This window comes from Taudactylus pleione, unplaced genomic scaffold, assembly GCF_031769625.1.
Source record: "Taudactylus pleione unplaced genomic scaffold, aTauple2 ptg000351l, whole genome shotgun sequence".
Classification (NCBI taxonomy): Eukaryota; Metazoa; Chordata; class Amphibia; order Anura; family Myobatrachidae; genus Taudactylus; species Taudactylus pleione.
Window position 1 is genome coordinate 704,985 of NW_028284752.1, and position 72,089 is coordinate 777,073.

General features: G+C 47.6%; 1 protein-coding gene across 3 annotated transcripts; it reads left to right on the top strand.

Moving 5' to 3' along the window:
• Positions 1-4,977: 4,977 nt before the first annotated feature.
• CEP95 (centrosomal protein 95) lies at positions 4,978-56,837 on the top strand. Of its 3 annotated transcripts, none has more exons than XM_088444194.1 (21): positions 4,978-5,372; positions 9,371-9,499; positions 9,805-9,912; positions 11,740-11,853; positions 21,083-21,188; positions 21,496-21,602; positions 21,947-22,063; positions 22,228-22,428; positions 23,057-23,124; positions 37,142-37,344; positions 37,561-37,699; positions 37,780-37,897; positions 50,618-50,802; positions 51,207-51,299; positions 53,979-54,102; positions 54,188-54,357; positions 54,613-54,687; positions 55,419-55,571; positions 55,825-55,971; positions 56,061-56,132; positions 56,218-56,837. In XM_088444194.1, exons 1-21 carry the CDS (start codon positions 5,354-5,356, stop codon positions 56,392-56,394), a joined length of 2,625 nt encoding a protein of 874 aa, XP_088300320.1. In that variant the 5' UTR covers positions 4,978-5,353; the 3' UTR covers positions 56,395-56,837. The 3 variants fall into 3 exon arrangements, with proteins under 3 accessions (XP_088300320.1, XP_088300323.1, XP_088300322.1); XM_088444197.1 differs by having other exon boundaries at positions 53,979-54,084; XM_088444196.1 differs by having other exon boundaries at positions 22,231-22,428.
• The last annotated feature ends 15,252 nt before the right edge of the window (positions 56,838-72,089 follow it).

The window sequence follows — 72,089 nt, forward strand, 5'->3', positions numbered from 1 at the left end:
TTGCAGTAGAGGCCTGGCAGAGCATCACCAGGGATGAAACTCAGCGTCTGGTGATGTCTATGCATTCCAGACTTCAGGCTGTAATTGCCTGCAAAGGATTTGCAACAAAGTATTAAAAAGTGAAAGTTAGATTTAGGATTGTTTAGTTTGTCCCATTACTTTTGGCCCCTTAAAAAGTGGGAGGTACATATAGAAACCGTTGTAATTCCTACACCGTTCACCTGATTTGGATGTAATTACCCTCAAATTAAATCTGAAAGTCTGCAGTTAAAGCATATCTTGTTTGTTTCATTTCAAAGCCATTGTGGTGGTGAATAGAGGCCAAAATATGAAAATTCTGTCAATGTCCCAATATTTATGCACCTGACTATATGTGTTATTTTTTACCTTTAAGGGGGCTCTTTTCAGATCTTGTTATGTGGCCCACAAAGTTCTAGTTACACACTTGAATGCAAACACAGAGGCTATGGTTTAATATGAACTTGCACGAGTCATCAAGTTTGCTCAGACTGAGGTTAAAAGGATACTTTTGTAGTTTTTTCACAGGTTTTTGGCAGACTGTCAATTTCCACTGGAGCCAGCTCTGGAACCTGTGTAATTTAAGAGTGTCCCCATTTTTAGAGATTGTGTGACAGTGTGTGGCTTTAACGAAGTTCAAACCTAGGCAAAAACCTAATCCTGGTCAAACTACACCACTGTGCCAAATCTGGTGGAGTCGTGCATAAAGGACAAAAAGATAGACAGACAGACACACTTTGTCGCTAGATAGATGATAGATAATCATACTTACCTACTGTATTAGGGTTGCTACAAGTCCCGGTTTTCCTGAGTTTGTACCAGAATTGGGGTCTGTGCCCAGACGTCCCGATGGGATGCCCAAATATCCTGGATTGGTTTCATAGGGAGGGCAGCCGCTGTCACTAAGGGCAGAATAGGCCAAGCAGGAGTGTAAGATGCTCCTGCGACAAATTGTGGTTTCTGGCGCCCAGACAGTGTCCAGGCACCCCCACCACACATCCACCAGACAAGAGCCCGTAGCAGCCTGAACCGGAAGTACCCTGCATTTTCCAAAAGACACGCTGCACCGGCCATCTCACTCCCACCTCCCTGTAGACCACACTGGGCATGCTGCAGCACAGATGGACATACTGTAGACAGCATACCAGCACTCTCCCTGCTGCAGACTGGCTATCACCCTTATGCTGGCCATACACCTACACGACCAGCATAAGATCAGATTCATGATACGATTTCCCTCCGACTCCCTGGAGCTCCCTGGCAGCCCCGGCAGTATGTTTGTTGTTTTTCATAGCACACGATCTGTCGTAAGATCGATCCTGTGTCTCACAGGCTCATAAGGGAAACAGTTATTGAAATTACTTGAATTTCCGCGCGATGGATCGCATGAACAAAATAAACGGCATGATCTGCACACGATACGATGGACAAGATGTGCTGCACATCTGATAAGATCCGATTATAGGAGCTGCGGGAGCGCGCATCGGATTGTATCTTGCTAAAAGAAAATACACGATTTTCACAAGATCCATCTTATGACCCATCGAAAATCGGGCAATCGGCCCGAAATCGTGCAGGTGTATGGCCAGCATTACACAGAGTATCTCTGGTTGAATTGGGCAGAAATGGAACTCCTAAAATCATACTGTTTGACTGTTACATAAGTACAAATCACCACCTGTCTTGATCTGACACGGCCTAATTCAGATAAATGTAAATTGTGATCCGGCTCAACAAAGGTTCCCCAGGTAGCGGGAGCAGCTGAGTACTAGAGATGTCCTTACTCCAAAGGAAGGATGAATGTTGTGTACTAAGCGCTCACCTGATGTTCAGTGGATGGCTAAAAAGGGGGCAGATGCAACTAAACAACATATAAATGAATATGAGTGACCAGATGAGAAATGTATATATGTATGTATGATGAAATGGAGAGAAAGCAGTGAAGAAAAAGGGTGGGGAGGATGAAGGAGGGGGACGATGGGGATGAGAGAAAAAAAATGTAACTGGAAGGAAAGTCTATTGTATCAATGTATCAGTATTTTGTTATTGAGTTCTATATTCAGGCTTTTAGGTGCCATGGTGTTCAGAGTGAAAACCCATTTAATGTTGTGTTTATTCAGATGGTCCCCTCCTCTCTAATTAATAGGTGGTTGTTCTACTGCGATGAAGAATAAACCAGTGGGATCTGGAGTTATGTTTGTCTTTGAAATGCCTGGATACACGGTGATTATCATACTCTATCTTTATGCTTCTTATGTGCTCCTAAACACGGACCATGAGTGGTCTGATCGTTCTGCCTATGCAGGGCCAGATTATAGGTGGGACGTCGTCCAGGGGCCCCCACACATTGCCGCATACATACTTTAACCAGCTCCCGTCAGCAAACAGAAGCAGTGACTGTGCAGGCAGCACATGACCACAGTCACTGATGGACCGTGGCTGCTGGCTAACGATGGAAGCCCTGTCCTCTCACTGACATACTGCCGCGATTAGCGGGTGTATAGGTAAGGGTGGAGCCTAATGTCGTGAATTGTCCGCCCCCATCAGAAGTCTGCATGATAAGGATGGCCATCCCTACTGCATGATGCTGCAAGTCTGAAACAGGTTAGTGTGTGTGTGCTCTGGACCTGATTCAGACGCTAAGAAGCGAATGCTCCTAGCTGGCCGATGTTCACATTCTGCGCATGCATCGCAGTATTCGTGCGCGAACCAGTGTGAAAGCTCGGGGTGCGTTCGCTCGCCGGGCAGACTACCCAGCAGAGTGAGTGACGGAAAGCCGTTTGTGGGTGGTAACAGGAGCAGGCCACTAGTAACGGGGGAGTGGAGGTGCGAACGCAGGCGTGCCTGACTGTCTTAACGCCATTGCAGAGGCGTGCATAATTAACAGGCAGCGTCATAGTACACATCACCTGGTTGAATTTTACACTGAAATGATCACAGTGCTTGCGGCAGGGTATAGTCTACCTCAAGCGCTGCGATCGCATCCGATGGTGCTTGATGTACCAATGTTTTCATGAACTTCCAGGAGATGACGTGCGCAAGTGGGCGTTTTATGAATGGCTGGTGGGCGTCTGCATACACAAAGTGATCGCATGCCAAGACATAGTGGGCGTGCTAATGCCTTGCCGTGCGATCGCATGCCTTGCTGGGCGTGCGTTGGATTTGCATACGCTGGGTGCGAGCGAACGCATCTAGCAAGCGGGTCTGAATGAGCTCCTCTGCCCCTTCCTTCCTCTCTCCCTATCCCCTCCCTCTCTTTCTCTCCCTCTCTTCCTTCCCATCCTCTCTACCTCCTTTTCTCTCTTTCCTCCTATCCTCTCTCTCCCCTATCTCTCCCTCATGACTTCTCTCTATCTCCTTTTCCCTGTCCCCTCTCCCCCCCCCCTCTTGTTTTCTCTCTCTCCCTCTATTTTGCTGCCCTCCGTTCCTCTCTATGGGGCCCATTTATCATTATATATTTGAGGTTTAATCCCCAAAACCACAAATATTAAGTTTCCCCCGGATGTATTAAGGAGGGATCACAGCAGGTATCTCCAATACCTGCTGCGATCCCTCCATTCCCGCAGGCAGCCCCATCCCCCATAGGTTTCTGTGGGGGATGCGATGCTGCCAAATTTACCAACATTATTGGCATCCGCTTATGAGCTACACTACGCATAATTATCCGGCGAAGGGTTCCTCCGGAAACCTCACCTGCAATGGTGGCTGTACGTGTGCAGTCAGCATGACTGCACATGCGCAGCAGCCCCCGTAGCTCTCCGGGCACATCGCAGGGATGGGCTCCTGTTAGAACCCGTGTCCCTCCATGTGCCGGATAATACATTGAGTGGGTAATGTCATGCCCGGATCACATTGTAAACATTAATAAATGGGGGTATATATCTCACTACCTCTCTCCCTTTCTCCACCCTCTTTATCATTCTGTCTCCCTCTTCATCTCTCTATCCTTCCTTCTCTCTCTAACGCCCCACTCAATATCCTGCGTTTGCCCCTGGCAGTGTACTAGATCATATCTGTTATGCTGCCGGCAGTCGGTTCCCAGCAGTGTTGCAGACATGACGTAGTATGCTGCGACCTTGACAGTCAGTGGAGAGACCAGAGACAAGGTAAGGGCATAGTAGTCGAAGCATGAGGCCGTGGCAATATTATTACAATTACAACTTAGTTTCCCAAGGGCCCCCACAAGCCTTAATCTGGCCCTGTGCCTATGTATTCTGATTCAGAGATGAACGGTATTGCACAGCCATAGGTAAGCAGCTGTGCAATGCTGTCCGACTAAAATACAAATGCAGCAGGTGTCTATAGGAAATAGACACCTCCTGCTGGCATCTGCAAAGTCCTTAGACGCTGCCTTTGGTCACCATTGCGATGGCTTTGGCCAAGCTGCATAAGATGAAATTTACTGTCTAGCCATCGGAACAGCACAGCTGGGTCCAGGAAGTCTGTGTCCGACGAAGCAGACTCTGGGCTCATCACATCTCCAAAACGGGGACATAGCTTCCCACAGCTAGAAACACTGGTGAGCAGGGAAACGCTGTATACTTCTGAGCACACCAGCTCTACTACTGTGGATTATGGGCCTTACATTGACCGGCAACTGTCAGTAAATTGCATTGCTACAGCCACTGTGTTCCTTATTGTTTATTTAAAAATAAATAAATCTGATTTGAATCAATATATTGGTGCATCAGGGGGGTGAAATATAGCAACACCAATATATCTATACATATATAGACATATATGATCATGAACACTCTGAGGTGCATTTCATATTATTTATGTCCATAATATATTGCCAAATATGTTAAACTATCCAACTGCAATATATGTAATAAAGCATATATCATTGTTATGTTGTCAGTGTTGTATAACCGTCCCCTGGTTACAGCAGCAGTTGGCCCCACCCCCTTACGTCATCTCCACCAGTTCCGGCACGGCCCCGCCTCTTTTCTGTTTCCTTTGTGTAATGGGACGTCACGTCAGGACTACATTTTTGCGGAGGTATACAGTTACTGGGTATTAACGCACCACGGTTCCCCCTTCAGTACCGGTCAGGAGTACATTTTAAGCTACTGACAGACCCAGACACCTAACGCTGAGTTCCGGGCCGGGCCATAAGCGGAGAGCTGAAAAATACACCCGTTTACCTAATGGGGTGTGACGTCATATCCGGAAGCAACAGCCATGGCTGAGTCAGCCAATCACAGATCACTGGCGGTTTAAATGCCCTGAGCTGCTGGTGCAGGGTGATAGAGGGGCAATTTAAAGCTTGGCATCCCTGGGACTAAAGGCTTTGAAGATCTGGGGCAACAGGCGGTTTATAATCCAGGGCACGATGGGCACACAGGAGACAGGTCAGTGTGATTGGTGATAGCCATTATTTACTTCTATTCTCACCACATCAGGAGCAGGAGGGGCACCCACCATAGATTAAGATTACCCTGGGACAGGGCAAGCCAATGTGACCTGTTTATGTTTAGGGACTGCCAGGGGAGAGTTACAGTTCATAGCTGCTACATTGACATGCATCTGAGCCTGGTCTCTTCTTAACATAAAGAAAACTGTGGTTATCTTGCACAGGAGTATTCTGGTGGAATAAATTTAAGGTAATGATAACCAACTAATAATTTCTAATAAAGAGCCAAACGTCGCTCATAATAGTAGTAGTTGGTGGTGCTCCCTGGGGGTTTATAGTATGAATGAATATTGAAATTATATTGATGCAAAAAGAGGTAGCATAAACCGTAAGGAAGAACCCTTTTGGGGGCACTGCTTGTAAACAAAAATGGCTTTGTATATAGAAAACAATGAATGTATGTGAATTTATTAAAACATAGATTTTCCTAGGTACCTTAAAATATATAATGGAGCACAAATATTCAAAATTTAAATCGCATTACAGGTGATAAAGGTATTGCTGAACAAAAAAAAATTATAATTTAAGGCGGTATTAAATTAGTTTTGCATCCGCAACAAAGTTTTGCCTGCCGGACTTTTCGCCTACATCGCGTCTTTTGGACGCGGAAACTTATCGTGCGCGTCCCCGCTATTCACCATATTCAATTCCAAAAGACGTGAAAACGGCGACCCTTAAAGTCAGAACAGAAGGAAAGTAGTGTCAGAATCGGGGGAAATCAGCCTGAACCCCCCCCCAAAAAAGATGCAGGAACATTGGGGATCAATGTAGCAGTGCCCGAGTAGTCCTAATAAAACTATTTGGGGTACTTAAGTTGGTTCAATAGCCTCTAATTAGCGTCTTTGCACAAGTGGTGTAGAATGGCATAAAGCAGTATTTTTTTGAGAAAATAAGTAGTCCTGGCAAATTTGGGGTACCTAAAAATGGGTGCTAGCATCTTTTAATGTCTCTAAAGTGAAGTTTTAATAAAAATGAAATTCCTCCGTCATAAAAGCATCTGCAATCCCCAAAACACTTGGCCCCTTCTTAGAGCACCCCCAGAACATTATTTTGCTAGTTTTTGAAGTTGTCCCCCCACTTCTTGCTTTTTCACCCCAAAATGAAAGTACTTTTTTGGAGCGTTCTTACGGGTTTTTTTTTCAAGGAATTTTTTGACGCAGTTGTCCTTTTGAGGGTTCTAAGGGTTTTTGAGGGTTCAAGGGTCATAGTGGTTTCCCCACCTTTGCACCCCAAAATAAAAAATAAAAAAATTTCTCCTGCTATTCAGAGGCAAATCTTTTTCGCCTATTACATTGCATTGACTTTCCGCATACGCAAAAAGTATTTGGAATTGAATACGGAGATAAGCTTCCAACCGGTGAAAAGTCGCAATCGGCGATACTTTTTCATGGATCTTGGCTTTCGCGTCTAATTGAATACGGCCTTTAATTGTAGAATTTTTCTACTGATCTAAATTTCATTTGGGTTATAATAATGGTGCATACACACAGGACGAGCGTCAACGATAACGATATCGTTAAACGATCTCCCCGGGTGTTCTGGATGATCGATATTGATCATCTAGCACACCACGAACCTACCAATGACCCGCGATTAATGATCACAGGTCCCTATAGTAACCTGGTCCATATCGACCAGGTTGGCCTGCATGCACGAGCGATGGACGTTATTGTCCGTACATGCCTATGCTGGTTGTTCGGCACCGAAAAATGCACGATATTAACAATACGATCGTTATCGTTCATATCGTCCATTTTCATCGTACCATGTGTACGCACCATAAATTGCTCTTCTATAGGTGAAAATATTATAGTTTCCCTAAGATCAATCTATTCGAAAAAACAAAAATAAATATTATTCTGGTTTTGTTGCAGGGAGAGGGTTTTATCCTATTCATAAAGATTAAACATACATAATGAACAAACTGTTGATCCATCATCTAGTCTATGATCACAAAACTTTAGTACACTAAGGGGCCTATGTATTAATAATTGCGGCACTGCCGCGATTCTTAACGTTCCATCTCGTCGGGAATATTTTAGTTTTTAATGAACATATCCCAGCTATGTACTACTGGGAACTCGCAGGGACAGCAGTTGCGGTAACCGCTGTCTCCGCTAGTTATATCTCTGGCATTTTGGAGAACTCTTTCACAGAAGTGAAAGACTTCCCCGGGGGAAGCTGACACTGCACATGTGCACAGTGTCAGCTTCCGGGACTGGCTGGGGGCTGCGAGAGAGGGATCGAAAGATCTCTCTTCTTCCCAGGGAGCCTCTATAGACAAATCTGAAGATGGTGTAAACTACCAGGGCTAAATTCCGAAAAGCTTTGCTTTTTGGAGTTTAGTGCATAGGGGGCAGATCGTAGTCCCCATTGATGATAATAATGGGGACTGCAATCTGAAGTGCTTAGCACTTTGCAGGAGATTTCTGTGAAATAGTACGTACGATCAATACATAAAATGTCTTGATACATAGGCCCCTAAATTTGCTAATGTCTTCTTGTTCTTGTAGCTGATCATAACCAGTTTCTCCCCTGAGCATATAAATATTTCCAGTATCAGAATAGTATTTGCCACAGCTAATAATCTACTGTTGCAAATTTCATAGAAATGGATGCAGTTATGGGGTGTGGGTAAAAGCCGGAAACATAGTAAATGCATTGAAAAAGCCGGAAACCATGTAAAGTGTATGGAAAAAGCCAGAAATCTTTCTAAATGCATTGAAAAAGCTGGAAATCATATTAAGGGGGGTGTTTATCAAAGACTGGCGAGAGAGACAATTGTGAGAGATAAAATACTAACCAATCAGCTTCTAACTTACATTTTACAAGCGTTGTTTGAAAAATGACAGGAGCTGATTGGTTAATACTTTTTCTTTCACAGTTTTATCTCTCATCAAGCTTTAGTACATAGACCCCTAAATGCACTAAAAAATACGGAAACCACAGTAAACATATTGAGAAAGCCGGCTTTTAAATCTATTTACTATGATTTCCAGCTTTTTCAATGCAATTAATATGGTTTCCGACTTTTTGAATACACTTTACATTGTCTCCGGCCTTTTCAATGCATTTACTATGTTTCCGTATTTTACCCTCTTCCAAGGACAAGTGTATAGTAGTGTGTTATTTTGCATAATCAGTTATAAAGCAATATTAGAGGTGTCAAGTTTGTATGTACCAAAAATATATTAATTTTAAGGTGATCTGTTTAGTTAGTGAAAAGTTTTATTCATTTTGTTACTTCTGTTACGACATTGTCATTTTATTATTTGATTGTATGGTATGTAATGAAAGCAAGTCATGCCTCTTGTTGCCTTGTCTTTGTCAACTGTGCAGTGACTTCTTATGGGTCATTCCATGTGACCCATGTTACATTTCATGTTCATTTTTAGAAGTTTAAATGCACCACACACACAAATGAAGCTGAAATTCAACATTTTAAAAATATGATAATATATGGTGTAGGTAGTCATAATTATTGCTTAGAAGCAGAAAAAAAGTAAGCTCTTAGTAGTTACATTTTATTGTTTATATGCGTGACTCATGTTACAACGGAATGGACATAGGAACTGAGGGGCCTTATATATTTATTTAAACCTGCTCTCCTAATTATTTTTACAATATGATTGTTATGCTATTCACCTTTTAAGACCCTAAACTTATGATTGACACACAAACAAAAACCTGAATGTTAACCAAACTATACTTAAAACTCTGTATTCACCTCTCTGATGTCCTTGATCTCACCTGGGTAACTCTCCATCATATTCAACATAGGACCAATCACGAACATTCACTACATCATCTAAAGTCACTGTAACAGTCACATTAAGTTCATCAGTAGAAAGAAATAAGTTTGAAAATGTATTGGCTTCTGCTGTGATACAATTTAATTTGGAATGACCTTTATACTCTTTCATATTTTCTGTATAGACTGGGAGACTATTGCCAACAACCTGCTGTACAAATGCCATCTTAATTTACAAGTCAGTGACTTGAAGTACTGTGATGCACACGTCTTTGTTGCACTGTATGAGAATATTTTAGGAGAGAAAGTGCCTGGTAAGTAATGGCTTATATGATTAATATAAAATGGTGAGATGTCATGTGAATTTATATAGTCTACATTTTATAGGGTTCATTCACCTGTGCATAGTTTTATTGTAAAGGTTCTGTTAAGTTCCGAGAATGGCCCAGAATTCCGAATAGAGCATGTTACTGAATAGGTTGGGGTCTATTGCATTTTCACATTTATCGATCAAAGCAGAGACTTCCATGGGACAAACAGCAGACTTGATGCTGGCACACCTGTGTGAAGGACCTGAGGGGACTAACCTGGTAGTAATGTAAGTGTATGCTTTCCACAGATTTTATTGCCAACTCTCAAAGCCCAGAAGATGACGCTCACAACGTCCAGTCTGTGATCGACTCGCTTGCTCTTGACTATTTGCAAGTTAGTCTGTCTCATATAACAGGTAATTATAGGGACTACTGGGGATTAACTGGTAATCAAATATGTCATCTCTTGTCCAATAGGTCTGTAGTAAATGTGAAAATTATTATAGTATAATTATTATCAGTTATTTATATAGCGCACACATATTCCGCAGCGCTTTACAGAGAATATCTGGCCATTCACATCAGTCCCTGCCCCAGTGGAGCTTACAATCTATATTCCCTATCACATGCGCACACACATACACACTAGGGTTAATATTGTGTTGGGAGCCAATTAATCTACCAGTATATTTTTTGAGTGTGGGAGGAAACTGGAGTACCCGGAGAAAACCCACGCAAGCACAGGGAGAATGTACAAACTCCGCACAGGTAGGGCCATGGTGGGAATCGAACCCATGACCCATTATTTTTACAGCAATTTTGGAAATGTCGACTAAAAGTTTTTTTTTCTGCACATTTCTCTGTATTTTATTTATAAAGGGAGACTGCCTGTCTTGTTTTTGCGCTAATAAAATGGATATATTAGCCCATTTACATACTGTTTATCGAATGGCACATTATATCGGGTTGTAGCAAGGTAAAGCTTATAAATGTGTCGTTAACCTAACAATAAGGTATGTTTTTAAATAAAATGAAAACTAAACCTGCACACCTTTTTTAATAGGTAATATCTTGCTAAATATCCACCAGATTGCAAATCTCACATACTTTTCTTCTGACCCATCTAATGCGATTATTCCTAACCTAATTCTGTTCCAGAATCCTTATAATTGGGATATCCACTTATTGATAAAACTTTGGTATTCCTCTTCCACATCTACAATGTGGCAAATGGAGGGGAGGTATGCTTCACCTCCACGTTACCTGAGTCTGGGGTCTGATTGTGCTGTGAGCTTGCCATTTTGTCTATACCTCTCCAGTAAATTTTAATTTTCCAAGGCAAAGAGGCTTCTCCCTGGTCCCTGAACCCAGCAGAGCGCATGGTGGTTCTTTCTACGTCACAGCTCTGTTGCCTCACAAGCACAGTGAAGCGAACGTAAGAAGCCACTTAGGGAGCAGTGGATATTTGCACACAGTGGGCCTGATTCAGAGCCGGACCCTCTGACAGAGCGCTCGCTCTGAATCGGGGCCGTCGTTCTTTTTTTTTCAGAGAGGCTTCCTGGCCGCTCGCATAGCTGTGGGTGACCACCCACAGCTATAGCGAGCGGCCAGGAAGATGGTCGCGATGGTCAAGACCATCGCGACCATCGGGCTTGCGACGAGACCCTTGTGGTAGGGTCTCGTTGCCGCAAACCCTAGAGTGCTTTCGGCTCTACCAGAGCCGAAAGCACTCCCACTGCACTTGTGATGTCAGTGGGGCCAGCCCCAGATGGTAGGCGTTCCCATGGGAATGCCTCCATCTGGGCAGCCACGCCCCCAGCCCGCCCACCAAAGGGGGCGTGCGGTCACTCAACATCGACAGCACGCCCCCTTTGGTACGAGACCTGGAGCGACGGTTTGCCCGTCGCTATCCGGGTCTCGTGCATGCGCACTGGGCCACCATCGACCCGCTTGCGAGCGGGTCTGAATCAGGCCCAGTGTACACAGACTTTTTGGCTGAATGTTGGCCTGAATTGCTCCTGCCTTGTGTGTATGGAACTAAATGTGTATATTCAACCCTATGTAGAGCTGCACTCCCCTATTCACATCCTGTGTTTGATACCCATAATCGGCATCGGTGCACACTTGCACCATCTGTTTACTAGGTTTTTTTTTTCTTAAGTTTGTACACCCAACACGGGAAATCTGTTGAGTTCACAAGTGAAACGTAGTTAACCTAATAATCCACTTTGATCTTTTTGCAGGAGAGAACATTGTCCGAGGGGACACAGAGTCCATCAAAAATCTCCTGGAAATATTTGATGGCTTGCTGGAATATCTGACCGAACAGATCAGCGAAGCTTCTTCCCAGAATGAAGGTGAGTCACAGAGACCTGCAGACTGGAATGGTACACTGGGACCTCTGCATCACAAAAACTTCTTCAGTACATTGGGCGCACTGCATCATGGAAGATACTTCTACCTTTGATCGTCATATAACTGCCTGGGATCCCCTTTCCTTTCTTGCATGTGCTACATAAATGTGTTTACTCTATGTCCAGATGCACTACAACTCTTTACATATAAGTATTAACCTATGATGCAATGTAATGCAGCACTGGTGTCTTTTTTTGGACTATTGGGGAAAGGACTGATGCGTAAGACAGCCTTCCAGCAATATTGGATAGTTTTGCTAACCCAGGAGGCAAACACTGTAATGGAACTTGTTGTTGGCCAGTGTAATAAGCAAAGAGGTACTGACCAGAAGCATAAGCAATACATGGTAACAAGCCTGGTGCTGGTAGCAGTTACTCTCCTACAACAGACTAAGAGCCGTATTGAATTTGAGCCGAGCCGCGTTAAGTTAACCCTGACTTCGCCTGCTTTGGAGGCGGAAAAGTATCGCGCGTGTGCACGCTAAAACTGCATCGGTGCACGAATCACACTGTGAGTGGCTCTTTTGGCCAATTGGCACTACTAAGAGAGCTCCATAATGACAAATTGCTATAAAGAGTATTGGAGCAGGATGAAAGTGAGCCCTTCCTGTTACAGCAGCAAAAGCTAAAATACACAATGCCGCCAATCTTTGCATGCTTACTGGGACACAAGTTGCCCTGATAGCTTGTGTTTCTACTTCAGGGTCCATAGGCTCCACAGGGAGACCCTGCGGTATAGGTGATGATGTGGTCATCCGGGCACCACGCAGTTACATTTTTCTCCCAGGATGCACTGGGTCTCCCTCCTATACCCCGCCATCGGGGCAAAGAGGCTCCTCCGGTACGGATCCGGGGATCTCGGCGGGCCTCCGGGGTTTTGGCTAGCAGGGACCCCGGAGGATTCCTGGACTGCGGCCGGGCGCTACGGGGAGCAGGCAGGTGGTGACCCGCTGAGATGCAGTCTTTTCCTCCATGGCCGGGTGGACTTTCTGGGGACGACGGCGGGTGGAGATAGGCACTGAGTCCTGTGCTTCCATTAGACCACCTGGGACACATGCTGGCTTAGTAAGGGCGCGAGTCCAGCGTCCCAGGGGTTAATTGATGGCCAGGGGAGGCTTCCTTCCCTGTCTTAACAGCCGACTCCTCCCCATAGCTATGCGCGCCTTTCCTCGACGGTCTGGCTACACTGAGCTGCTCTCCTCGGGCCACGCCACCTCTGAGTAATCCAGCGGACATTTTCTTGGTAATGTCGCAGTCTTTCTGGCCAGAGTGCTCCCCGTCCCCCTGCATACCTCTCCCTTTTGGGTCAGTGTATGCAGCACTATTACCTACCAGACACTGTGTAGTTGATTATAGTGGCATTGTGCAGGTTCATTTCTGCATTGTATGTGACTTATGCTAGCGATGTCTGTGTCTATTTTTTTTTTTCCCCCACAAACTGTCAGTACAAAACTGTAATTTCTATCTCTGATTTAATGCCCTTCTTACAGATGTAGTCAGGGTGTTTCTGATATCTCTCATATATAAAGCAAAGTATTTGTGAGAGTTGTCACATACTGTTGTACGTTGCACTCTGCCATATCTGAGCAGTAAGCTCCTGCAGCTTGCCCAAGCATCAGACGGGACTAGTAATTTGCCTTCCTAACTAGTGTGTGTGTATGTATGTATGTGTGTGTGTGTGTGTGTGTATATATATATATATATATATATATATATATATATATATATATATATATATATACATATACATATATACAATCTCATACTCACACACACTTATTGGTGGCATTAATAGTGCGATATTGCCCTACAGCTACGCTGGGAGAGACAATACTGTGCGCTCTGCTATGTTTCAGGTCAGGTGCTGCAGGTTTATGTGAGGAGGAGATGATGCAGGATGGATTAGGTGGTATAGTCTACCAGGCCCTTCTAATGTCCCGGTACCTGTGCAGGAACCCCCTTGGGCTTCCTATTATCTCAGGTCCTGGCTACTATTGCGGGATGCTTAGCGGTGCCAGCTGTTTTCCCCACTATGGGGTTACCACAGCAGTCGGTTTGTTTTTCCCTCTCGGGGATTGCCACAACAGATTACTGCTATATAGATTCCTCCTGTGTCCCCGCCAGGGGTAGATGGCGGCTACCTCCTACTGCTCTCCAGACTAGTTGCAGGAGGAGAAAGCCGCTAAGCCATCTAGGCGTTCTCTGGTGTCATCATAGTCCACACAACTCTGACTGATGACGGAGATGGAGACTCTGTTTGGAGTTACTATTCCTGCTTTGGTGTGAAGTATCGGAGCCGTCTGGGTCATAGAGGATAATGAACCAGCTCCTCTGTTCAAGCAGGCTCTGTTTGTACAAATAAAGGGCTGCTTCTGCGGAATTCCCTTTACCGGATCAATTAGTTGATCGCAGGGCTACAGCCTGGCGAACGCCCGGTATGAGGTATCAACCTTATTGACGTTTGGCTGCGTGTTATATATTTCCTGAAGTTTCTTGCATGAAATGGAACTCATCCTCTGCAGTGGCTTCACATGTAATATGGTTAATTACAAGTGCTGCGTTACTTATGCCTTCCATTTCTTCACTGAAGGTTAGGAAGGTGGAGGTTTGCCAGAAGTCTATATTCATTCCCTCAAATGCTTCTAGGCCTCAGACGTTTTTTGGTTGGTAACATCAGAGATGCAGCCACACATTAGGAAGGCTGTTTGATATCACTCTCCTGACTTTTAGTATCTCTGTGGCGGCTTGCCGTTTCCTGTGGTGGCATTTTTGGAGAGCAGATGGTGATTCCAAGAAAAGGCCTACAATGCTTCCCATACACCGGAGTATTGTTCTGTCCTGACATGGACAGGATTGTTGACAAGTCGGCGGTTTAATTCTGCGATTTTGCCTTCGGCTGCGGCTTCAGCGAAGCCTTGCACCTTCTCATTTCGATCCTTACGTCCTCAAGTTTAGCCCACAGGTCAGATCTTCCCAAGGCCGTCAGCTCCAGTAGGGCTGTCAAAACTACGAAACTGACATGGAAGGAGGATGTCTTGTACTCCAGGCCTGAGGATAAACCCTCGGTCTAATGTTATGGGCCTCCCTCTGTGGGATATCATGGTGGGAGGCCGCCTTCTTCTGGTTACCCAGTGTTGTTTTCGGACCACCATAGACACCTGGGTAAGAGAAGTAGTCTCTCACGGGACGACATGGCCTTACAAATCCAGAAAGCCATACGATCCTTGCTACAAGCAGAAGTCCTAGTACCAGTCCCGTTGTCCCAGAGGGGAACAGGTTGTTAATCCAAACTTTCTGGTCCAAAATCCAAACGGATCCCAGCCTCTCCTCAATCTTAAGTCCCTGAACAAATTCCTCAGGGTACCTCGGTTCAGGGTGGAAACCCTACGCTCAATAATAATGGCTATGGAACCTGGGGATTTCATGGTGTCTCTCGATATTCAGAATGCATGCCTGCATATTCCACTTGCTTCGGCTCACCAGCTTTTTCTCCGGTTTGCTGTACTGCAATAACATTTCCAGTTTCGGGCTCTGCCCTTTGGCCTATCTACTACACCTCGGGTGTTTACCAAAGTTATGGCGGTAATGGCAGCCCATCTGCGGCGGCAGGGTGTCCGCCTGTTACCATTCCTGGATGACCTTTTATTGTTGGCAGGGTCTCCACAGGGACTTCACCACCACCACCTACAGCTGCCTATATCTATGCTACAGATGTACGGGTGGTTAATCAATTGGAAGAAGTCCTCCCTGCTACCATCCCTAAAGGATGCTACATCTGGATTCACAACAGCAGTGGATCTTTCTGTCTATGGAAAGGATCTCCACTTTGCTGACGCAAGTATGCAGATGCCTCCACAGTCGCCGAGTGTCCTTCCACTCAGCAATGCTGTTACTGGGTTCCTTAGTGTCGACGTTCGACATGGTGAAATATGCCCAGTTTCATTCCCAGCCTCTGCAGAAATTGATCCTCTCCAGGTGGGACTGATTACCCCACTGGATAAAGCAAACGATGGTGCTCTCTCCGGAGGTGCTTCTTTCTCTTGCTTGGTGGCTGTAGACTGGCCATCTCACCAGGGGGCGCCCCTTTTGGATTCCGGTCTGCATCCTTCCTAAAGGTGCCTAGGTTCAGAATGGAAACCCTTAGCTCCATCATCCTAGCTATGGAGCCTGGGAACTTTATGGTATCGCTGGATATTTAGGACACGTACCTTTAGCTCCCTCTCATCAGCGTTCTCTCTGGTTTGCTATACTACAGCAACTCTTCTAATTTCATGGCTTTGGACTGTCCACAGCTCCACGGGTGTTTACCAAAACTATGGCTATTATGGCGGCCCACCTGCGTGGTCAGGGTAGCAGTTGGATGCCCTATCTGGACGACCTCCTGCTCTTAGCAGGATCCCCAGAGGTGCTTCAAAGCCATCTACAGCTAACCATTGCTTTCCTTCTCAAGCACTGATGATTAATCAACTGGAAAAAGTCCTCCCTGAACATCTTACAGAGAATGATTCATCTGGGAGCCCTGCTGGATTCTCAGGATTAGAGAATCTTTCTGAAATCAGACAAGATCTCCACACTTCAACTACGAGTGCACAGATGTCTTCACAATCGCCGAGTGTCGATCCACTCAGCAATGCAAGTTCTGGGATCCATGGTGTCCACCTTCAACATGGTAGAATATGCTCCGTTCCATTCCAGGCCTTTGCAAAGGCTAATACTCTCCAGATGGAACGGGTCAACAGATCGGATCAAAGCTCAGACGATGGTGTGTCTGTCTCTATCTTGGTGACTACAAACATCTCATCTAACCAAGGGTCACCCCTTTTGGATCCCGGACTGGGTAATTTAACAACGGACGCCAGTCTCTGGGGTTGGGGCGCAGTGACAGGTCCACGCTCATTTCAGACGGACAGCAGAGGAGTCTGCCCTGCCAATCAGCATATTGGAACTTCGAGCGGTCTTCAGGGCCCTGCAGCAAGCCGGACTCATACTTCACGGAAAGCCCATGCAAGTTCAGGCAGGCAACACCACGACATGGCTTGCTTCAACCAACAAAGAGGAACTCTAAGTCAGGCAGAAATGACGGAGGTGTCACGCTTTCTGACATGGGTGGAAGGTCATCTCCCAGCCATATTAGCAGTGTTCATTCCAGGAGTTCTCAATTGGGAAGCGGACTTCTTCATCCGTTACGACGTGCATCCCGGGGAATGGTCTCTTCGTCAAGAAGTATTTCAGCTCCTAGTGGACAAGTGGGGCTTTCTGGACGTAGACCTCATGGTCTCCCGACACAATCACAAACTGCCAGTGTGCGGGTCCAGGACAAGAGACACCAAGGCTCTCTTGGTAGACACTCTGTCAGTCAAGTGGACCTTCCAGTTTGCGTACCTGTTTCCTCCAATCTCCCTTCTTCCTCGAGTACTTGGGAAGTTCAAACGAGAGGAGGCCCTGTCCTGCTGGTGGCTCCAGCGTGGCCCAGACGTCACTGGTACTCAGATCTTCAGAGTTTCTCCACTGACACTCCGTTGTTGTTGACCCAACGTCCGGACCTGTTGTGTCAAGGTCCTTGCCTTTACCCATAAGTGGGTCATCTGTCTTTGACGGTGTGGCTCTTGAGTCAATCTTGCTAAGGTCAAAGGGTTTTTCTGGCTCTGTGTGGTTAACGCCATGCTCAGAGCGCATAAACAGTCCTCTGCCTGGATTTACCACAGGGTGTCGTCCCAGAGGTTACGACCCCCAGGTATTTCGGATATCCAGTGTTTTGGCTTTCCTGCAGGCGAGTTTGGATCTTGTTCTCCGCCTTGCTTCACTGAAGGTGCATGTATCTGCTCCAGTAATGGTTCCAGCGAAGGATTTTTCCTCTTCCTGATATCCGCGCTTTCCTACAGGGTGTCTTTCGCATTCAGTCTCCCATTGTCCCTCCAGTGGCGCCTTGGTATTTGGCTGTTGTCCTTAGGGCCCTCCATTTGAACACCTGGACTTAGTGGATCTCAAATGGCTTGCAGCTAAGTCTGTTTTTCTTTTGGCTATTGCTTCTGCCAGAAGAGTGTCAGACTTGGGGGCTCTCTCTTGCCGTTACCCATTTCTTGTCTTTCACCAGGACAGGATGGTGCTTCGGTCTCGCCCTGGGTGCCTTCCTAAGGTGGTTTCTTGTTCCCACATTAATGAGGAAATTATTGTACCAGCCTTTAATTCTCCAGACCTCTTGGCAGGTGAGGCCTCTTTGAATTTGGCACGTGCCCTCAGGTGTTCTGTGGACCATACCAGTTCCCTTCGGAAGTCAAACTCCTTGTTTGTACTCTGGCTGGCCATCCCTTTTTGTGGAATCCACAATGTACACACTTTGGCTAGATGGCTTTGCATGCCGATCTCTGAGGTTTACACTCGTGAGGGCCTTCAGTGCCACCCTCTGTTACTGCTCATTCTACTCGGTCTGTGGGTCCTTCGTGGGCAGCTCGCCATGGCGCCTCGCCTGTTTTAGCTTTGTAAGGCTTCGCTTTGGTCACCAGTTTTCCGTCTCCTTTTTTTTGTGTATGTGACTTTTGAGTGTTCCAGACTTTCTTCTCTCTTTTCTCCTCCTCTGGCTTGCTAGGAAACTGAGGTGCTTCTGGCCCTGGGGGCAGGGTATAGGAGGGAGACCCAGTGCATCCTGGGGGAAAAATTTAACTGTGGTTCACCTATACCCCAAGGTCTCCCTGTGGACCCTAAGAACTTCGTAGAAAGAGAGATAACAAAGGTAAGGTCTTACCTTAACTCATTTTCATTAAATTGTACAGGAAGCTTAGTCACCAAGGTGTTTATTTTACCAGAAGTACCTTTCACCAGATGGAGATGAAAAAGTAATTGTCCAAACACAGATGACTCTCTCATGAAAATATTAATTGTCCTTCAGCTGATGCTTGCCATAAGAAACCAATAGTCCACTGTAGGCTGGAGCTTCTGTATAAACCGTCACACTGCATGTTGCTAGCGTGGCACTCCTGACTTTCAGATTAGGTGTTTATCTTTTCTTCTTGTGACCTTCTATGCCATATTTATTCTAGGTGAGTATGCATGAATGTGAGTATGCATGCATGTATGCTTTTAATAAAACTTTTCTTTCTCGGTGTGTGTGTCTGTGTCTTGTGGTTATTTTATTTATTTTGGTTCTCCAAGTACCAGCATGCGGGGGAGGCTTGCTGGGACCTGTAGTCCTCACCTCCCCAGGGATCCCCGGCCTGGGCTGACTAGCGGTCAGGTCTAATGTTTTGGCCGGGAGACCTGGTGAAAGGTTCCCCTGGCTGTGACATTACACCCCCACTAGAAATAGTCCAGTGCTGGTTGTGGAAAATGCAGGAGACCCTTATTCATTTTTTCCCGGCATTTCCACAACCAGGACCGGCTCAGCAGAGCCTTGTGCTGGTTCTTAAAATATTGGGGAACCCTATGCATTTTTTACCCTGTATTTTAAGAACACGGACAGGCTCTACAGAGCCCGGCGCTGGTTATGCTTGTGGGAAGGCCACACGTGTTTTTTTTTTTTTTTTTTTAACTGCTTACTTTGTTTTTACACACAGAAACTTACATGTTTCTGTGTGTATCTTTTTGTGCATCTTTTTGTGTAACTCAGACCTGCTCAGGCTACACTCGCTATGCTGAAGTAGGTCTATTTCTTTACAGGTTTTCACACAGTAATAGTGTGCGAGTGAAACACTTGCACACTATTACGTTGACTGTGAGTTGCAAGGTGTGAGAAACATGCAAATTTCTATGTTCTCACACACTTACATGGGTGAGTTCTGAAACTGTCCGAGTATAGCTATATACTCTCTCTCTTTCAAAACTCACACCCTATACACCTCGCCCATCGTTTCCTATCCTAAATAAATAAAAGCACATAAAAAGGGACAAAATAGATGGACTAATGATTTTCTCTATTTAAGTTCAAAGTTTCTATGTTAACAAGTCTTGTGCGACTAATGGAGCGTACACACGGTCAGATTTGTCAGACTTGTCAGATTTGTCAGATGAACGATTGAACGATTAAACGATCTGAACGATTTGAACGATTTTACCAAAGTTTTGAACGATTTGAACGATTGAACGATTTTTGACTGCATTAAAATGAATGGAATCGTCCAAGTCTGACTGCAAACCCATCAGATGTCAGATATCGTTATCTGACAAACGGGAACGCGCATCGTTGATCGTCCATCGTTCAGGCATGTCCGATATGAACGATTTTCCTTCAGATATGAACGACTGAACGATTTTTAAATCGTTATCGTTCATATCTGAAGGAAAAATCTGATCGTGTGTATGCACCATTATCCTGGTATGTTTTTATAGTGAACCATGAAATGATCTGTTCCAGTTGTTGAATCGAGTGTGGTATAAGAGATAGAAATTAGATAGACAATGTCTAGATCGATCCCAGATGTTAGACAGTTAATAGATCGACAGGTACAAAAGGTCGACACACTAAAGGTCGACATGGAAAATGGTCGACACCTTCCTCTTTTTTTTTCGGAAATACCATTCTGCCCCTTGCGGGTTCGCTTCGCCACGCTGCGGGCACGGTGGCTCTCTTCGCTCGCCACATGGATTTATTCCCCTCCATGCCCACTTGGATGGTAGGGAATGACGTTGGACACTGGCTCATCTTAAGTGCCTAAACCTAACCCTTAAAAAAAAAAAAAATCATGTCAATCATTTTTTGTGTCGACCATTTGTAACTGTCGATCTTCTTACATGTCGACCTTTAGTGTGTCGACCTTTTATACCTTTAGATCTATTGACTGTCTAACATCTGGGGTCGATTTAGACATTGTCTATCTACAGTCCGGCACCCGTTTAATCAGAGTGATGTTCTGGCCCATCTCACAAATGGATCTTGCCATTATGCTGTCCCATTTCAGAAACCGTGTCCGGTGCTAAACTTGTAGGCTCCCAGCTTTATTCTCCCGGTAATATGTAATCATCTGCTTAAATCAAGCAGTCTTTTATTGATATCCACATATAGACAGATGGTGGTGTGGTTACTTATAAATTATGATGTTCTTTTTTTTTTTTTTTTGGTTTATTTTTATTTGTTCATGTTTTGTTGTACAATAAGAAGGTATATATAAATGCTTCACATCCAAACTACATTTCTGAGCTGGGACGCTTGTTCTTATTGCTGTTCATTTCGTTTGTTTAGATGATATGGAAAATTATAAAGAATTTAACCTGAGAAGGAAACAAGAGGACAATCCCAAGGGGCATAATGATGGGTTGCCTGGCCTGAGGCAGCCTTCCTCTACAGGGTGAGACTCTATGCCTGGTTAGTAAAGTGTGTGTGTCCGTGTCCCCAAATCTAGTTATGAAGAATTCTTATATTGGGGAGCTCTGAAATCGGAATGTTTTAGCTTCCTGCCCTGTTACTGTTTGTCAGTTAGTTGAATAAGAAGCAGGGTTTTTTCCATTTTATGTTTTTTTTTTTTTATTGCAATGCACTTAGATGTTGCAATGCTCTTCGATATTGGCAGGACACTGTTCTGAATGAAAAGGAGCATACAAGATCTTTACTGGCAGTCACATCATGCAGCCTAAATGACAGTGTGTTCTATGCAGGTCTCACTCCTTTGACAACCTTGCACCTTCCTGGGAAGTGGACGGGTCTGAATCCACAGCGGAACTCATTCGGCTGGGAGACACCGCTCACACCTTTACACTGAGAGGTGAGTGTAATAAAGGTGGTATCTACAGATAAGCCAGGAAATCTACTCCATTTTATTGGATTACTGTGTTTTCATTTCTGCCTGTGAAGAATGTTTTGTTGGCCATTTGTACAGGTAATCCATAGCATATGTTTGATTTAATTTCCTACCCTGTACTAGATAAATGACAGGTCTGATCGGTTGCCCCTCTCCTTTACATTGCCTGGAAATCTCCAAAATATTTAGTCTCGTCAATAGTTTACTTTAATGTCCTGGCAATGTGCTCTGCCAGTCGTACACAGTTAGTGTGTGTGTGTGTGTGTGTTTTGTATAGTCAAATGTATAAATTTACTATATAATTACAGGCTCTGATTTAGAAAGATTGCGGCAGAAGGAAGTGAGATCTATTACATTGCAGGCTTCCAAGATTGTTGATGTCCCTAGATCTGCCATATCTTCTACTTACAAGGAGCCTACCCACTGTGAGTACATGCTGCAAGCAGAGAGAGAGCTGTCATTGAAATTGAATGTTTGTGCACTTAGATTGGGTTAGTTTGTGTTATAATATTTATTTTTGTAATTCTCCCCTCTAGTCTCGCTGTTCAGTTTTCTCCTCTCTCACTTGTTTGATCTTTGTGTTTTCTAGTAGGCCAGGCTAGACCGCAGACACCAGAGCAAACCCCAGCAGCCATCCCTTTAAATCGTCCATATCAGCCCAAGGCTGGCAGGCCTCTTTCTGTCAGCCGGGATGTCCAGGTGTCTGTAGGCAGTGAAAGTCTAGTGAGAAACAAGAAGCCTCCCCCTGATATGAAGGATGTTCCAGACATGACCAGCTCTGCAAGTGAAGGTAAATGATACTCTTTGCTGTCAGGCCTTATCGTATTTTTACTGGGAGATTTAATCGAATGTGACTTGGCCATAATATTACTTCTCAGCCTGCCTAAATAATAAACATTTTTGCCAAAGAAACCTATCTACAGAGCCTTTTGGTTGCCTAGGTGACAAATACTAATTCCTGCACTGGTGCAAGATGATGGCCAGCCAGGGGAAATTTCTCTCTCCTAAGGATATCAACAAGGATGGCACTAAAAGCATCCTGATGACTGACCTTCATACAATAACTTGTAGCATTTTAACTATACTGTATTTAGTTCAGCAAGACATTGGCTGTAAATGAATAGATTTATTTGCATCTCAATGAGACTTTTTGTGCCTTCTGAATCAACAGAATAGGGGCTTAGTCAAGATTTAACTAGAACTACTAGTCATTAGGTAGAAAGTGTAGATCTATGGATTATGTCATTGACAGGCTTTGTTGGCCCATTGCTTAACTTCTCAAGAGGAAGAACCTGAAGTTGCAAAAATGACTGATGAACCATTTAATTATTATTTGCAAAAACCTCTTATATAAAAATGCAGATAAATTCCTCTTTAATCCTTTGTGACCAGGGTGTAATGTCTTAATTTTCTTTTAGAGTCAAAGCAAGTGAAATCTCTGGCAAGCAGGGGTCTAATGGAGGTCGGCCATGGTATCTCTACAGAGGTGAGATCAATACCTAGTTTCCAAGGGGTTAAATGGCAGACTGATTGCCACACTAATGACAATTCTAAAAATTCTCTATAGCCTACAATATCCTAGATTAAATGGTTAGTGGCCATTTTAAAGGACCATAACCCCAAAATTGGATTTTCATATTTATGAAGGTAAAATACTCTTACAACCAAGCTACAGTGGCATGTCACATTATAAGTTGTTGCCTCTTTACTCCATTACATAGCAGAAGTCCCATTTCTTTAGGACAGTGTTCTAAGGAGATTTCGAACATTTTGGAAAGCTGAGGCTGTATGTACTTGATCTCCCAGGACATCACTTTTAGTTTAAGTTATGAATCGACTAACCTATACTTACATTGCATCCGGAAAGTTTTCACAGCGCTTCACCTTTTCCACATTTTGTTATGTTACAGCCTTATTACAAAATGGAATAAATTCATTTTTGTCCTCAAAATTCTACACACAATACCCCATAATGACAACATGTAATGTTTTTGAGATTTTTGCAAATTTAATAAAAAAAATAAAAACCTAAGAAATCACATGTACATAAGTATTCACAGCCTTTGCTCAGTACTTTGTTGATGCATCTTTGGCAGCAATTACAGCCTCAAGTCTTTTTTAATATGATGCCACAAGCTTGGCACACCTATCTTTGGGCAGTTTCACCTATTCCTCTTTGCAGCACCTCTCAAGCTCCATCAGGTTGGATGGGAAGCGATGTTCAATCGGATTCAAGTCTGGGCTTTGGCTGGGCCACTCAAGGACATTCACAGAGTTGTCCTGAAGCCACTCCTTTGCTATCTTGGCTGTGTGCTTAGGGTCATTGTCCTGCTGAAAGATGAACCGTCGCCCCAGTCTGAGGTCAAGAGCGCTCTGGAGCAGGTTTTCATGCAGGATGTCTCTGTACATTGCTGATTCATCTTTCCCTCTATCCTGACCAGTCTCCCAGTTCCTGCTGCTGAAAAACATCCCCACAGCATGATGCTGCCAACACCATGCTTCACTGTAGGGATGGCATTGGCCTGGTGAACTTTCCTCCAAACATAACGCCTGGCATTCACGCCACAGAGTACAATCTTTGTCTCATCAGACCAGAGAATTTTGTTTATCATGGTCTGAGAGTCCTTCAGGTGTATTTTGGCAAACTCCAGGTGGGCTGCCATGTGCTTTTTACTAAGGAGTGGCTTCCGTCTGGCCACTCTACTATACAGGCCTAATTGGTGGATTGCTGCAGAGATGGTTGTCCTTCTGTAAGGTTCTCTTCTCTCCACAGAGATGGTTGTCCTTCTGTAAGGTTCTCTTCTCTCCGCAGAGGAATGCTGTATCTCTGACAGCGTGACCATCAGTTTCTTGGTCACCTCCCTGACTAGGGCTCTTCTCCCTCGATAGCTCAGTTTAGACGGATGGCCAACTCTAGGAAGAGTCCTGGTGGTTCCGAACTTCTTCCATTTACGGATGATGGAGGCCACTGTGCTCATTGGGACATTCAAAGCGGCAGATATTTTTTTTTTCTGTACCCATCCGCAGATTTGTGCCTCGAGACAATCCTGTCTCTGAGGTCTACAGACAATTCCTTGGACTTCATGCTTGGTTTGTGCTCTGACATGCACTGTCAAGTGTGGGACCTTATATAGACAGGTGTATGCCTTTCAAAATCATGTCAAATCAACTGAATTTGCCACAGGTGGACTCCAATTAAGCTGTAGGAACATCTCGAGGATAAGTGGAAACAGGATGCACCTGAGCTCAATTTCGAGCTTCATGGCAAAAAACCTTTTACACGTCATCATTATGGGGTATTGTGTGTAGAATTTTGAGGACAAAAATGAATTTTTCTTCTGCAGGATCCATAGGGCGTCCACAGGGTTGACCTTGGGGTATAGCTGGATCTGGATCCACGGGCACCATGCAGTTAAAGCTTTAGCTCCCAGGATGCACTGGGTCCATCCTCCACTATAACCCCGCCCCTGAGCCACAGGCACCTCAGTTTAAGTTGGTGCTCGGCCAGAGTTGGGTCACTGTTTGCCCAGTGATACTTTTTATTTTATGAGTTGATAGTTTGCCTTTACTTTGAACTCTTCAGAGCGGGCAGCGACGGACTGTCACCCCGCCGGCGGGGACAGTACAGATCTGTGCATCTCAGTGGGACCCCAGAGTCTATGCTAGCTGGACTTTGCGGGCTCCCTGGACTGCTGCCGGATCTACGGGGACAAGTAAGTCGCGGATCACCGCTTGCGATGATCAGCTTATTATGCAGTCTGTAGCCTCCGGTCTCTGGGGACAGGCCGGAGGTGCCCCCCCCCCACCCCATACCCCGCGCGTCCACTAGACCACCAGGGAACCTTAAAGGCAGCGGGAGCTGAAGTTCCGGGGGTTAATAGCCAGCCAGGGGAGGCAGCCTTCCCTGTTTAGCGGCTCTTTCCCTCAGCTCAGCGCGCCTTTCCGCTCGGGTCTGGCATCGCTGAACTGCTCTCCTCTTACAGCCACACCCCCTCTGAGGTCTCCGGCGGCTGTCTTTTCTCATAGTGGCAGCGCAGATCTCCCAGGCTTCGTGTGGACGGTCCCCCTGTATACCTCTCCCTTGCAGGGACAGTGTATGCAGCACTATATCCCTCCCAGACACTGAATCTGGGTAGGTTGATTGTAGTGGCAAGGTGCAGTGAGTATTACTTTCTGCATGGTATGTGACTTTTGCTAGCGCTGACTGTCTGTGTCTTTATTTCTGAATACTGTCAGTCTATACCTATCCTTTTCCTACAGCCCTGACAGTTGTGTGTAGGGAGGTTTTTTCTTTGATCTCACTTATATAAATTCAAGTATTTGTGAGGTCCGTCATATACAGTTGTATGCTACACTGTACCATATTAGTGGACCTGTGTTGCATGCTTGTGGGTTCCCCAGTTTGGCGCTCCCAGACTTCCCTATATGTAGATATGTGTGTGTATGTATGTATATGTATGTATGTATATATATATATATATATATATATGTATATGTGTGTGTGTGTGTTTTATTTAGTCTGACAAGGAGGTTGAGCGCTCCGCTGCTCCCACTCTGTTCCCCTGCAGGCGCTGCACTGCGGGGGTTGGTAAGGATAACTTACTTCAGGATGGACTATGTGTGAGGTGCTATCAGTCACCTGGTCCCGCAAACTGCCCCAACAATGGGTCAGGACCCTCCTTGGGCGGTATTTTCTCAGGTGCTGGCCTCCATTGCAGATCGCCTGACGGTTTCCGGCCATTCTCCCCTATTATGGGGTTGCAATCATCCATCCTCCCTTCTCAGGGTATCCCACAATTATTGCAGTCTACTCCTGGGCCTCAGACTGTTACTCCCTATCAGGTGTTACCGCTTTATATGCAGTCTCCTCTGGTACCTCCAGCAGTCTATTGTTCCCTGCCAGGGAGTTCAGCAAGCTTGTCAGCCACCTTGGGTGGATGTGTTCTCTAGTTCAGTCCAGAGCTTTGGCTGCCTCATCTACGGCCTTTCAAACTATACTGCAGAATGAAAAACCTCAGAAGGCGTCTAATCGCCCAATTATGTCATCCCAGTCTACACAGCTCTCAGACACGGATGCGTATTCGGATGATGGGGAAATGGTCTGATTCGGATTCCCCTGTCCGGGAGGTGAAACCTAAATCTTCTATTAATGTGCCAACATTGGTTAGGGCGGTTCCATCCATTCTTGACATAGAGGATGACGTTCCGGCCCCTAAATACAAATACCCGAATTTCAAACAGGCAAAAACGACGTTTGGAAGTTTTTCCTCTCTGACCAGCTGACAGATCACATGGCGGAGGTCTGGCAATCGCCTAGTAAGAGGTTTCAGATGCAGAAACGTTTAGCCTCAAGTTATCCCTTTCCTGCAGGTCATTGCAAAAAGTGGGAATCACCGCCAGCGGTGGATTCTCATGTTACTCGCCTAATCAAGAGTGCTACACTGCCTATGCCTTCCATTTCATCCCTGAAAGATTCCTTTGAGAGGAAGGTGGAGACATGCCTGAAATCCATTTATTCTCTCTCAGGGGCTGTGGCCCGTCCGTCCATGGCTATCTCTTGGGTGGCTAAGGCCATTGGAAGCTGGGCCAATGTGCTGGAGGATACCTTCCCTGAGGAGGCTCTTGAGACTCAAAGAGCATATATTGGCAAGGCGGCTTTGGATGCCAGTCTACTAACCTCCAGAGTCTCCGCTGCAGCCATGTCGGCTCGCCGCTCCTGGAGGACAGGTCCTGATTCCAAAAAGGCCTGGAGGCCTTGCCCTTCAATGGCAAGATTTTGTTTTGCCCATACCTGGACAAAATTGTAGACACCCTGGCAAAGTCCAAGTCAGCTTTTCTGCCATGAGCAGCTGTGCCTTCAAAGGCTAGGACCTCTGCATTTCGGTCCTTTCGTTCACAAGGGAAGCCAAAAGGTCAGTCTTTTCCTAGGAGATCGGCAGCCAACTCGACCTCTAAGCCGCAGGCCTGGAGCGCCAGATACCCTACTTCCAAGCCGGAGGATAAACCCTCAGCCTGTTGGGACGGACCTCCCTCTGGGGGATCTCAGGGTGGGAGGCCGACTTCTTCAGTTCGTCCAGTACTGGTGCCACACCACCAAGGATGCTTGGGTATGAGAAGTGGTCTCTCAGGGGTATGTCCTCTCCTTTCGTCACAGACCTCCCCACCAGTTTTTCTGCACGAGCCCTACTATAGACGAGACCAAGGCTTTACCAATTCGGGAAGCCAAAGAGTCCTTGCTGAAAGCAGGGGTCATTGTTCTAGTTCCGCTTCCTCAGCGCGGGACTGGTTACTACTCTACTCTGTTTTTGGTTCAAAAACCAAATGTCTCATCGGCCCATCCTCAACCTAAAGTCGTTGAACAAGTTCCTCCGAGTACCCAGATTCATGTAGGAAACTTTACATTCCATCATTCTGGCTATGAAACTTGGGGATTACATGGTATCACTGGACATTCAGGATGCATACCTTCATGTTCCCATAGCACCTTCTCACCAGCGGTATCTACGGTTTGCTATACTGCAGCAGCACTTCCATTTTCGGGCACTGCCCTTTGGCCTCTCCATGGCTCCAAAGGTATTCACCAAGATTATGGCTGTCATGGCAGCCCATTTGCGGAGTCAGGGTATACGGCCTTTGCCGTATCTCGAAGACCTACTATTGCTGGCAAGCGCTCCAGAGGTACTTCGACAACATCTACACTTGACGATCGCTTGTTTACAAGCGCATGGGTGGCTGATAAATTGGAAAAAGTCCTCCCTAATTCCCTCACAGAGGATGGTTCATTTCGGAGCCCTTCTGGATTCTCATCAGCAGAGGATTTTTCTTACCCCAGAAAAAATCTCCTCCCTGCAACTGCGGGTGCGCAGTTGCCTGAACAGTTGCCGGGTGTCGGTTCACTCGGCAATGCGGGTTCTAGGGTCCATGGTGTCGGCATTCGACATGGTGGAATATGCCCAGTTCCATTCCAGACCCCTGCAGGGGCTGATCCTATCCAAATGGAACAGGTTACCACACTGGATCAGGACTCAGATGCTGGTACTGCCTCCAGAGGTGCGCCTGTCTCTGTCTTGGTGACTTCAGACAAGTCATCTCACAAAGGGTCGCCCCTTTTGGATCCCGGACTGGGTTCTTCTGAAAACAGATGCCAGTCTCTGGGGTTGGGGCGCAGTGACAGGTCCACACTCTCTTCAGGGCCTTTGGACAGTGGACAAAGCAATTCTCCCTATCAATATTCATTGGAACTTTCGGGCTGTGTACAGGGCCTTCCAGTTGTCGGGTCATGTTCTTCGGGGAAGAGCCGTGCAGGTTCAGTTCGACAACGCCACCATGTGGCGTACATCAACAATCAAGGGGGCACTCGAAGTCGGGCGGCGATGACTGAAGTGTCTCGCATCCTCTCTTGGTCAGAGTGCCACCTCCCAGCATTCTTGGCAGTGTTCATCCCAGGAGTCCTCAATTGGGAAGCTTACTTCCTCAGCCGTCACGACGTGCATCCAGGGGAATGGTCTCAAGGTGTTTCAACTCCTTGTGGACAAATGGGGCCTCCCAGAAATGAACCTCATGGCCTCCCGACACAAGTTACCAGTGTACGGGTCCAGAACAAGAGGTGCCGAAGAAAGCTTGGTGGACGTTCTGTCAGTGAAGTGGACCTTCCAGTTTGCGTACCTCCCGTATCTCTGCTTCCTCAGGTTCTTCGGAAGTTCAAGCAAAACTGAGGCATGGTCCTGCTGGTGGCTCCAGCTTGGCCCAGGCGTCCTTGGTACTCAGATCTTTGGAGTCTCTCCATCGACACTTCGTTTCTACTGCCTCAGCGCCTGGACCTGTTGTGTCAGGGTCCTTGGCTTTACCCGGACCTGGGTTGTCTGTCTTTGACGGAGTGGCTCTTGAGACATCCATCTTAAGATCCAAGGGCTTCTATATGCTTTGGGCACGTAAGTCTGCCTCAGCCAGGATCTACCACAGAGTGTGGCATACTTTTTTCCAGTGGTGTAGTGCCAGAAACTACGATCCTCAGGTGTTTCATATTTCTAGGATTTTGGCATTCTTTCAGGCTGGTTTGGCCCTAGGTCTACATCTGGCCTCGTTGAAGGTGCATGTTTCTGCCCTATCTGCATGGTTCCAGCAACGGATAGCTCTGCTTCCGTATAGCCACACCTTTTTCCAGGGGGTCCTCCGGCTTTAGCCTCCTTTTGTTCCCCCTGTGGTGCCTTGGGATTTGGCGGTTGTTCTTCAGGCTCTCCAGGGTCCTCCTTTTGAACCGCTTGATTCAGTGGAGCTCAAGTGGTTGACGGCTAAGTCGCTTTTTCTCCTGGCGATTGCTTCGGCCAGGAGGGTTTCCGAATTGGTGGTGCTCTTGTTGTCCTCCTTTTCTGATATTTCATCAGGACAGGGCTGTGCTTCGCACTTGCCCTGGGTTTATACCTAAAGGTGGTCTCTAATTTCCACATTAATCAGGAAATTGTTGTACTGGCCTTTCAGTCACCAGGCCTCTCGGCTGGTGAGGCCTACTTGGATGTGGTCCGTGCTCTCAGGATCTATGTGGACCGGACCAGTTCCCTTCAGAAATCAGATTCCTTATTTGTATTCTTTGGATTTCACAAAAGGGGATGGCCAGCCAACAAACAAGCTTAGACTAGATGGCTTCGTATGACCTATCTCAGAGGCTTACACACAGGCAGGCCTGCCTGTTCCTGCTTCTGTAAAAGCTCTTTCCACTAGGTCTGTCGGCAGCTCGCCGTGGCTGTTCGGCTGTGTAAGGTGGCTAGGTGGTCTTCTATTCAGACCTTTCTGAGGTTCTATGCTTTTGACACTTTCGCCCCTCAGGATGCTTCCTTTGGGCGCCAGATTCTCCTCTCAGCACAGGAGCGTCCCCACCCTTAATTGGACTGATTTTGGGACATCCCCAAGGTCAACCCTGTGGATCCCCTATGGACCCTGAAGAAGAAAATGAGAGAGATGGTAAGAACTTACCTTTCTACTTCAGGGTCCATAGGGTATCCACAGGATACCTTGGGGTATAGGTGTGACGTCAGTCGCAGGGCACCAAAGAGTTAAGCTTTCAGCCTCCCAGGATGCACTAGGTCCCCCTCCTATACCCCGCCCCCAGGCCAAGGCACCTCAGTTTAGTTTGGTGCCCGGCCGGAGTCGGGTGCACCTGTTGGAGTGGGGGCTAGAAGAGCCCCTGAAGCTTATTCTTCATGCAGCTGTGGCTGCACAACTGGATGAACAGCATGGACAGTCAGTCCTGACGTCCATGCTGTCTTCCCTACACCCCGCCGGTACCAGAACGCCGGTACTGATCCGGGGATGCTGGTGGGCGTCTGGGGTCACAGCTAGCGGTGACCCCAGATGCTCCGGACCATGGCCGGATTCAAGGGGGACAGAGGTAAGCAGCGGGGTCCCGCGGTGGGTCCCCGCTGATCACATGGTCCTAAGTCCCCAGGCAGGGGGCTCCCTGGGGACTGGCTGCAGCGTGGAGCCAGGCGACCAACCTGCGCTTCCACTACCCCCTGGGACAGCGGACCGCAGCAGAGCGGTAGCGCTGCGGCGTCCCAGGGGTTAAATGCATGCCAGGGGAGCGCGCCTTCCCTGTCTCACAGCCGGCGCCTCCCCCGCTGCACACAGCCCTCTCTGCACTGTGCTGACTGGTCCTGTGTCAGCGCTCCTCCCCCAGGCCAGCTTCTCTCTGCTCCTCGGCGGCCATCTTCTCTGCAACGCATGGTGAACGCTGCTGGAAGTCTGGAAGGAAGCATCGTGGTCTGGGTCCCCCCGCATACCTCTCCTCCGCTGTGGCTCAGGTCTGTGTATGCAGCGCTGTGTCCTACCAGGCCCTGTGTCTGTGTAGTTGAGTGATCAGCGCTGTTAGTGCAGGAATTGTTATTTCTCTGCATTGTATGTGACTGTGCTAGCGCTGCCTGTAACTATTCTTCACTAAACTGTCAGCTTTATTACTGTCCCTGTTCTTTCTGCTAAAGCCCTTGCGGTGCGGTGCTGCAGGGTGGTCTCTCGCCTATTTAATACTTAATTGGTGAGAGAGGTCACATACGTGGTGCCATCATGTCTGAAAGTGATTTTCCCCTCCGGCTACAGTGTACCACGTGCAAAGTACCGTTAGCGGAGGGGGAGGGTAGCGCGGAGGGCCTTTGCCGGCAGTGTTGTCCATGGCGCGGCCTATTACGGTTACAGCACCGGTACAGGAGCCGCCCTGGGCTTGTTTCGCTCAGGCGTTAACAGCTTTAGTGGGCCAGTTAGCTCCGCAGCCCGCGTTTACTCCGATGGGTTTGTCCCAGCAGTCTGTGGTGTCGTCACCCATGCAGGGGTTCCCACGACAATTGGTGGTACCCCACAGTCTCCCTATTTCCCCGCTCCCGGGTTCTCAGGAGCCAGCGTGGGTTAACTCCCTGACGAGTTCTTTACAGCACTTGTCGGATGTATTGCAAGGGGAGTCTGTGATGCGGCCTCATAAAAGGCCGGTGGCGTCTCTGTCCGCTCCTTATGAGGATGACGAAGGGACGTCTGATGATGGGGAGATTCTGGATCCTTACGATCAGGAACCTTTCCATACTAAGGACGCTGATGCTAAGTCCAAAGTATATATTCCTGGACTTATTCGGGCGGTCCGCACAGCCTTGGTGATTGAGGACGAAGTTCCCCCAGCGGCTAAATCTAAGTATGCCTTTTTCAAAGATGTGAAGGGCGATGCCACAGTCTTTCCTCTTTCGGGTCAGTTGGTGGACCATTTAGAGGAGGCGTGGAAACAACCTGGCAAAAGATACCAGCCGCAGAGACGCCTGGCGGTGGCTTATCCGTTCGCGGATAATTATTTTGCTAAGTGTGAATCCCCTCCACAGGTGGATTCTCACGTGACCCGTCTTGTCCGTAGTGCCACATTGCCGATGCCATCCATGTCCTCCCTTAAGGATGCTACGGACCGCAAGGTAGAAATCTGCCTGAAGTCCGCTTATTCCCTTGCAGGGGGGGCAGCACGGCCGGCTATGGCCATTTGCTGGGTTTCCAGAGCGATGGAGCGCTGGGCGGATTCATTAGAGGCTTCTTTTGAATCCGACTGTCCGGCCGAACAAGCGGAGTTGATTGGCAATCTCCGTGATTCGGCCACCTACATCAACGAGGCGGCTCTAGACATTAGTACTCTGGTGTCTAGAATTTCTTCAGCAGCGGTAGCTGCTCGTCGCACCTTGTGGCTGCGATCCTGGAAGGCGGACGCAGATCCAAGAAAGGTCTGGAAGCGTTGCCGTTTACCGGAGAAGTTCTCTTCGGTCCGGATCTGGATAAGATTGTGGCCACGTTGGCGGCAGCCAAATCTGCTTGTCTCCCGTCGGCCGCTGCTCCTTCTGGTTCTGGACCATCGTCCTTTCGGTCATCTAGGGCCCAGGGCAGGCCCAAACCACAGTCGTTTCCTCGACAGGCTGGCCCTAAGAAATCGGGCAAGCCCCGGAAACAGGCATGGAGTACCAGACGTCCGGCCCCCAAGCCAGATGACAAGCCTGCGGCCTGACGGTCCGGGTCTCCCCTTGGGGGATCCCAGGGTGGGAGGCCGCCTGCTGCAGTTCTCCCGGTGTTGGTCGTTCACTACGACAGACACTTGGGTTCTGGAGGTGGTCTCTCACGGGTACGCCCTCTCCTTCCGGCACAGACCCCCGGCTCGATTCTTCACCACGGGTCTACCATCAGACCGGAACAAGGCTACGGAGCTGCGGAAGGTATTGCACACTATGCTCCAGGCTGGAGTTATAGTGCCTGTTCCATTCTCCCAGAGGGGCCAGGGTTTCTATTCAAATCTATTTTTGGTACAGAAACCCAATGGGTCATATCGTCCGATTCTCAACCTCAAAGCACTCAACAAGTCTTTGCGGGTCCCGAAGTTTCGGATGGAGACCCTACGGTCCATCATTCTGGCGCTGGAACCTGGGGACTACATGGTGTCATTGGACATACAGGACGCTATGGCGGTCATGGCGGCTTCTCTGCGGCTGCAAGGAGTCCGCATGTTGCCGTACTTGGACGACCTGTTATTGGTGGCAGGATCTCCAGAGCTCCTGTTACACCACTTGGACCTGACCATTGCACTGCTGCAACGGCACGGCTGGCTAATTAACTGGCAGAAGTCCACTCTAATCCCGTCTCGGAGGATTCTGCATCTTGGAGCCTTATTGGACTCGGGACAGCAAAGGATCTTCGTGACGGAGGACAAGATCTCTGCTTTACAGTCAAGGGTGCGCAGTTGTCTGCACAGCCGCCGGGTGTCCTTACACTCGGCGATGAGGTTACTGGGCTCCATGGTGTCGGTGTTCGACATGGTGGAATACGCCCAGTTTCACTCTAGACCTCTGCAGCACCTGATCCTGTCCAAGTGGAACGGGCTGCCTCAGTCTCTGAAGTTCCAGACGATTGTGCTCACCCCGGAGGTTCGCCTGTCCCTTGCGTGGTGGTTAAAGATGACCCACCTCAACAAGGGACGTCCGTTCTGGGTTCCAAATTGGGTCCTGTTGACAACGGACGCCAGTCTTCGAGGCTGGGGAGCAGTTTCGGGTCCACACTTGTTCCAGGGCAGGTGGACACCGACAGAAGCGGAGCTTCCAATAAATATCTTGGAACTCCGTGCGGTCTTCAATGCTCTCCTGCAGGCACAGCGGTTTCTCCAGGGTCACCCGGTGCAGGTCCAGTCGGACAATGCTACCACCGTGGCCTACATAAACAGGCAAGGAGGAACTCGCAGTCGGGCGGCTCTCGTAGAGGTCTCTCGGATCCTGGTTTGGGCGGAGCGCAATCTTCCGGCCATATCAGCGGTCTTCATCCCGGGAGTGCTAAATTGGGAGGCGGACTTTCTAAGTCGCCAGGACGTTCATCCAGGGGAATGGTCCCTGCACCCGGACGTTTTTCAACTACTGGTGGACAGGTGGGGTCTTCCAGAAATCGACCTCATGGCGTCCCGGCACAACAACAAGTTGCCGGTGTACGGGTCTCGCACAAGAGACGAAGGGGCGTCTCTGGTGGATGCTCTGTCCGTCCGGTGGACGTTCAGGTTCGCATACCTGTTCCCTCCGGTCTCCCTTCTTCCACGGGTAATCCGGAAATTCAAACAGGAAGGAGGGACGCTCCTGTTGATAGCTCCCGCGTGGCCCAGACGGCACTGGTTCTCAGACCTTCAGGGTCTGTCCGTGGACAGTCCTCTGCGGTTGCCGCTACGACCGGACCTTCTGTCTCAGGGTCCTTGTCTTCACCCGGACCTGACTCGGCTGTCTTTGGCGGCGTGGCTGTTGAGACGGCCATGCTGAGGTCCTGGGGGTTTGCCAGCTCTATGCTGTGTACCATGTTACGAGCTCGGAAACCGTCTTCCGCGAGGATATACCATCGCGTGTGGCATACGTTCTTCCAGTGGTGTCGACCGAGAGGTTATGCACCGCGGGAGTTTCGTCTGTCTCGGATTCTCGCCTTCCTGCAAGCGGGACTAGATCATGGGCTTCGCCTTGCTTCTTTGAAGGTACAGGTTTCGGCCCTATCTGTCTGGTTTCACCGTAGGATTGCTACAATCCCGGATGTGCGCACCTTTATGCAAGGTGTTCTCCGTATTCAGACGCCCTTTGTTCCACCTGTGGCGCCTTGGGATTTGGCTGTGGTCCTGAGGACTCTCCAAGGACCGCCGTTTGAACCACTGGGCTCAGTGGATATTAAATGGCTAACAGCTAAGACTGTTTTCCTTCTGGCCGTTGCTTCAGCCAGACGTGTTTCTGAGTTAGGGGCTCTTTCTTGTAGACCCCCTTTCTTGTTTTTTTTTTCATGGGAACAGGGCAGTGCTCCGCACTCGGCCCGAGTTTCTCCCCAAAGTTGTTTCCCAGTTTCAGGTTAACGAGGAAATAGTTGTTCCGGCCTTTAACTCACCGGGTCTTTCCGTGGGTGAGGCCTCTTTGGATGTTGTGCGGGCCTTAAGGACTTATGTGGACCGCACTTCTTTGTTTAGGAAGTCGGACGCTTTGTTGTCCTCTATGGCTTCTGTAAAAAGGGTTGGCCTGCTTCAAAGCAAACTTTGGCAGCCTGGATCCGTATGGCTATTTCTGAAGCTTATCTTCATGAAGGCCTACCGGTCCCTCCTTCTCTGAAGGCTCATTCCACTAGGTCTGTGGGTCCTTCGTGGGCAGCTTGACGTGGTGCCTCGGCAGTTCAGATCTGCAAGGCTGCTACGTGGTCTTCTGTCCATACCTTCGTGAGGTATTACAGGTTTGACACCTTCGCCTCTCAGGATGCTTCCTTCGGGCGGCGGATTCTCCTTTCTGCACAGGAGCGTCCCCACCCTTAAAGGATACTGCTTTGGGACATCCCCAAGGTATCCTGTGGATACCCTATGGACCCTGAAGTAGAAAATATGAGATATGGTAAGAACTTACCCTTGTTATCTCTATTTCTACGAAGTCCATAGGGTTCCACAGGACTCCCGCCCTGTCGCACCTGTGCTGCAGATGGGCTTTGCTCTGGTCACCGGTTTTCCGTCTCCCTCTGGTGAGAATGTGATTCTTGTATGTGTCCAGATCTTTGTTCTCTCTCTTCCTTCTCCTCCTCCGGCCTATGGCTTGGTAACTAACTGAGGTGCCTTGGCCTGGGGGCGGGGTATAGGAGGGGGACCTAGTGCATCCTGGGAGGCTGAAAGCTTAACTCTTTGGTGCCCTGCGACTGACGTCACACCTATACCCCAAGGTATCCTGTGGAACCCTATGGACTTCGTAGAAATAGAGATAACAAGGGTAAGTTCTTACCATATCTCATATTTTTTGTTATCTAGCTTTGAAGTCCGTAGGGTCCACAGGGCACCCGCCCTGACGCACCTGGCTTCATATGGGCTGTGTTACTGATCACCGTTTTTTCGTCTCCCTTTCTGTGAGTGTAATTCTCGAGTGTCCCAGTCTTCCTTCTCTCTGTTTTTCCTCCTCCGGCCTTGGCTACATACCAACTGAGGTGCCTGTGGCTCGGGGGCAGGGTATAGAGGAGGATGGACCCAGTGCATCCTGGGAGCTAAAGCTTTAACTGCGTGGATCCAGATCCAGCTATACCCCAACCCTGTGGACCCTATGGACTTTGAATAAAGAGATATAACAAAGGTAAGTTCTTACCATATCTCTGATTATTCCATTATGGAATAAGGCTGTAACATAACAAAATGTGGAAAATGTGAAGCGCTGTGAATACTTTCCGGAGGCACTGTATACTGTTTTTCTGCAAATCAAATTTGCCAGGTTATCAGTCACACTGTGTCTGCTCCACTACAGCAGCACCTCCTTCTTAATATTGCTGCAGTGCATTTGAAGGGGAGCAAAATTTTGGACATCTTTGATTAAAAATTAAACTATTGCTAGTAGACTAGTAGGTAAGACTTGCTATTTAAGAGCTTTGTAGTTGTAATCTTTTTTTGGCAATTGGTTTAGTTAGGGTTATATTGGATTCTGTAAAATTGAACTGCAACTTTAATTGTGTGTGTGTTTTTTGTTATTAAGGTCCCTTCACTGCATTTGGGACAGAAGAAAGTTGCATTCCGCACTCAGCCTGATGTCCGGTTAATGACCCTGCAAAGCACTCTAGGTGAGCATGGTGACTGGGCATTGACCAGTGAGGAGGGAAAAAGTGCAGAGCCTTGGTCCCCAGCTCTGCAATTCACAGATGAACACACCACCCAGGGCTCAGAGTACTCCTTGATAAAGTGAGTAGCAAATATCATGGGGACACTGCATAAGTACACAACATGAATATATATTTTATTTTTTTCCCCCTTCCCCTTTTTTTGTATCACCTTCAGTATTTTACACGTAGTATTACTTTTCTATAATCTGCGTATGGGGTAAGAATGATCTTTACCCACAAGGCCACTATACTATAAATATGTCCTGTTATGTGTTGCCTCTTCCTTTTTACCCAGCTCCAGATCTTTAGACCCCCTTCCCATTTCCCTAGTGGATGAACCAATCTCTGTTCAACGAGCTAGGAATAAATTATCAGAACTTGAACTCCAGGAGATGTCCAAGAAACTGTCACGTCGGCTCGATGAATTGGATCAGGTGAGTTAATGCGCTGTACAGAGACTGTACTAGGCTTGTGTTGTGTGGTACTGTCTCTTATTATTATTTTTGTTGGACAGATGCTGAAGAAGGTGGTGCTGGGGGAACATGACCGGATCAGAGAAGCGAAAGAAGAAGACAAGCTCTCTCACCACAGCGACAGCATCATTGAGTTCCGCAGGAAGAAGCGGCTGCATGGTAGGTTCAAGTAACAGGAGACATCTGAGTGGATACACTTCTAAGTATGTCCAGCAGATGACAGTGTAGGAGAGTGTTATGACTGCAGACTATAACCTACATGTAATGTTTACTCCAGGCATTCTCTTAAACAGAATTAGATGCTCCTTCAGCGAGTATAAAATTATATGTTCTCGACCAAACAGTCAGTTTTTTTTTTTTTTGCCCTTATGCTCCACGGGAGGTTTTCTGTCCTCCCTGAGCTCGCCTTAGGACACCTGCGTTACAGTTTGACAGGTGTACCGCCCCAGTCAAACTCCCCACCTGCCACTGTCCCCGGAGCGAGTCGCATGAAGAGTTAACCAAGACTAACGGGCGTCTCCGTGTAGGACAGGGATTTATGTTTCCACTTTGAGCTCCTCTCTGTTTTGTAAATGACATAGAATTTTAGACATTTCTACTTCAGGGTCCATAGGGGGTCCACAGGGTTGACCTTGGGGGTATAGGTTGGGAACCAAATCCGGGCACCACGCAGTTAAAGCTTTTAGCTCCCAGGATGCACTTGGGTCCACTCTCCCTATAACCCCACCCCCAGCCAGAGGCACCTCAGTTTAAGTTTGTGCCCGGCCGGAGTCGGGTCACCGTTTAGTGCAGTGGGGAGCTGATTAACAGCCCCTAAGCTATATATTTTTTCAAAGAACAGAGTTTTTTATTTTTTACTTTGGACTTTTAGAGCGGCAGCGTCGGACTGTCCATGGGACGTCTAAGCTGCCGCTCCGTCACCCCACCGGCGCTGAGACTCCAGTACAGATCTGGGGATCTCAGCGGAACCCTAGAGTCTGTACTAGCCGGACTCTGCGGGCGCCCAGGACTGCTGCCAGATCCACGGGGAGCAGGTAAGGCGCGGGTCACCGCTTGCGGTGATCTGCGCATTTAATATGCAGTCCTGTGCCTCCGGTCTCTGGGGACAGACCGGAGGCGGTGGCGGCGGGCCCTCCCATACCCCGTGTGTCCACTAGACCACCAGGGACTTAATAGCCGGCCAGGGGAGGCAGCCTTCCCTGTTACAGCGGCTCCTCCGCGGGCCACGCTTCTTCTGAGGTCTCCAGCGGCCATTTTCTTGTGGTGCAGCAGAAATCTCTGGAGATGGCAGTGAGTCCAGTCCCCCTGGGTACCTCACCATCAGGTCAGCTGTAGCCTTCCCAGACACTGAATCTGGGTAAGTTGAATGCAGTGTAATAGTGCAGTATATTATATGACATGTTTATGTATATATGTATATATGTATATATCTGCATGGTATGTGACTTATGCTAGTGCTGACTGTCTGTACTTAATTCTCTCACCTGTCAGTGTGTATCTATCCCTTTTCTTTATCTGCCCTAATACAGCTGTACTTAGGGTGGTTCTGAGACCTCACATTTATATACTCGTTAATATTTGTGAGGTTTGTCACATATTGTTGCGTGCTGCACGTTGCCACATTTTAGTTGGAACTGTGTGTTGCATACGCTGAAAATGGGTCCCTGCGGCTAATTTTGGCATCAGTCAGGACCAGTATAGCGCTGCTTGATATTTCCGCCAAGATTGGTCAGATATGTTTGACCAGGAGATAGAGCGTCATACTGCACCCATTTTTACTATCCTGCAAGTTATGTGCTGCAGGTGTTAGTGCGGAGGATTTGTTTCATAAAGGGTTCTGTGTGTGGCGTCATCTGGTGCCGGCCCCTTTCACGACCCCCTTGGGCGGTTTGTTTTCTCAGGATCCTCTCAATTGCGGATCGCCGGGCGGGCCCCATTGTTGTACCTCACTTGGGGTTACTTCACCATACTGCCCTTTTCATCTCAGGGTATCTCGCAGTTTCTTGCACTCTTCCCCTGTGACACAGACTACCGCTCCCTGCAGGGGTTTTTCGCAGAATATGAATTCCCCCTGGTGCCACAACAGTCTGTCATTCCCCTTGCAGGGATTACCACAGCCACCCTGGGTGGATGTCGTTTTCTACGAAACGCAAAGTGGCGTGGTTGATGCCCTGTGGTTAATTCCCACTTGGCTCTGCCGTGAACTGGATACTGTTTTGGGCTCTTTCCCTCTTACACGGGGGGAAGCCTATTTCAGGTATTATTATCCATGCTTTGGGGCTGGTAGCAGGTCCATTCTGGTTAGAGTGAATGTTGACCTGCACTTGTATCATACACCCTCAGTCTTACGTGCCTTCGGGTTCCCTGTTGCTGACTAGTGGGTGGATCACATGGCGGGACTCTGGCTGTTGCCAGATACGTGGTATTGCAACAGTGTTTGGCCTCCTGTCCCAAATTCCCTGAGGGTCATCACGGGTCCCTTCTGGGGTGGATGGGCGTGTTACTCGTCTGATTTCAGACGTTGACGCCTCCCATTCCTGCGTGGTCGGATTCTTCGGATACGTAGGGGGTAACTCTGCCTGAAGTCAGTATACTCGCTTTCAGGGCTTGTTACCTATCCTACCATGGTTATAGCATGGTTGGTTAATACTCTTGCATACTGAGCTGATGCATTTGTAATGTTTTTTCCCCTCCAACACGTCTGGGGTTCAAACGTATTTGGTCGCTCACGTAATATATGCAGTTGTAGTAGGTGGAAATGCCTATATTGGATATCGGTCTCCTAACTTTCAGAGTTCCGGCTGCGACTGTATCCTCCGTAATACCCTATGGCTGCGCTCTGGGAATGCAGAGGTGCAGATACCATCTATAGGGTAGATCTTGTTTGGTCCTGACCTTGACAGGATTGTAGTAACATTGGCCGACGAGGGCCGACATATCCGGTACCGAGCAGGCCTGGACTGCCAGCCGATCCTGCTTCTGAACCTACGGATATCTCTTCAGCCTGACGAGACAGGCCTACCACTGGAAGATGGCGATTTTCTCAGTTCGCCCGGTACTAGTGTCAAGTTGCCGCGGCTACGTGAGTAGGAGGGTATGCCCTCTCTTTGCTCAGGCAGACTCTTTCCAGGTGATGGTACGCAGGCCCTTATTCAGACCTGAACAGGGCCTTACAAATCCAGAAAGCTATACAGTTGTTGCGGTAAGTGGAGCTCATTAGGCCATCCCCACTTTCTCAGCGAGGGACTGGTTGTTCTGCTTTCTTTCTGGTGCGGTGGCTGAATGGTCCTCTTTGGCCTATTCTCTGTCTCACTTCCCTGAACCAGTTCCTAAAGCTACCTGGGCTCAGGAGGCAATCCCTAGGCTCCATCATACTATGTTTGGAACCTGGGGACTTTATGGTATCACTAGATATACAGGACGTGTGCCTACGGGTACTTACAGAGACCTTGCCTCAGCATGGACTGAGGTTTGCTGTATCACAGCACTTACAATTTTTCGGGCTCTGTCTGTTGGGACTGTCCTCAGCCCCACAGGGGTTTACCAGCATTTTGGATTTTCTGACAGTTATCCTGTTCAGTATATCCCAATGTTCCTGTACCTGGACGGCCTCCTGCTCTTAGCAGGATCGCCGGGGTTCTCTACAGCCAGGTCAGGATGACCGTGGCTTCTTCAGGGTGCAGACGTTTAATCAACGGGGAAAAAGTCCTCCCTGCATCCCTCTCTGGGTATTTTTCACCTAGGAGCCCTGCTGGATTCTCAGAATCTGAGAATTCTTCTGGCGTAAGACGGCATCTCCACTCTTCCATTAGGAGTACATGGATGTCTACGCAGTCGACATATGTCTTTACTCTCTGGGATGCATGGTCCACTATTCAGTGTCTGCCTTTGGAAGGGTGGAATGGGCTCATTTCCATTCCAGGCCTTTCCATAATTGGCTTATCTCCAGATGGAACGGGTTTTTTCTGTCGGATCACTGTTCAAACGATGATGCTCTCTCCGGAGGCAAGTCTGTCCCTTTTCGGGTGGCTATGGTCATCTCGTCCAGGGTATTCTTGGCTACGGACAGTGTCTGGTTCGCATCCATTTCAGTGCAGTTGGACGTCTGTCGATTCCACCCTGTCAATTAACTTGTTGGAACTTTAACCTGTCTTGGGCCTTCACTCTGGCATAACTCTTGTTTCCCGGTGAACCTGAAAAAGTTCAGTCCAGCAGGGTCAGGGCAGTGGCTTCCTTTTTAGTAACACTGTTCGTTGGGTGGCAATGACAGGTATGTCACACATTCGGACATAGTCCGAGGGTCTTCTCTCGACCATCTCGGCAGCGGTCATATTAAGTCCTCAGCCATCACGAAGTGCATCCCGGGGACTAGTCTCTTCTCCAAGAGAGGTTTCATCTCCTGGTGAGCAGGGGGGCCCCCCTGAGGTGACCCTCCTGGCCTTCTGACTCTATCACACTATGGTGTTACAGTCCAACTCTGGGGATTCTGAAGCAACCTTCAGTGACTCTTTGTCGGTGAAGTGGTCCTTCCAATTTGAGTACCTGTGTTCTCCGGTCTCCCTTCTTCCTCGTGGGAAGTGTTTCAATCGAGACGGAGATGCTTTCCTGCTGGTGGCTCCTCATTGCCCCAGATGTCAGGGGTACTTGGATTTTCGGAGTCTCTCCATCGATACTCCATTCCTGCTGCTTCACTGCCCGGACCTGTTATCTCAGGGTCCTTGGTTTTGCCTTGGACCTGGGTCGCTTGTCTTTGACTGCGTCCCCTACAGTGGTCTTACGGCTTCCCTGGCTTTGTAATCGTTGGAATGATTAGAGCACATGGATCAGCTTTTGCTGGGACCTACCACAAACTGTGGCAGCCATAATTTTTATGGTATTGTACCTGTCGATACAATCCTCCGGTGTCCAGGATTTCCTGATATTCTGGCATTCCTTCCGGCTGGCTTGGGTTGCACCCTCGGCCTGGCCTTCCTATCAGTGCGGATCTCTACACTGTCAGTATGATTAAGATATGTAATTGCTCCGCTCTGGTATCCTGTTCACCCTTTGGAGTGTTTTCTGGATTATTCCTCCATTTGTCCTCCCTAGGGACTCCTTGGGAGTTAGTAGTGGTTCTTCGTTCCCTCCGGGGACGGTCTATGGAACCGCTGGTTGTGATAGCCATTACATGGTCTATTGCTTAGGCTCTCTCTTTCTCTCAGGGTGTTTATATCACCCAGGTGAGTGTCGGAATTGGGAGCGTTCTCATGTGGCTCCCTCTTCTGGAGGGCATCATGTCAGGGTGTGAGTTGCTCTCACCCTGTGTTTCTTCTTAGTGATTTTTAGGTTCCATATTATTCTGGAACTTATGGTACGGCCATTCAGTCCCCAGTCCTCTCGACTGGTGTGGCCTCATTGACTGTGGTCCGGCCTCTGTGGATTTATGTGATCCGTTCAGGTTCCTTACGGAAATCGGACTCCTTATTGGTGGTCTGAGATTTCTGGTTTTAACAGGAAAGGATGGCCGGCTTATAGCCAGATGTTGGCTGGATGACCTCGTATGTCTTCTTCAGGGGCCTCCCTTGGGTAGGCCTTTCTGTTGTTGATGCTTGTTTTTTCTCGGGCCATGTAACCCTCGTGGGCGGCTTGCTGTGGTGCCTTGGTTGTGTTGCCTTACTAGGTGGCCACGTGGTCTTCTGTCCACACCTTTTTTTAAGGTTCTAGGCATTGGTTTCCTTTGCCTCTCAGGATGCTTCCTTTTTGGCGACCGGATTCTCCTCTCAGCACAGGAGCGTCCCTACCCTTGGTTGAACTGCTTTGGGACATTCCCAAGGTCAACCCTGTGGACCCCCTATGGACCCTGAAGTAGAAAACAAAAGAGATGGTAAGAACTTACCTTTTGTTGTCTCTGTTTCTACGAAGTCCACCCCGCCCGCCCTGACGCACATGGCTTCATATGGGCTGTGTGGCTGGTCACCGGTTTTCCGTCTCCCATTTCTGTGAGTATGGTTATTGAGTGTTCCAGTTTTCTCTCTTTTTCTCTCCTCCTCCGGCCTTTGGCTACTTACAAACTGAGGTGCCTCTGGCTGGGGGTGGGGTTATAGGGAGAGTGGACCCAAGTGCATCCTGGGAGCTAAAAGCTTTAACTGCGTGGTGCCCGGATTTGGTTCCCAACCTATACCCCCAAGGTCAACCCTGTGGACCCTATGGACTTCGTAGAAACAGAGATAACAAAGGTTAGTTCTTACCATATCTCTTGTTTTCTACTTCAGGGTCCATAGGGGTCCACAGGGTTGACCTTGGGGTATAGGTTGGGAACCAAATCCGGGCACCACGCAGTTAAAGCTTTTAGCTCCCAGGATGCACTTGGGTCCACTCTCCCTATAACCCCACCCCCAAGCCAGAGGCACCTCAGTTTAAGTTGGTGCCCGGCCGGAATCGGGTCACCGTTTAGTGCAGTGGGGAGTTGATTAGCAGCCCCTAAGCTTTATTTTTTTCTAAAGGACAGAGTTTTTTATTTTACTTTGGATTCTTCAGAGCGGCAGCGTCAGACTGTCCATAGGACGTCTAAGCTGCCGCTCCGTCACCCCGCTGGCGCTGAGACGCCAGTACAGATCTGGGGATCTCAGCGGGACCCCAGAGTCTGTACTAGCCGGACTCTGTGGGCGCCCAGGACTGCTGCCGGATCCACGGGGAGCAGGTAAGGCGTGGGTCACCGCTTGTGGTGATCCGCGCATTTGAAATGCAGTCCTGTGCCTCCGGTCTCTGGGGACAGACCGGAGGCACCGGCAGTGGCGGCGGGCCCCCCATACCCCGTGTGTCCACTAGACCACCAGGGACTTAGTGTTCGGTGCAGGGAGCCGGCGTCCCGGGGGTTAATGGCCGGCCAGGGGAGACAGCCTTCCCTGTTACAGCGGCTCCTCCCCTCAGCTCAGCGCGCCTTTCAGTATCCATAGTCTGGCGTCGCTGAGCTGCTTCCTCCGCGGGCCACACTTCTTCTGAGGTCTCCAGCGGCCATTTTCTCTGTGGTGCAGCAGAGATCTCCGGAGATGGCAGTGAGCCCAGTCCCCCTGCGTACCTCACCATCAGGTCAGTGTACACAGCGCTGTAGCCTTCCCAGACACTGAATCTGGGCAGTTGAATGCAGTGTAATAGTGCACTATATTATATGACATGTTTATGTATATATGTGTATATCTGCATTGTATGTGACTTATGCTAGTGCTGACTGTACTTTATTCTCTCACCTGTCAATGTATATCTATCCCTTTCCTTATCTGCCCTAATACAGCTGTACTTGGGGTGGTTCTGAGACTCACATTTATATACTTGTTAATATTTGTGAGGTTTGTCACATACTGTTGCGTGCTGCACGTTGCCATATTTTGAGTGGAACTGTGTGTTGCATACGCTGAAAATGGGTCCCTGCAGCTAATTTTTAGTATCAGTCAGGACCAGTATAGCGCTGCTTGATCACAAGGCTTGGTCAGATATGTCTGACCAGGAGAGAGCGTTATACTGCACCCATTTTTACTATCCTGCAAGCCATGTGCTGCAGGTGTTAGTGCGGAGGATTTAACTCTTAAAGGGTTCTGTATGTGGCGTCATCGGGTGCCGGCCCCTTTCACGACCCCCTTGGGCGGTTTGTTTTCTCGGGATCCTCTTAATTGCGGATCGCCGGGCGGGCACCATTGTTGTACCTCACTTGGGGTTACTTCACCATAATGCCCTTTTTCATCTCAGGGTATCTCGCAGTTTCTTGCACTCTTCCCCTGTGACACAGACTACCGCTCCCTACAGGGGTTTTTCGAGTATATGAATTCCCCCTGGTGCCACAATAGTCTGTCATGCCACTTGCAGGGATTACCACAACAGCCACCCTGGGTGGATGTCGTTTTTCTATGAAATGCAAATTGGCGTGGTTGACGCCCTGTGGTTACTTCCCACTTGGCTCTACCGTGAACTGGATACTGTTTTGGGCTCTTTCCCTCTTACACGGGGGGAAGCCTATCTCAAGTATTATTATCCCTGTTTTAGGGCTGGTAGCAGGTCCATTCTGGTTAGAGTGAATGTTGACCTGCACCTGTATCATACACCCTCAGTATTACGTGCCTTCTGGTTCCCTGTTGCTGACTAGCGGGTGGATCGCATGGCGGGACTCTGGCTGTTGCCAGATATGAGGTATTACAACAGTGTTTGGTCTCCTGTCCTAAATTCCCTGAGGGTCATCATGAGCCCCTCCTGGGGTGGATGGGCATGTTACTCGTATGATTACAGACGTTACTACGCCTCCCATTCCTGCGTGGTCGGATTCTTCTGATCCGTAGGGGGTAACTCTGCCTGAAATCAGTATACTCGCTTTCAGGGGTTGTTACCCATCCTACCATGGCTATAGCATGGTTGGTTAATACTATTGCATACTGAGCTGATGCATTTGTAATGTTTTTTCCCCTCCAACATGTCTGGGGTTCAAATGTATTTGGTCGCTCACGTAATATATGCAGTTGTCATAGGTGGACATGCCTATATTGGATACCAGCTTCTAACTTTCAGAGTTCCGGCTGCGACGGTATCCTCCGTAATACCCTATGGCTGCGCTCTGGGAATGCAGAGGTGCAGATACCATCTATAGGGTATATCTTGTTGGGTCCTGACCTTGACAGTGGCAGTACAAATTTCCCGCCTTCAGCTATGCTCACTATAGGGCCTCAGACTATTAAGTCTTTTTGTCCTCTGGGTCAGCCTAAAGGTCTGTTTCTTCATAGACTGTCGGCCTTTACAAGGGCCGACATATCCAGTTCCGAGCAGGCCTGGACTGCCAGCCGATCCTGCTTCTGAACCTACGGATATATCGTCAGCCTGACGAGACAGGCCTACCACTGGGAGATGGCGATTTTCTCAGTTTGCCCGGTACTAGTGTCTAGTTGCCGCGGCTACGTGGGTAGGAGGGTACGCACTCTCTTTGCTCAGGCGGCCTATTTCCATGTGATGGTACTCAGGCCCTTATTCGGAACAGGGCCTTACAAATCCAGAAAGCTATACAGTTGTTGCGGTAAGCGGAGCTAATTAGGCCATCCCCACTTTCTCAGCGAGGGACTGGTTGTTCTGCTTTCTTTCTGGTGCGGTGGCTGAATGGTCCTCTTTGGCCTATTCTCTGTCTCAATTCCCTGAACCAGTTCCTAAAGCTACCTGGGCTCAGGAGGCAATCCCTATGCTCCATCATACTATGTTTGGAACCTGGGGACTTTATGGTATCACTGGATATACAGGACGTGTGCCTACGGGTACTTACAGAGACCTTACCTCAGCATGGACTGTGGTTTGCTGTATCACAGCACTTACGATTTTTCGGGCTCTGCCTGTTGGGACTGCTCTCAGCCCCACAGGGGTTTACCAGCGTTTTGGATTTTCTGACAGTTCTTCTGTTCAGTATATCCCAATGCTCCTGTACCTGGATGGCCTCCTGCTCTTAGCAGGATCACCGGGGTACTTTACAGCCGGGTCAGGTTGACTGTGGCTTCTTCAGGGTGCAGACGTTTAATCAATGGGAAAAAAGTCCTCCCTGCATCCCTTTCTGGGTATTCTTCACCTAGGAGCCCTGCTGGATTCTCAGAATCTGAGAATTCTTCTGGCGTAAGACGGCATCTCCACTCTTCCATTAGGAGTACATGGATGTCTGCGCAGTCGACATATGTCTTTACACTCTGGGATGCATGGTCCACTATTCAGTGTCTGCCTTTGGAAGGGTGGAATGGGCTTCGTTCCATTCCAGGCCTTTCCATAATTGGCTTATCTCCAGATGGAACAAGTTTTTTCTGTCTGATCACTGTTCAAACGATGATGCTCTCCCCGGAGGCAAGTCGGTCCCTTTTCGGGTGACTATGGCCATCTCGTCCAGGGTATTCTTTGCTAAGGACAGTGTCTGGTTCGCATCCATTTCAGTGCAGTTGGATGTCTGTCGATTCCACCCTGTCAATTAACTTGTTGGAACTTTAACCTGTCTTGGGCCTTCACTCTGGCATAGCCCTTGTTTCCCGGTGAACCTGAAAAAGTTCAGTCCGACAGGGTCAGAACAGTGGCTTCCTTTTTAGCAATACTGTTCGTTGGGTGGCAATGTCGGGTATGTCATACATTCGGACATTGTCTGAGGGTCTCCTCCCGACCATCTCGACAGTGTTCATTTCAGGTGCTCTCCATTGGGAAGCGGGAGTCCTCAGCCATCACGACATGCATCCAGGGGACTAGTCTCTTCCCCAAGAGAGGTTTCATCTCCTGGTGAGCAGGGGGGGGGGGGGTCCTCCTGAGGTGACCCTCCTGGCCTTCTGACTCTATCACACTATGGTGTTACAGTCCAACTCTGGGGATTCTGAAGCAACCTTCAGTGACTCTTTGTCGGTGAAGTGGTTCTTCCAATTTGCGTACCTGTGTTCTCCGGTCTCCATTCTTCCTCGAGGGAAGTGTTTCAATCGAGACGGAGATGCTTTCCTGCTGGTGGCTCCTGATTGCCCCAGATGTCAGGGGTACTTGGTTTTTCGGAGTCTCTCCATCGTTACTCCATTCCTGATGCTTCACTGCCCAGACCTGTTGTCTCAGGGTCCTGGGGTTTGCCTTGGACCTGGGTAGTTTGTCTTTGACTATGTCCCTACAGTGGTCTTACGGCTTCCCTGGCTTTGTCATCGTTGGAATGATTAGAGCACATGGATCAGCTTTTGCTGGGACCTACCGCAAACTGTGGCAGCCATAATTCTTATGGTATTATACCTGTCGATATGATCCTCTGGGGTCCAGGATTTCCAGATATTCTGGCATTCCTTCCGGCTGGCTTGGGTTTCACCCTCGGCCTGGCCTTCCTGACAGTGCGGATCTCTACACTGTCAGTATGATTAAGATATGGAATTGCTCCGCTCTGATATCCAGTTCATCCTTTGGAGTGTTTTCTGGATTATGCCTCCATTTGTCCTCCCTAGGGACTCCTTGGGAGTTAGTAGTGGTTCTTCGTTAACTCCGGGGAAAGTTAATGGAACCGCTGGTTGTGATAGCCATTACATGGTCTATTGCTTTGGTTTTCTCTCTTTCTCTCAGGGAGTTTATATCACCCAGGTGAGTGTCGGAATTGGGAGCGTTCTCATGTGGCTCCCTCTTCTGGAGGGCATCTTGTCAGGGTGTGAGTTGCTCTCACCCTGTGTTTCTTCTTAGTGATTTTTAGGTTCCATATTATTCTGGAACTTATGGTGAGGCCATTCAGTCCCCAGTCCTCTCGGCTGGTGTGGCCTCATTGACTGTGGTCCGGCCTCTGTGGATTTATGTGATCCGTTCAGGTTCCTGACGGAAATCGGACTCCTTATTGGTGGTCTGAAATTTCTGGTTTTAACAGGAAAGGATGGCCGGCCTATGGCCAAATGTTGGCTGGACGGCCTCGTATGTCTTCTTCAGGGGCTTACCCATGGGTAGGCCTTTCTGTTGTTGATGCTTGTTTTTTCTCGGGCCATGTAACCCTCGTGGGTGGCTCGCTGTGGCGCCTTGGCTGTTTTGCCTTGCTAGATGGCCACGTGGTCTTCTGTCCACACCTTTTTAAGGTTCTAGGCATTGGTTTCCTTTGCCTCTCCGGATGCTTCCTTTTTGGCAGCGGATTCTCCTCTCAGCACAGGAGCGTCCCCTCCCTTGGTTGAACTGCTTTGGGACATCCCCAAGGTCAACCCTGTGGACCCCCTATGGACCCTGAAGTAGAAAACAAGAGATATGGTAAGAACTTACCTTTGTTATCTCTGTTTCTGCGAAGTCCATAGGGTCCACAGGGCGCCCGCCCTGACGCACCTGGCTTCGAATGGGCTGTGTGGCTGGTCACCGGTTTTCCGTCTCCCATTTCTGTGAGTATGGTTATCGAGTGTTCCAGTTTTCTCTCTCTTTTTCTCTCCTCCTCCGGCCTTTGGCTACTTACAAACTGAGGTGCCTCTGGCTTGGGGGTGGGGTTATAGGGAGAGTGGACCCAAGTGCATCCTGGGAGCTAAAAGCTTTAACTGCGTGGTGCCCGGATTTGGTTCCCAACCTATACCCCAAGGTCAACCCTGTGGACCCTATGGACTTCGTAGAAACAGAGATAACAAAGGTAAGTTCTTACCATATCTCTTGTTTTACCAATAGATTGTCATTCTCATTGTGATATAATGGGCTTACTCTGCCACCCTGTTTTTCTCATTATTGTATCTGTGGATTGACCAGCAAATGAAACGATTCAGACTGTATTATTTAACATCTTGCAACATTGTTTTCCATGGCAGGGTGTTGTCTTCTCTCCCCCTTGTCAATACACTGTTAGGGCGTTAGTAAGTCTGGTATGGGAAATATGATCTTTACATTTCTTGCCCACAAGACTTACTCCATGCATTTATTATAGATTACATATTAACATTAGGTGCATAGTGCCATACATTAACTTTTGTGCTGCTGCACTGGCCATTTGCAACCTGTTGGGGCAGCCACAATCCTCATCCTTGTAGAATTGTATTGTGCTCCAAAAAGTCTCCATAGTAACAAATCACTTGAAATAAAAGTTACATATAAAAACAGAACACATACCATAGAGTTTGATGAAGGTGGTGTAGACATGAGACAAGGGTAGAGACGGCCCTTGCTGATGAGCGCTTACAGTCTAGAGGAGGAGGGCATCACTGACACATAGAAGCTAATGCAAAGGGTCTAAACACCGCCATTACAGTCCAGGTTTTAGGAATATACATCCTTGAGCCCAGCTGGTTAAATCAAATTGACTGAGGTGCTAATTAAGTCACCTGTGCTCAATGTGGACTGCAATGGCGGAGGTAGGGAGCCTCTGAGCTAATGGAATTCTGATTGGACATGGGAACATAATCCCAATGGATTACTTTTGTCTTCCTTCATCAGATGCACAGCACCCAAAGAAGAGCCTTACCAGGCCACGTTCCCTATCATCCTCCCCGCTGCCACCCCCACACCACTCGCTGAGTGCGCAGTTTGAGGATGCGCTTTGCAAGGACACCAGAGGAGATATGGGGAAAATTAGGAGAAATGTTCAGAAAGAAGTGGAACTGCAACGGTTAAAGTCTCAGGTAGGATCTGGGTCCACACTCCAAAACAGTCCTTATTGTCTCCTAAAGTTGTGTTACTAATCCCTGTTATAAAACTGCTATTGTGGGGCTACAAGGGTAACTAACACATTTTGCACATGAAAGAAACTGTTCTAATTCCGTGTTTCTTCCCTACACCACAATGCTGCCTCTAATACGGTACTTACATGGGGGCAAAGAGCTCAAATGGCAAAGCATAACTTATCTAGACTTGCTGTGACAACTCTTGCTGTATATCTGCAGAGGATGTATTATCTAATACACTACAAGTTTACAGAGATTTCAGATCTATTATTTAACTCTAGTATAGGTTTGTGCCTCTACTTTGTGTTTAAAAGAATCTGAAATTGTGAGTCCCAGATTTGCTTGTTTCTCTTTCCCTGCAGATGGTGGCTAACGCCTATGAGGAGGAATTGAAAGCCTTTGGTGAAACAGAGAGGAGAAAATTATTAAAGCTAAAGGAAAAGTTAAATGACAATGTTAGTAAATGTAATGCAACTGTGACAATGTTTATAGTCCTATTTTACATCTAGGTGTCTTTTTATTCATACATTAACTGTAATAACTATACAGTGCCACAGGAATGAAGCTGCTTCTTACTATTGCACTCGGTCACCTTGGCTACAGCGCTGCACATCAAATGGAGATCATTACAAAGTGACTGAGACAAGAGCAGGTGCTGACCAGATAGTTACCTTTATCCTGCATCACTAAGCTCATTACTTATTTGCAAAGCGCCTGCATGTTTGTTTTGTGTATTTTGCAGAATAGACAATTACACATAAATAGGTTAGAAAAAGAGCGCTTATCCCTTTAAGGAATTAGATTGCAGCACTGTTCCAACTCACAAATGAATCTATACTAATATAAGAATGTCTGTCTGTTTTCAAGTTGAGCAAAAACTACTGAACTGATTTTCATGAAAATTGCACCATTTGTTTGGTGGTAACTACTAGAAATAATCTGCTCTTTGTTTTGTCTCGATCCCTCAACTTAAAGCTGAGCAATAACAAAAACGAACTTTGTTGATATTATCAATGCAAGAGATAGGTGTGGCACCATGCGCTGCGGCCGGTAAGTGGTGGGGGGGAGAGGTGCTTTGGGCCCACCTTCCCTTGAATAGGATAGGCTATAAAGCAGTCTGTGCACAGGGCACACAGCAGCAGCGCCTTCACCCACCAATGTCACTATCAGTCTGTATAGCAATGCTGGTCACTTGGGCCACACCCAAAGCAATACAACTAGAACATCTCAAATAAAAATATTTTTTTTGGCAGAAGCTATTTCATTCACATAAATTACATTATATAAATCAACAATACACTCATAAAAACAATAAAAAGGGCCCTGGAATGAAATTCACTCCTATTGCACAGATGCTGCAATGTGATAGCAGGATGTGATAGCAGGATTGTTTGCTTTTTGCAGAGTACAATGTTATTACTGTATTACCCTTACTGGCTGCATATAAAAGAATATTCTTTTTCCATACGCTGGTATTGCAGTCACTGCTAATTTGGAGATTTAATTATTAATTTACAGCTTATCATAAAATATATATATATATATATATATATATATATTTTATATATATAATTATAGTATGTATTTGATTCAAACAAGATGCCGTTATGTCGACATCTGGATGATCCCATATGTCCACGAGCCACTGGCCAGACCATTCTCTGCTCCACCCCCTAATAGGAACACTGCTGAGGTTGTGGAACATTTTGTTCTGCCTGAGACCCTATCCTGGTGGTTTCCTCCATCAACTTTCAGCACGGTACCAAGTGCTCCTGGTCGATCTATGCCACTATGTCCGTGAGACTCTGCTAGCGACAGGCGCCTTTTTTTCCGGGTTTTTTAGATGCATTTTCAGCAAATAAAGTCGCAATATGAGTAGGATGCACTAGCAGACTGTTGGTATTTAGATATGTGACACTCAGGGCTGCCACCAGAAATTGCGGGGCCCGGTACAGAGAAAATAGGCAGGCCCCCTTATCACATTACAGGCTTCTCTCCCCTTCAGTGTGGCCTGTACCTCACCCCCTCAGTATATGTGTGCCGTGTTACCCCTCGTCACCATCTGGCTCGTCATATAGCTTGAGCTGGAATTCACTGAGTGCCTGGCTGTCTCTCCTCCTGCAGATATGTACCGGCAACCAGGGAGAAACAAACAGCGCTGCCACCGGCACTTCAGATATATGGTGCCGGCCACAAACCAATGCCAGCTTGCGGACCGGCAGCCAGTCGGGAGCGGCCTCTCCTGATTTTCTGCTGGTCCGTGAGTTGTGATTCCGCGCGGCCAGCGCTGCGCCATATATCTGAAGTGCCGGCAGCAGCCCTGAAGTGCCGGCAGCCCCCCCCCCCCCAACTTCCCCCCTGATGGCGGCCCAGGCGACACTTTTATAACTGTGTGCGACTGTAGCACTTCGTATACAGTTTCAGAAACTCAGTTGCACACAGATATTCAAGTGTTGCATATCCAATTAGTCCGCGCAGTCTGCTGGCGCCTCCTAGTCACATCGTATTGCGACTTGGATGCATTTTCGGCAAACCAAGACTCCCAACGCTAGTAGAGTTACACGGGACCTGGCAGCTCACTCAGGTCAGACTGCTTGGCGTATTTACTTTAGATGTATTAGGACACATCTGTTGCTTCTTAGAATGATTTGTGTCAATATAATAAAGTTGATTGAACCAGGGAAATAATGTGATTGCCTTATATGGTCTAGTTTTACTTTCCTCTCAATCAGGCACATGTACTATATTATAAAAAGTTATTGTCTTCCCACCTTACTATGTAACTAATCCTATACTTCCTTCAGGCACAAATATACTGTCGGGTTACTGCCAAGTGCAGGTGGAAATTGTATACATTTACAAAGTTAAACCAGAACGACATCTTTGCTCTTAAGCATGAAAAAATTAAGTAATTATACATATGTGCAGTACCACTGACAGCCTGACCTGGTGCTGCTGCTATGTGTATAGAGGTGTCTTCTATTTCATGCTTGGTCAGAAACCTGTATGAGGAATGCTGTTTGGACAAAACAAAATCTGACCTCTTATATCTTTAATTTACTTTGAAATACATGTTTGTCTCAGATTGGCTTCAATGCCTGTTTATTTTTTTGTTATTTTTCTGTTTCTTAAAGGAACAAGAGTTTAAAGAAAATATTTTTAAAAAGCCTCAGAAAAAATCTTACGAGAAGGTGTATTCTGTGCAGACCCCCAAACCAAAGCAGTGGACCCCGAACTGCAGTAAGCCGTCAGAACGGAGTAGGTCGTAAGTTGCCGAAGATGACTGACATCCATGTGCAGGTTACAGAACAGTAAATAAAGAGCTTGTCTTATTGTCTTGCAGTGAAGGTCAAGGAAAATGACTTATTGCCTCTCTTACTGGAAGAGTTCCCACACCTGCAGATCTCGCCACACACACTAACCACAATGTGGAAGGGGCAGCTTGCGCAGGTGGAGCAGCTTGCCAGGGCTAGTCAGGAGGATGAGCAGAGTGAGCGTAAACTGCAAAAAGAGGTAAAAGGTCACTATACATCATTCGCTGATCCCTAATGTAGGTGAGCCAATTAATGACTCCTGTATCCTTGATGGCACATGTTGGACTCCTAGATCGTTTAATGGCTCTAATTAGAAAAAGCTGCTGCTATCCATAGTTCCCCTTATTGACGTTTTACATACCTTGGAGAACCTTTGCCTACAATGTTCGTTATTTATATAACTTTCAGTCTCCCTATGATATGTATGTATCTATGTCTTTTTTTTTATCCTTAGGTAGAAGAAGCTCACAAGAAACATGACCTCCTTGTAGATATCATCCGGCGTGAGCAAGGGCATAACCAGCGGTTGGTGAGTACAAGTTTTCATGACTGTTCCAGCATTAGACAGAGATGTCTGTTCTATTGGACTTATCTATAAATGTCAGTGTATATAGCTATAGATCTATTAGTGTAGATGCGCATCAGAACAACGTACAAAAATCACGATGGTCATTGCAATTTCTCCTTCATCCAAGAATGCATGATATAGAGTGTACGCACTGTGCAATCTTCCAAACGACCGCACGATATATCATGCTGGAACATTGTATCCAATTAATCTCTTCTCCTGTACCCTCTATGCAATCATCGTGTAGATCACTGGCAGTTCAGGTTGGACCAATATATCTTGTGGTTTTCCCGTTGAGCATACACACTGCACGATGTGCACCACATCGGTCACTGCATCTTCCCATCTGACGTGCAGCACAGCAGATGAGAAGATGCAATGAATGATTAGATGAGAAAATGCGATGTGAACGCACAATTGAGCGTACACACTATGCGATGTGAAATATGTAGTTTTCAGGCTAATTAGAATGACTTATCGTCCAATATATCGCCTAATGTGTACCCAGCCTAAGGCTGTACATCTGAAAGATCTGAATCCCAATGGCCCAGGTCCCGTGCATCACTTGCGTAAGCTTCAGACTTGAATGTTTACTTCCTAACTTGTAGACGTTTTAGTGTGAAAGGGATTTACACCACAAATGTTTATTTTACTCTACCTAATCTAAGGCTACACTTTCCTTGCTGTCACAGAAAGACTTCAAAGAGCGCATCCGCCTGCAGAAGTCTGCTCATGGTAAAATGAGAGAGAATCGGCAGCAGGTGGCACGAGCAAAGAGATACTATGAGGATTACCACGTGCAGCTTCGTGCCAAACTCATGAGAGCAAGAACCAGAGAGGAGCGGGTAGGTGCTGCACTACAACACTGTCTCCCCCTAAGGGCATCAGCATTTGTTAAATAGGTGTGTGTACGTGTAATGTTTAGGGGATTAATCAGGACTTACTCTTTTACAAACTCGTCGCCCTTAAATGCCCTACTCTCCGTCCCTCTCAAACTTCATAACATTTGTTAACCCTAGTTAAAGGTCTATGGATAATTCTGGAAAATACTTCTTAAGGTCTATATCTAAGATTGAGCACTTTGATCTCCCATTCCAGATCTTTAAGAAGCTGTTTGAGGAAGGCATAGCTCTACAGAAGCAGAGACTGCGAGAACTGCGCTCATATACTAAGGAGCAGCGGGAGGAGCAGAGGAAGAGGCACAAAGATGAACTCGAGTCCATGGAGAATTATTACAAAGATCAGGTAAGTTTGAGTCCAATCTACAGACCAGTCTGTAGCCAACTGCTGATATTATTTCTAACCTCTGTTCACTCTCCTCCCTGCCTGCTTAGTTCTCTATGTTGGCGGAAGCGGTGACCCAAGAGAGGCAAGAAATTCAAGCACAGGAGCAGGCGCAGTCAAAAGTGAGTGTCCATCACCATTATCCCCAGCAGCACATAGTTTCAGACAGATCTTTGACCTGCGTTTCATACGGTTTCCTTTTTTCAGACACTTCACAAAATGAAGCGAGAACTACGAGCAAAAATGGAGAAGGAGATCCAGGAATTGCAGGAGATGATTATAAAAACAGATGACGATGCTTACTTCCGTGAGCTTGAGGCAGAGAGACTGAAGAAGCGGCTCCAGATGGCATCTTTCCAGTACAGCAAGAGCCACTGCCTGTAATATGGCCCTATGAGGGCGATGGATAGAGACAAACAATGGCCTCTGCTCTTAAATGTGATTATTCTAGAAAACCGGAGATGCTAACCTTTGCACTGACAGAGGCCTGAAACACTATACAGAGTTTAACTGCTGCTGTGCCACACAATTCATTATTACTGTACAAGTTTATGTGTGTGTAATATAGCCTTGTTTCATGTTCCTTTGTTTTTACTCTGCTGGTAATCACAGTGGCCATGGCTGATAAAAATTTGTTTAGCGGGATATACTCTGATCAAATCATTATGTGGCCAAATTCAGAAGTGCCTTACATTTTTCCTTTTAAATCCTTCTAATGCAAATTATGTTTGGAATACCAGGATCTATGCTTATTAATTCACATTATTTATTAGGGTTTTAACTTATTTAAAACTATTTTTTTTTTTTGGAATCAAAAGTAAAAAAGAAGTGTTTGTATTTCCATTGAGTTTCCTTCTCTTTACTTCTTTCAAACCTACGCAAAACCAGGAAGTGTTACAAGGAGAATTCATGGTTCCTTGTGAATCTTAATTATTACTGTGAATCTGTCTCCTTGACACCTTAGGTAAGCACTTTGTGGGCCATACTAATTCAGTCTATTAACCTATCCCCATCAGTGACATCAATGGTGTTCAAGCTCACAACGTGTGTACCCTTGTTTTATTGTGGATTAGCAACAACTATGCTTTTGTCATAGCTGAAAGGGTTTTCAGACCTTTTTTCCATGTGCAGGCTCTATGTATTGTCCCAATAGCTCATTGGTATCTCAACCTGGTGCTTGACAGCCTTACAGCAACCTCCTTTTCTACTTTTAGATTCGGTACAGACTATGTTCCTTACTTCGAAGAAACATATTTTTCTTCTTCAGGGTCCATAGGGCTCAACAGGGGAGACATTGGGGTATAGGTGGGACCTGGAGGACCGGAAACCAACAGCAAAGCTTTTCAGTCCCAGGATTCTCCGGTCCTTCCTCCCTATACACCACCCACAGCCTGAGGGCAACGCAGTTTCGTTGGTGTCCAGCAGGAGCTGGATCACCATTTTTAACAGTGGGGCTGCTTTATGCAGCCCAAGCTTATTTCTCCTTCATCCACCAGGGGACACTGGAGTGCAAGACACTGGGGTGTAGACGGGTGGATGAGTGGAGCTGGCACTTTAAATTTATAAGTGTGAATGACTCCTCCCCCTCTATCCCCCAGAAGCCCCAGTTTTAGATTTGTGCCCGAGAGAGCCGGTCACTTGGGGCTGAGCTCAGCCCAACTTAGTATTTTGCTTTTATTTTCATTTAATTTTTATTTATAGCTTCCCACAAGCTTTGAGGACAGGCTGACCGATAGCTGCATCTGTCAACCTGCTACATGGATGCATCAGGAGACCCGCCACCACTATTATAGAGTGAATGTCCGGGTCCCAGGCACCCTGACACTGGCTCAGGGAAGGGACACGTCGCAGCCTAATATAGAGGCTGTGTTCATGTCACCTTGTCCACTGCAGACCTGATGCTGGCAGCAGGTAAGTACTGCCTCTTCCCCTGAGTAGCAGGGGACTGAAATGAAAAAATACCTGCGGTACCTCCCTCCTGTCCCTCAGCCCTTCTGTGTATGTGTGTCATCGGCGCCACTTACACAGTGCAGTGTCACTGGCCACAGCTGCCAGGGAAGCCATTGTAAACTGCGCGGCACGCCGATGCCAGCAGAGGAAGAAGGGGACGGCGCTTCCATAGTGTGTCTCGACAGTGTACAGACGCCGAAGCAGCGCATTAGGGGTTAATGCCGGGGCATTGTTCCCAGCGGTGAGGGGCGGCCATTTCATCTCCTGGGAGTAGGAGCAGGCGCCGCCTTCTTCATAGCCCCTCCCTCAGTTGATTCACTTTTTTTATAGCATGCATGCCCTCCCACTATGTAGGTGCTCATTGCTTGCTGTAACTACCATTATTTTTTTTTTCTTCAGGGTCCATAGGCACCACAGGGAGACCTTGGGGTGTAGGTGATGGATCTGGATCCCAGCACCACACAGTTAAGGCTTTCAGCTCCCAGGATGCACTGGTCCATCCTCCCTATACCCCGCTCCCGAGCCACCTCAGTTTTACTTGGTGCCCGGCCGAAGCTGGGTCAATATTAAAGCAGGGGGCTACTTAAAGGCAGTCCCAAAAGCTACTTTTATAATTTTATAGTTTTGTTTTTACTATCTTCAGAGCGCACAGCAACAGGCTGTCCATAGGGCGTCTGCGCTGCCGCTCCGTCACCCTGCCGGCGCCGCGACACCAGTACTGGTGTGGGGATCTCGGCGGGCCCCCGGGGTCTGTGCTAGCCGGGTCCTGTGGGATAGCCCTGACTGCGGCCAGACTTACGGGGACAGGTAAGGTGGGTCACCGATTGCAGTGACCCGCGTATTTGCAGTCATACCTCCAGTCTCGGGACAGACCGTAGGTGCTGAGTGTGGATGCAGGCCTTCCATACCCTGCGCTCCACTAGACCATCAGAAACATTATTGGTGTGGGAACCAGCGTCCCAGGGGTTAATAGTCAGCCAGGGGAGATTGCTTCCCGGTTTTAGTGGCTCCTCAGCTGAGTGTGCCTTTCCACTGCGGTATGCCTTTGCTGCACTGTTTCCTCCTGTGAGGTCTCCGGCGGCCATTTTCTTGGATGGTGCACTTGCAGATCTCTCAGGACAGCACGTGGTCCAGTCCCCCTGCAAACCTCTCCCTTGGGTTGGATATGCAACACTATAGCCGTCCCAGACACTGAATCTGGGCAGTTGATTATTGTGCCACTTTGCAGCATACTTTCTGCGTTGTATGTGACACTTGCTAGCGCTGTTTGTGTCTTTTTTTTCTTAAAGGTTAGCATATATTTATAGCTTTCCTCTAATTCTGCCCTAATACAGGTGTAGTTAATGTGGTTCTTTCTACTTCAGGGTCCGTAGGGTATCCACAGGATACCTTGGGGTATAGGCGATGGCGGCAGACATCGGGGCACCTCAGAGTTAAAGTTTTTAGCCTCCCAGGATGCACTGGGGTCCCTCTCCTATACCCCACCCCCGAGCCAAGGCAAATCAGTTTTGTAGGTGCCCGGCTCTGAGTCGGATCACCATATTCAGAGGGGGGCTGTTAAAGCCTCTGAAGATGAGCTGTACAGCATAGACAGTCAACCAGACGTTTATGCTGTCTCTCCTTCACCCCGCCGGACCAGAGCGCTGGTACTGATCCGGGGATGCTGGTGGGTGTCTGGGGTAGCAGCTAGCGGTGACCCGGGGGGTGGCGTGGTGCAACTGCTGCCATTGTGTGAGCCAGACTCCCTGTGGTCACCGTGCTGCTTCCGGGTCTCCAACAGTGAGTGGCTGCGTGAGGACGTTGCTCCGCGTATAGTCTAGGAGCAGGGGAAGACTGTGTGCGGGCCTCGCTGCTGCTGCTCCGGGTCAGTGGGCGGGGCCTGGCAATCCCGGGAGGAGGCGGCGTCTGTGTGGCTGGACGGAGCTGCATGCTGGGTGAGGAGACAGCGCTGTGGGGAGTCGGGGATTGGCACCGGCGATTGGCTGCTGCGGTGCTCTGCATGTAGCACAGCCATACATTACAGGACCCCGCTCAAATTTTGTGATCACTGGGTTCGTCAGGGGGGGTTTCCGGGTACTCAGAAACCCTCCCTGCGTGCGCTACTGGATGACATGATGGCGAAATTATTGACTTTTCAGTCCAAGAGCCCCTTCATGCAAAGAAGGCGGATTCTAAATCTAAAGTCTATATACCTGGCCTTCTACGGGCAGTCTGTGCGGTCTTGGATTTGAGGATGAGGATCCCCCCGTGGCCAAATCTAAATACGCCTTCTTTAAGGATGTTAAGGGAGATGCCACTGTATTTCATCTATCTGGTCAGTTAGTGGATCATTTAGAGGAGGTGTGGAAAAATCCGGGTAAGCGGTGCCCGCCTCAAAAATGCTTGGCCTTTGCATACTCATTTTGCGGATAATTATTTTTCCAAATGGGAAACTCCTCCACAGGTGGATTCTCATGTCACGCCTAATGAAGAGTGCTACATTGCCCATGCCCGCCATGTCCTCCTTTAAAGGATGTTACAGATCGCAAGGTGGAAATATGCCTAAAATCCATTTATTCCCTTGCTGGAGGGGCTTCCAGACCGGCTATGGCTGGGTGGCCAGAGCCATGGAGCGGTGGGCGTATACCTTGGAAGCGTCTCTGGACACTGATTTTTCCCCTGAACAGGTGGAGTTAGTGGGCAATCTCAGAGACTCGACCACGTACATCAATGAGGCAACCTTGGATATAGGTCTCCTCACTTTCAGAATCTCGACAGCAGTAGCGGCTGGCCGCTCCCTGTGGTTGCGCTCTTGGAAAGCGGATGCAGATTCCAAGAAGGGATTGGAAAGCTTGCCCTTAATGGACAGGTTCTGTTTGGTCCTGACCTGGACAAAATTGTAGCCACGCTGGCAGCAGCTAAATCTGCGTTTTTTGCCATCGGCTACAGTCCCATCAGGGTCTGGTACTTCGGCCTTATAGGCCCCAGGGTAAGTCCAAGATACAGTCCTTTCCCAGACAGTCAGGTAACAGGAAATTTGCCTAGCCAAAGAAGCAGGCTTGGAGTACAAGAAGTCCTACTCGGATGATAAGCCTTCAGCCTGATGGGACGAGCCTTCCCTTGGGGGACCCCAAAGTGGGAGGCCGCCTGCTTCAGTTCGCCCAGTGCTGGTACCTGACTACCAAGGACACTTGGGTACTAAAGGTGGTCTCTCGAGGGTATGCCCTCTCCTTCCGGCGAAGGCCCCCCAGCAGGTTTTTCACCACAGGCCTTCCGTCAGATCAGGACAAGGCCCTGGAACTCCAGTAAGTGTTGACCTCTATGCTCCAGGCTGGAGTTATAGTACCTGTTCCGTTACCCCAGACGGGCACGGGTTTCTATTCCAGTCTCTTTCCGGTGCAGAAACCCAGTGGGACTGACCAACCTCAAATCCCTCAACAAGTCCTTGAGGGTCCCTCAGTTAAAGATGGAGACCCTGCATTCCATTATTCTGGCAATGGAGCCTGGGGATTTCATGGTGGTGTTGGACATTCAGGATGCCTACCTGCATGTCCCTGTTATCTTGGCACACCAGCAAATCCTCAGGTTTGCAGTGCTCGACCAACATTTCCAGTTCCAGGCACTGCCCTTTGGCCTGGTCGTGGCGGCCCACCTGTGGATGCAGGGGGTCCGCTTGTTGCCTTATCTCAACGACCTTCTGTTAGCAGGGTCTCCAGAGATCCTCCAGCGCCATCTGCAGCTGACAATATCTGTGTTGCAGAATCACGGCTGGTTGATAAACTGGAAGAAGTCCACCCTGGTTCTCTCGCAGAGGATGCTTCATCACGGGGCCCTGTTGGACTCTCAACAACAGAGGATCTTTGTGACCGAGGAAAAGATCTCTGCGTTACAGGCAAAGGTATGCAGTTGCCTTCAGAGCCGCCGAGTGTCTGTTCACTCGGCGATGAGGTTACTGGGCTCCATGGTGTCAATGTTCGACATGGTGGAATATGCCCAGTTTCACTCCAGACCTCTGCAGAAATTGATCCTCTCCAGATGGAATGGGTTGCCCCCTCGGATAAAGACACATACCATGGTGCTTTGTCCGGAGGTACATCTGTCTCTGGCTGGTGGCTGCAGACGACTCACCTGAACAGGGGACACCCCTTTTGGGTGGTGACCTGGGTCCTTCTGACAATGGACGCCAGTCTCCCAGGCTGGGGAGCAGTGACGGGTCCACACTTGCTCCAGGGCAGGTGGACACCAGCAGAATCTATGCTTCCAATAAACCTCTTGAAACTTCGGGCGGTATTCACCGCTCTCCAGCAAGCAAGACATGTTCTCCACGGAATACCCGTGCAGGTACAATCGGACAACGCCACCACGGTGGCTTACATAAACTGCCAAGGAGGAACCCGAAGTCAGGCGGCACTGACAGAGGTGTCCCGCATTCTGACTTGGACGGAGGGCAATGTCCCTGCCATCTCGGCGGTGTTCATACCGGGAGCCCTCAACTGGGAAGCAGACTTTCTCTGTGGTCAAGACGTGCATCCAGGAGAATGGTCACTTCACCAGGTGGTGTTTCAACTCCTGGTGGACAAGAGGGGGCTTCCAGAGATAGACCTCATGGCCTCCCGATACAACAAGCTGCCTGTGTACGGGTCAAGAACAAGAGACACGGAGGCTCTTCTGGTAGACTCTCTGTCGGTCCGGTGAACCTTCCAGTTTGCATACCTCTTCCCTCCATTCTCCCTTCTTCCACGAGTGATTCGAAAATTCAAGCAAGAAGGAGGCACGCTCCTGTTGATAGCTCCAGCGTGGCCCAGACGTCGCTGGTACTCAGATCTTCGGAGTCTCTCCATAGACACTCCGATGCTGTTGCCTCAATGTCCGGACCTGTTGTCTCAAGATCCTTGCCATTACCTGAACCTGAGTCATCTGTCTTTGACGGCGTGGCTGTTGAGACTGCCCTCTTAAGGTCCAGTGGTTTTTCCAGCTCTCTAGTGAACACCATGCTCAGAGCTTGGAAGCCTGCGCGTGCAAGAATTTACCAAAGAGTGTTGCATACTTTCTTTGAATGGTGTGGCCCTAGAGGCTATGATCCTCAGGTGTTCAGGATATCCAGGGTTTTGGCTTTCCTACAGGCGGGCTTAGATCCTGGTCTTTGCCTTGCTTCCCTGAAGGTGCAAGTTTCTGCCCTGTCAGTGTGGTTTCAGCGTAGGATTGCTACTCTTCCTGATGTCCGCATCTTTCTGCAAGGTGTACTTTGTATTCAGCCTACCAGTGTTCCACCAGTGGCTCCTTGGGATTTGGCTGTGGTCCTGAGGGCTCTCCAAGGACCACCATTTGAACCACTGGGCTCAGTGGTTTTAAAATGGCTTACAGCTAAGACTGTCTGTCTTTCTTCTGGCCATTGCTTTTCCCAGAAGGGTCTCAGAATTGGGGGCTCTCTCATGTCGGCCTCCCTTTCTAATTTTTCATAGGGACAGGGCGGTGCTTCGCACTCGCCCTAGTTTCCTACCTAAGGTGGCATCTAGTTTCCACATTAACAAGGAAATTATTGTGCCGACCTTTAATTCTCCAAACCTCTCGGCTGGTGAGGCCTCCTTGGATGTGGTATGTGCTCTAAGGATTTATGTTGACCGTACCAATTAATTTAGGAAGTCGGACTCCCTGTTTGTCATCTATGGCTTCCATAAGATTGGTTGGCCTGCCACTAAGCAAACTTTGGCAGGATGGATTCGAATGGCGATTTCTGAGGCTTACATGCATGAAGGCCTTCCTGTTCTATCCTCGGTTAAAGCTCATTCCACTAGGTCTGTGGGTCCTTCGTGGGCAGCTCGCTGTGGTGCCTCCGCTGTTCAGCTTTGCAAGGCAATAACGTGGTCTTCTGTCCATACCTTTGTGAGGTATTATGCATTTGACACCTTCGCCTCTCAGGCTGCTTCCTTCGGGCGACGGATTCTCCTTTCAGCACAGGAGCATCCCCACCCTTAAAGGATACTGCTTTGGGACATCCCCAAGGTATCCTGTGGATCCCCTATGACCCTGAAGTAGAAAATATGAGATATGGTAAGAACTTACCCTTGTTATCTCTCTTTCTACGAAGTCCATAGGGTTCCACAGGACTCCCGCCCTGTCACACCTGCACTGCAGATGGGCTTTGCTCTTGTCACCGGTTTTTTCGTCTCCTTCTGGTGAGAATGTGATTCTTGTGTGTTCCAGAACATTCTTCTCCTCAGGCCTATGGCTTATTACGTAACTAATTTGCCTTGGCTTGGGGGCAGGGTATAGGAGAGGGACCCCAGTGCATCCTGGGACGCTGAAAACTTTAACTCCCCATGTCTGCCACCATCGCCTATATCCCTAGGTATCCTGTGGAATCCTATGGACTTTGTAGAAATAGAGATAACAAGGGTAAGTTCTTACCATATCTCATATTTTTAAAACTCATATATAAAAGATAATATTTGTGAAGTCTGACACATACTGTTGTGTGCTACTGTGCCATATTTAGGCAAAGGGCTATTTCAGCTTACCCAAGTGTCAGACAGGATCAGTGTGTCACATACTTAGGCAGTGGGCTCCTGCAGCTTACCCAAGCATCAGTCAGGACCAGTGTTTTTTCTCGGACTATTACCTTTAACATGCAGGTGTATTCAGAGGTTTTCCTGTGCCTCACATTTATAGAACTAAGTATTTGTGAGGTTTTGTCACTTACGTTCGTTGCACTATGCCATATTTGGGCTGTGGGCTCCTGCAGCTTACCCAGGCATAAGACAGGACCAGTATATCGCTTCCTACTAGTATCCTACATACATGGTGGTTGCATTATACCCAGTGCCATATTGTGTGCCATTTACGCTGCAGCTATGTCTAGCAAAGGCAGGAGTATTAACCGGCATCTGCCCCTATACTGCTATCAGGCAAGTTATGGGCTGCAGGCTTAAGTGAGGAGGATTTCATAAGGTCTACATATAACCTGGGCTCCTTTGCTCTGGTACTGGCACTATTGCAGACCGCCTAGCAGATCCGGCTGTGATTCCCCCGAAGGGGGTTATCACAGGAGGACGTGATGCCCCCTTTGGTGTTGTCACATCAGGTTCAGGCAATACAGGTACCTCCTGTACCCCAACCATGGGTAGATGTACTCGCTAACTCAGTTCAGATTGTGATGGCTACAACTAATGCCTTTCAAACCATTTTGCAAGGTGGGAAGCCTCTACCCAGTAAACCCTTTACACGTCCTGTGTTATCGTCACCATCCACGCACAGATGCTGATCTCTCTACCCCTGACTCCCCTCCGGAGGAGGATGAGAGTTGATCATAAATTAATATTCCTGCCTTGGTACGAGCGGTGGGATCCATCTTATTAATAGAAGATGACGAGCCAGCCCCTAAATCGAAGCACCCTCTGTTTAAACAGAAAGTAGCTTCAGCAGAATTCCCTCTATTGGATGAACTAGCTGAACAGATGGCTGCAGCCTGGTAAGAGGTTTCAACCACAAAAATGTCTGACCTCATGTTACTCTCTTCCTGCAGCTCACTGGGCAAAATGGGGAACACCCCTTGCTGTGGATTCTCATATTCCGCGTTAAATTACAAGCGCTATTGCCTATTACTACAGTTACAGTAAAGGATCCTACGGTTGGGAAGTTGGAAGCTTGCCTAAAATCGATGTACTCTCTTTCAGGGGCTGTTGTCTGTCCAATGAGGGCTATTGCATAGGTGGCTAATGCTATAGAAAGCTTGGCTGCTGCTATTGAGGACTCCTTTCGCTGAGACGCTTCTACGGATCAGATGTCTTTTGTTCACATTTGGAATGCAGCCTCCTCTATTGGAGAAGTAACATTAGATGCCAGTCTCCTAGCCTCCAGAGTTTCAGCCGCGACTGTATCTGCCCACCGTACCCTGTGGCTCCGCTCATGAAAGGCAGATGCGGATTCCAAGAGGTCTTGAAGGGTAATGGAGAGATCTTGTTTGGCCCTGACCTTGACAAGATTGTAACCACATTGGCAGCGTCGAAAATGGCATGTCTGCCTTCAGCTATTTCTTCTACAAGGCCTCAGACTACATCTTTTAAGTCCTTTCGTCCTCAAGGGAAGCCAAAAGGCTAGTCCTTTTCTAGGCAGTCTGCCTCAATGAAAGCCACCAAACCCAGAACCTGGCAGACCTGGACCACCAGATGCCCTGCTTCTAAACCCGAGGATAAACCCTCAGCCTGAACCATCTGGGGGTTCCCTGAGTGGGAGGCCAACTTCTTCGGTTCGCCCAGTGCTGGTGTCTAACCACCACAGATGCTTGGGTAAGAGAAGTGGTCTCTCACAGGTACGCCCTCTCATTTCTCAGACGGCCTCCCCACCAGTTTTTCTACACAGGTCAGACCCGAACAAGGCCTTACAAATCAAGAAAGCCATACAGTCGTTGCTGCAAGCAGGGGTAATTATGCCAGTCCCACTATCTCAGCCAGGGACTGGTTATTCTTCTACTCTCTCTCTGGTTGAGAAGCCGAATGGGTCTCATCGGTCTACCCTACACTCCATCATCCTAGCTATGGAGCCTGGCGTCTTTATGGTACTGCTGGTTATTCAGGATGCGTACCTACATGTACCTATGGCGTCCTCTCATCAGCATTATATCCAGTTTGCTATATTACAGCAACACTTTAAATTTCAGACTCTGCCCTTTGGACTGTCCACAGTTCCACTAGGTGTTAGTCATCATTTTGATAATCACGGGGGCCCACCTGCGTGGTCTGGGGATCCGGCAGCCATCTCTTTGGTTTAAAAATAACAAGGCATGATGAATATACATACTTAAATGGATATATATATATATATATATATATTTATACACAGCGGGTAAAATAAGTATTGAACACATCAACATTTTTCTCAGTAATATATTTGTACGTAATGGGGCTGTTGTAATGAAATTTTCAACAACTGTCAGCAACAACCCATGCAATCCAAAATGCAAAGAAATCAATCAATAGATGTCCATAAATTATGTTGTGTTTAATAATATGAAATGACACGGAAAAAGTATTGAACACATGAAGAAAGGGAGGTGCAAAAAGGCATGGAAAGCCAAGATACCAGCTGAAATCTATCAGTAATTAGAAAGCAATCCTGCCCCTTGTCAGTACAAATTAATATAAGCTGGTTCAGTCCCAACTGATGGCCTGTAAAATAGTGTCTCATTACCAAGGTGTCACACAAGAAACATCTCATGATGGGTAAAAACAAAGCGCTCTCTCAAGACCTTCACAACCTTATTGTTGCAAAACATACTGATGGCATTGGTTACAGAAGTATTTCTAAACTTCTGAATGTTCTAGTGAGCACTGTTGGGACCATAATCTGGAAGTGGAAAGAACATCATTTCACCATAAACCAGCCATGGCCAGGTGCTCCTTGCAAGATTTCTGACATAAGAGTGAAAAGACTTATAAGAAGAGTTGTCCAAGAGCCAAGGACCACTTGTGGACAGCTTCAGAAAGACCTGGAATTAGCAGGTACAATTGTTTCAAAGAAAACAAGTAATGCACTCAACCGCCAAGGCCTGTATGTACGCTCACCATGCAACACTCAATTGCTGAAGAAAAAGCATGTTGAAGCTCGTTTAAAGTTTGCTGCACAACAATTAGACAAACCTGTGAAATACCGGGAGAATATAGTCTGGTCAGATGAGACCAAATTGAACGCTTTGGATAATGGAGGTCAGCGCTACATCTATTGTATGCAAACCAAAAAAAACAAATGGATATGTTATAGCTCTATTTATTGGAATTCACATATAAGGGTCACAATGCCCCTATAGTACAGTAAGAAGAATGGGGTGGGTGGGTGGGAATGATGGTACCTGTTAGGGTATATATGCCAATACTGGTGGTGGGTAGGGTATGGCAGAGTTAATACAAATTAAAAATGGAGGTGAACAGTGTATTTAGCACAATAGTACTAATAGGTCTCTTGATGTGTTACACCGACAGTTCACAGTGATGTGATGTTAGTGATAACAGGGTATGAATACGTGGGGTGTATAAGTATGTGTCTGGCGGGGCGGCAACCCGTATCCCTCAGGTGCACAAACTTACCCTCTGCGTCCTTTCTCGGTCACCTCCAGGTGACCGTGATCCTCTTCTCCATCCTTGTCGTGGGTCCCGGTCCTCTGGTCTTCTACTCCGCTAGTAGTGACAGCGCGTGTTGTTAGTAACGTGCTGTCTGGGATGCAGAGTCCACACTGGTGCCCTGCGAGACTTCCGGGTAGCCGTGTTCTCGCGAGATAGCGCAGCTCTCCGGGCTCAACAGGTATGACGCTGTGGCTCGACTCGGCACCGCGAGGAGGCTCAGGAGATGAAATTTGGCAGTGTGAAGTAGTGGAGATAGTTAGTCTGTGGTGTCTCCAACGCGTATCGGCTGTTAAGCCTTCCTCAGGGATTGATAAGTGCCATCTTCTGTGTGGCTATTTATAGAGTCTCTGACGGTCGCCATCTTGGTTGAGGTCTCAAAAGAGTCATACAACTGCGGTGGCCATCTTTGATAGGGGCATGTAAAATGGGATATATGGTGTTATCCAGTGCCATCTTCTGTGTGGCTATTTATAGAGTCTCTGACGGTCACCATCTTGGTTGAGATCTCAAAGAGTCATACAACTGCGGTGGCCATCTTTGATAGGGGCATGTAAAATGGGATATATGACACATTTGATGCGTTATGAGATATGCATAATACTATGGGAATAAAAGGGGAGGGTTATAGCAAATTCTATAAGTATATATTCTCGTCTGTCTGTACGCATGTTATTATCCATCAAATGTGTATTCATGCATAAGGCAGTCTCAATAGTACTCAATAGTACTAATGTACTTCCATTTATCACGGGGATAGCACCTATAGTGGAGTTGATCTCCCATTGGGTACATCTAAAGTGTTATAACTGATTTGACCTCATTATCCACATTATGGACCTCATTCAGAGTCGGTCATTGCGGCCGCACGGTCGTACGCCACCGATGTTCGCTATACTGCGCATGCGTAAAGTTCGCAATGCACGTGCGCAAACTAGCCGCTACGATCAGAAATTTCTCTCTCCTTGAACACAGCCAGGTCGGTAGTTTGAGTGACAGATGGAGGCGTTTGTGGGTGGTAACAGGGGAAGGTGCTTGAAAACGGGGGAGTGGAGATCCGAACACAGGCGTGCCTCATTATGCAAACGGCGTTTTATGGGCGTGCATACGGATTATGGGAGTGCATAATTAACAAAGTAGCGTCATGGCACATGTGACATGGGAGGTTTTTACACTGACATGATCGTAGAGCTTAAGAGAGGGTATGGTCAACCTTAAGCTCTACGACCAGTGCCGATGGTCTCGATTAATCCTTATATGCCTGGAGATGACGTGCAATGCGTACGAGAAGGGGGCGTATTTTTTTGTCTTCCGACCGCTTCCTCCCCTTGGTCGGCCAACTACCGATCCGAACATAGGGATGCAACTTGCGAGGGAATCATTTGAATATCCGGCCCCTTTTTCCGTACGACCGTGCGGCCGCTTCGACCAACTCTGAATGAGGTCCTAAGTCCCTGTGGTTGGAATGTTTTGAGGGTATATATCCATTTCAATTCTTCCCTATTTAATCTACCCTCAAAATTGCCTCCTCTCCAATTTTTGTCCATATAAACGATCCCTATATATTTCATCCCTTTGGGATCCTGATTATGTTTCTCTTTGAAATGCAAGGATAGGTTGTGTGTTTCCAATCCTTTCTTAATATTACAATGGTGTTCCGATATTCGTATCTTTAAACTGTGTTTGGTACGTCCAACATACTGTAAACCACAGGGGCATACAATCAAGTATATAACCCCTGTGCTGTTACAGTTAATATGTTGTTGTATTTTGTACGTCATCTTAGTGGTGTTTGACGTAAAGTTTTCTATTCTCTTTGTGGTGTTGTGTCCCTCTTTGCAGTTTTTGCATACTCCACAAAAATAAAACCCTTTCCTGACTGCAGTGGTTCCTAGAGTGGTTTGTCTCGAGGAATTGTTTTTTATGTGATTTTTTTTTACCAATTTTTGTTTCAAATCAGGAGCTTTCTTATATATTATCTGTGGTCTGGCTGGTAAAAGGTCTGACAGGATATCATCTTCTTTAAGGATGTGCCAGTGTCTGTTCAAGATTTTCTGGAGTTGACGGGTGTCTTTACTAAATCTGGTAATGAAGGTGGTTATTTTCATTTGTGTTTTTATTTTTGTATGAGAGTAATGTCTGTCTCTCCGTATTTTTTATTATTTGATATGCTTCCTCCACTATTAGTGCATCATACTGTTTTGCAAGGAATTGTTCCTTCAGATTATGACCTTGTATCCTATAATACTGTATTTTGGTACAGTTGCATCTAATTCTGGTGAATTGGCTAATAGGAATGCTCTTAAGCCAATTCTGATGGTGTCTGCTACTGGAAAGAATTTAGCTATTCACGTTTACCGGTTTATTGTATGTTTTTGTGTGAAGCAGATGATTCTCTATGTATATTGTTATGTCCAAGAAATTGAGGCTATTTTGACTATAATTGGTTGTGAATATCAAATTGTATGCATTGTTATTAATGTGTGTCAGAAACTCTGTGAGTGAGTCTTCGTCACCCTCCCAGATGAAAAAGACATAATCTATGTAGCGTCGCCACAAAACCAGGACCGCGCCGAAGTCATGCCTAGACCAGATATTATAGTCTTCCCAAAAGCTCATAAAGAGATTGGCATAACTCGGCGCGAGCCTGGTTCCCATGGCCGTCCCTGTTTTCTGGCAGTAGTACTTCCCCCTGAACCAAAAGTAGTTATGGTGAAGAATGTAGTCAATTGCATCAATGATAAAATTGGTTTGTTCTACTTGTAGGGTGCAATCTCGTGTAAGGTAGTGTTTTGTTGCTTCTAGTCCTTGTGTATGGTCTATGACTGTGTACAATGATTGTAACGTTACTTGTGCACAGCCATAGACCATCTCTCAGTTATAACACTTTAGATGTACCCAATGGGAGATCAACTCCACTATAGGTGCCCTCACCCTATCCCCGTGACAAATGGAAGTACATTAGTACTATTGAGTACTATTGAGACTGCCTTATGCATGAATACACATTTGATGGATAATAACATGCGGACAGACGAGAATATATACTTATAGAATTTGCTATAACCCTCCCCTTTTATTCCCATAGTATTATGCATATCTCATAACGCTTCAAATGTACTGGATAACATCATATATTCCATTTTACATGCCCCTATCAAAGATGGCCACCACAGTTGTATGACTCTTTTGAGACCTCAACCAAGATGGCGACCGTCAGAGACTCTATAAATAGCCACACAGAAGATGGCACTGATTAATCCCTGAGGAAGGCTTAACAGCCGATATGCGTTGGAGACACCACAGACTAACTATCTCCACTACTTCACACTGCCGAATATCATCTCCTGAGCCTCCTCGCGGTGCCGAGTCGAGCCACCGCGTCATACCTGTTGAGCCCGGAGAGGTGTGCTATCTCGCGAGAACGCGGCTACCCATAAGTCTCGCAGGGCATCGGTGTGGACTCTGCATCCCAGACAGCACGCTACTAACAACACGCGCTGTCACTACTAGCGGAGCAGAAGACCAGAGGACCAGAACCCACAACAAGGACGGAGAAGAGGATCTCAGTCACCTGGAGGTGACTGAGAAAGGACGCCGAGGGTAAGTTTGTGCACCTGGGGGATACGGGACGCCGCCCTGCCAGACACATACTTATACACCCCGCGTATTCATACCCTGGTACAGGGCCGGATTGATGGCCACATGGGCCTGGAGCTGAAAATGACCAAAGGGCCTATTATGAGAAGCAGAGGAGGCGTGACCAGTGCTGTGCGGGTGTGCTCAGTGCCATGTGGGCGTGTACCCCCTATACTCTCTGCTCCAATGTCTACCTAAATATGTAAAAGTAAAAAAATCCTTCATTTTGTGAGGTAAATAGAAATACAATTTTACTACTTATGATTTATGGCTGACCGTGTGGAGAGCAGATGGCCAGTCAACATCATGACAATGGGCCTATTTTTATGTGGAGGCCTGGAGCTGTAGCTCCATCCGCCCCATTGTTAATCTGGCCCTGCCCTGGTATCACTAGCATCA

What these genes read in the sequence shown, in the direction of transcription:
- CEP95 (XM_088444194.1), top strand. An exon ending in TAGTCTGTCTCATATAACAG is followed by an intron (nt 9,913 to 11,739) that starts GTAATTATAGGG and finishes ATCTTTTTGCAG; the next exon opens with GAGAGAACATTGTCCGAGGG. An exon ending in AGCTTCTTCCCAGAATGAAG is followed by an intron (nt 11,854 to 21,082) that starts GTGAGTCACAGA and finishes TCGTTTGTTTAG; the next exon opens with ATGATATGGAAAATTATAAA.